Source organism: Micromys minutus, assembly GCF_963924665.1.
Source record: "Micromys minutus genome assembly, chromosome: 10".
In the NCBI taxonomy this organism is placed as follows: Eukaryota; Metazoa; Chordata; class Mammalia; order Rodentia; family Muridae; genus Micromys; species Micromys minutus.
In genome coordinates this window covers 2,275,672-2,341,505 of record NC_137979.1, presented here as the reverse complement: position 1 = coordinate 2,341,505, position 65,834 = coordinate 2,275,672, and the positions used below count along the sequence as shown (strand labels likewise).

The 65,834-nt window shown below is 46.8% G+C and overlaps 3 protein-coding genes across 3 annotated transcripts; 1 reads left to right on the top strand and 2 right to left on the bottom strand.

Annotated features, from left to right (window-relative positions):
* Positions 1 to 10,267: 10,267 nt before the first annotated feature.
* TRIM7 (tripartite motif containing 7) lies at positions 10,268 to 24,382 on the bottom strand. Its single transcript, XM_080924213.1, has 7 exons — positions 23,628 to 24,382; positions 22,758 to 22,853; positions 16,870 to 17,100; positions 15,091 to 15,113; positions 14,590 to 14,705; positions 14,129 to 14,164; positions 10,268 to 11,709 (listed from the first exon to the last, which is right to left on the bottom strand). The coding sequence occupies exons 1-7, from the start codon at positions 24,144 to 24,146 to the stop codon at positions 11,198 to 11,200; spliced, it is 1,533 nt and encodes a 510-aa protein (XP_080780339.1). The 5' UTR covers positions 24,147 to 24,382; the 3' UTR covers positions 10,268 to 11,197.
* Positions 24,383 to 38,809: 14,427 nt separating this feature from the next.
* On the top strand, positions 38,810 to 48,877 carry TRIM41 (tripartite motif containing 41). The gene is made up of 6 exons (XM_080922601.1): positions 38,810 to 39,908; positions 43,056 to 43,151; positions 46,137 to 46,367; positions 46,738 to 46,760; positions 46,976 to 47,103; positions 47,381 to 48,877. Exons 1-6 carry the CDS (start codon positions 39,099 to 39,101, stop codon positions 47,980 to 47,982), a joined length of 1,890 nt encoding a protein of 629 aa, XP_080778727.1. The 5' UTR covers positions 38,810 to 39,098; the 3' UTR covers positions 47,983 to 48,877.
* Positions 48,878 to 49,097: 220 nt separating this feature from the next.
* Positions 49,098 to 54,046, bottom strand: RACK1 (receptor for activated C kinase 1). The gene is made up of 8 exons (XM_080923197.1): positions 53,823 to 54,046; positions 52,578 to 52,749; positions 51,969 to 52,116; positions 51,078 to 51,173; positions 50,683 to 50,793; positions 50,377 to 50,517; positions 49,431 to 49,541; positions 49,098 to 49,204 (listed from the first exon to the last, which is right to left on the bottom strand). Exons 1-8 carry the CDS (start codon positions 53,929 to 53,931, stop codon positions 49,139 to 49,141), a joined length of 954 nt encoding a protein of 317 aa, XP_080779323.1. The 5' UTR covers positions 53,932 to 54,046; the 3' UTR covers positions 49,098 to 49,138.
* Positions 54,047 to 65,834: the final 11,788 nt, after the last annotated feature.

Genomic DNA, 65,834 nt, shown 5'->3' with positions numbered 1-65,834 from the left:
CCCCACTGGCCAAAATCCCAGCAGCCTCTCTGGAGTGTCTGATCTTTGACATTGAAACATGACATCTGCAAATGAGGCTTCATTCATAACTATCCTGGGATGCAGGTAGCCCAGGGCTGCTGCATTGATGTGCCTTATAGATTGTGTTCCCTACAGACAATGGGGTTCCCAAAAGCAGGAGGGCAGGAACAGAGTGAATCTGGTCTGGTCTGGAGAGGAGCCGCTCCACACCGGAACTGTTGGTATACAAAGAAGCAAAGAGTTAATTCAAGGGATGGTTCTGGAAAGCAGCAGTGCATTCAAGTTCAAGCTGGATGACTTCTGAGCATTCATCTCTTCTCAATTCAGAAATCTGTGCTTACTTTCCTGAAGAACTCCATAAGCTGTGGTAACTAGATGTGCCGTGTAGTAGATCAGAATTTGATGTGCTACAGATCAGAACTGAACTCAGGAATTGAACTCAGGACCTCCGGAAGGACAGTCAGAGTTCTTAACTGCTGAGCCATCTCTCCAGTCCCCTTCATCTTTTTATCTCCAAGACTCCTCCATTTCCTTTTATTGAACCTATGCATATATACATCTTTTCCTCTGTGAAAGTCGTACGAGATAACCCAGACTGAACAAGCTAGGAACTTGGAAAAGGAGGAGAGAGCCAAGTGCTGTGGGATAGGGAAGAACCCAGAAGTAAAGATAGTTGTAACTTTAATTCGTACGGGTTTTCTGATACCAAATTTAGACAAAAGCAGAATGTGGAATTCCTGCTTAGGTCATTAAATTCAGAAAGGAAGTTCTTCTGGGACCAGGGCACAGTAAGCACCGGCCTGGTGGAAGAAGAAACGGCGCCTTCTTCAATTAGAGACCAAGGCAGAGAGGAGGGGTGTGGCCAGAGAGCAGCAAGGTACCGAAGCCAGATGTGAAGTCATCGAAAGGTTTTAATTGAAAACAAGAAAAGCACTGGGTTTGTACTATAGAAAAAAAATACTCCTCTTTGTCTTGGTCTAGTCCAATAGTTTAAAACAAAACTGCCCCACAAGGATCCAGTCTGTTAATTCTAGACTGTGGGAAACAATGGAACAATCATGTTTGTCCTTAATTTTCAAGAAAATAGTTATTTTTCTTTCACTCTGTTTTTTGTTTTTGTTTTTTTTTTTTGTTTTGTTTTGTTTTGTTTTAAAGGCTTATTTATTTAATGTATATAAGTACAGTGTAGCTGTCTTCAGACACACCAGAAGAGGGCATCAGATCTCATTACAGATGGTTGTGAGCCACCATGTGGTTGCTGGGAATTGAACTCAGGTTCTCTGGAAAAGCAGCCAATGCTCTAACCACTGAGCAATCTCTCCAACACTCACTCAGTTTTTTTGTTTGTTTGTTTGTTGACTTGCTTGCTTGTTTTACTTTTTGAGTCAGCACAGCTAACTGGGAAGACCTATGCTATGGAAACCACCAAGCCTGCCCCCTGTGACACACCTATTCTAACAAGGCCACACCCCTTAATCCTTCCCAAACAGTTCTATGAACTGGGGACCAAGCATCTAAATATATGAATGAGGCCATTCTCGTTCAGCATGCACAACTGTGCTTATAGGGGTGTTAAGATGCAAAAAAACTGTGCTTTGTAAGGCACTTTTTGTGCCTAATTTATACAATTTTTTTAAAGCTTACATTGAACATGGTGGCACATGCCTTTAATCTTGGCACTCAGGAGATAGAGGCCAGTGTATTTTTGTGAGTCTGGAGCCAGCCTGGTCTACTTAGTGAATTCTAGAACAGCCAGAGCTAGGTACAAAGACTCTAAAGACTCTGTCTCAAAAAAAAAAAAAAAAAAAAAAAAAAAGATACAAACTGGAAGGGGGTGCTCACCTTTAATCCCAGCACTCAGAAGGCAAAGGCAGGCACATCTTTGAGTTCAAGGTCAGCCTGGTCTACAGAGTGAGTCCCAGGACAGCCAGGGCTACACAGAGAAACCCTGTCTCAAAAAAAAAAAAAAAAAAAAAAAAAAAAAAAAAAAAAAAAAACCAAAAAGAAACAAAACAAAACAACAACAACAAAAACTAAAAATACAAAAAAAAAAAATCTTATAGTGGAACTTTGTTAGGTAAGGCCTTACATTTTCATCTCCTAAAGACACAGTTATGTGAGCACTTCTAATGAAGAAGATCATTTTGTAATTTAATTTTTAAAAGTTTTGTCCACATATACAATCATAATGACTATATATTTATGGGTTGTGACACAGGTGTGTATTAGGTAACAATTAACACACTCTATATGTGCATTACTTCAAACTTTGTTAGACCTCAGATCCAGTAACTACCCCCACTGTCTCCTAGCAACCAGGCCTCATACCTGCGCTATCCCTTTTCCTGGACAGAAGTGATAAAAACGCTGTGCTGTGGACTTGAAGTCTTCCATCCTGCAGTAGCTGAAGGAGAGCCTCCTGGCCCTACCTAGTGCCTGCTTCCATGTACCTGGGCATGTAGGCTAAGTCAGGCTTGTTTGTGAGCCTGGTCGTTAGCCTGGACCAGGCCAGTCTCACACAGCATCCTCACTGCAATAACAAACCTATAATGAGCATTTTCTTAACAAGTCAGTAACGATCTAACTGACTCATCTTGATCCCAACATCGAACAGGACCTGAGCCATCACTGATGTCCAGCTCCACCGACAGGAGAGCACCAGGTTAAAAGCTCAGTGAGGATGTCTTGGTATCCAGAGAAAACTCAGAAGTCAGGATGGACAGAGCCCCAAAGCCTCCTGGGCAAAGCTATCCTCTGATGCCTGCGTCTCCCCCTCCCACACTCTGTCAAGGCCTGGCCCACAATTCCGATGAGACCGTATCCCAGTACAACTTAGACCTCTGTCTTGAATGAATATTGACTTCTTCTCAAGGAGCCTTTATCATCACCTGGCCGTCAGATGCCAAAAAGGGGGGAGAGAAGGAGTATTATTATTATTTTTCCGAGGCGATTAAGGAGAAATCTGCAGAATGAAGACATTTGCAACCACCAACTATGGACAGTAGATGGCGCCAGTACCCTAAACACTAGAACGTTTCTGTCCATTTGAATTACTAATGTCTTTAAAGAGATTTGATTTAAATGGGTTTGGGTGTTTTGTTTTGTTTTGTTTTTATTTGTTTTTAGAGACCTACCTAGTTATTTAGCTAATGGTGATCTCAAACTCTTAGGCTCAGGCAATCCTCCTGCCTCAACTTCCCAAGTAATCTGTACTACCACGAATGCCACCACGCCAGTTAGAATATTGTAGAACCAGCAGGATTTGGTAAAAGCTACGAGCAAGGACCAACTTTGATACTATGACCGAAGAGCTGTAGGGTCTCAGCATGATTGTCCCATTAGCATAAGGAAGAATGTGTCTGTGTAAAGTGTGGTTGTCTGAGTCTTATGACAACGATTGAGGTAGGAATTTATCACAATCCATCTACAAACACAAAGACAGAAGCATTAAGTCTCCCCCTGCACCTGCCCACAGCACAGTCTAAGACAGACTCTCACCCTGTGGGTCACAACATTGACCCTAAAGACTATGAGAAAATACTGATTCATAAAATTACAATTCATAACAGTAGCAAAATCGCAGTGATGGAGTGGTGATGAAAATAGTTTTATGGGGAGGGGTGCAGTCACCACAACATGGGTGTCTGTATTAAAGGGTTGCAGCATTAGAAAGGTTGGGAACCACTGGTCTGAGGCAACAAGAAGAGGAAAAATGTCTATTTTCCTTCAGAGGAGCATGCGTCTTCTCAGGGCGATAGGTGGTGAGGTCCTGCCTGGGTGGCCGAACTGTTTTATTTCAGTGAGTTCTACACTTCGACCATGCTTTCCTTTGAATTTGGTGAATGGCCATGATGCCGTTCTTCTAGATCTCAGAAGTGTTTGTGGGACTCCTGGTAAGAGCCCGAGACAATCCTGGAGAGAGTTGGCTGCGCTAAAGTCGTCTAGACAGGGTTACCCAGTAGGCACGTGCGTTACCCGGCTGGCACTATTTTCTGAATAGACCATGTGAGGGACGCTGGTTGGCTCATGGAGACATCATGATGTCAAGGGTAGAGCGTTTGGACCTGTGTCTCAGCCTCAGAGTGCCAAAGATACCTGAATGGGCCGGTTCACAATGGGGAGCGTGCGTCGGAGGAGAAATGAATAAGGAAAATATGGCTTTCTTTGTGGGGATGGGCGTGAGTGGGTTCATTTTGGTGGTTAAGTTTGACTTAGCCATTCCAATGAAGTTTTCAAAAATTTAGTAAACTAAAAATCTCAGCGGAGCAGAGGCAGGCGGAACTCGCGGTTCGAGGCCAGCCTGGTCCAGAGTGAGCTCCAGGACAGTCAGGGCTACACAGAGAGACCCTGTCTTGAAAAATCAAAGGGGTGGGGGGGGGGAGGGAGGGAGGAAGGAAAGAAGGAAGGAGGGAGGAAGGAAAGATGGAGGGAGGGAGGGAGGGAGGAAAGAATGAAGGACGGAGGGAGGAAAGAAGGAAGAATGGATGGATGGATGGAGGGAGGGAGGGAGGGAAGGAAGGAGGGAGGGAGGAAGGAAAGAAGGGAGGGAGGGAGGGAGGGAGGGGGAGGGAGGGAGAGAAGGAGGTAGAGAGGAAGGAAGGAAAAATAAACAGCCTAAGTTTAAGTCTCCCATAAAATCCCGAGTAAAGACACAGACATCCCAGGACAGGGAGAAATCGACAACAAAACTAAGACTTCGTTTATTCCAAGTCATAAATTCTATAAGTTTTCCTAAATCTTGTTTTTTTTTTTTTTTTTTTTTTTTTTTTTAAATGACATTTCACTAATCCGGGGGAGAAGGGGGAGTGCAGTCTGCAAACAAGCGAGGTTTGGTAAAAAGTCCGTTCAAGACCGGCGGCTCTGCTAGGAAACCTGTTTAAAGAATAAAAACCGAGGGCAGTAGAGTCCCCGAGCCTCTGCATGAGAGCCGCAGAAAGAACAAAAGTTAGGAATTGTTTAAAATGAGGATGTGGAATTTGCTTTCTTTTAAAATAAAATTATAAAAGCAACACACAGGCGTGGTCTTTAAAATACGAGAGAACGAATAGGTTTCCTGTGTGCTGAAAGCCATTTTTGAGTGCCTTCCTTCAGATCTCGATGCCAGCGCAGGTCGAATCCTTTCCCAGAGCGGGTGAGGCCGATTTCGGGGTGGCGGCTCGGACAACCGAAGCTCAGGTTCTCTGCGGATTCTCCGCACTCAGGCCCCGCAGGCTGTATATGGACCGAGTGGACCCAGAGCGGGGGCCTGTGCACCGAGGTAGCGTGGCCGAGCGGTCTAAGGCGCTGGATTAAGGCTCCAGTCTCTTCGGGGGCGTGGGTTCGAATCCCACCGCTGCCAGAAACTTTTGATCGTTGCGGTGAATTCCAAAGGAGGAAAGTTTGCCGTTCACCCTGCGCTCTCTGAGATTCTGGGATTCCGACGGAAGGCGGCGCCCCGGGCCAGCCTGTTTGAAATGGCCGCTGCTACAGCCAAATCGGTGTGGATTCGAGAAGGCAGGGACAACATCGGAGGCGGATCACACACCGTTTTACGCCAGGCCGCGGGAGAGCGCAGGCTGCGCGCTGAAGCCAGCCGTTAAGCCCAATCTGGAAGGCGTCCGCGGTGTAGCGGCCGCCTGCAGCGCTGTTGCCAGGATCGTGGACCACTGCCAACAGCCCAGTTTCTTTAAAGGGGGAAAAAGAGAAGAAGGAAAAAAAAAGAAAGCCAACTGCTGTTTCCGCCCGGTTTCGAACCGGGGACCTTTCGCGTGTTAGGCGAACGTGATAACCACTACACTACGGAAACCCGCGGACGGGAGGCACTCTGGAATTCTATTATTCTCAGCTATCGATCTTCTGTACTGCTGGTTATTGATCTGTAAACTTCATGCGATGCAGCTATATCTACGGAGGGAAATGTTATGCATGACAAAAGCAGCTACTGAAGGTTCTGCGCTCAAAATCTTAGCCAAAACCGAAAGTTTCTGGGTGTTTTGTGTCCTTTCATCCGAGTTTCTTCTAGATGCCCAGCGCTCCCGGAAATCTTGGCTAAGAGCCCCTAATTAGGGCCCAAGTCTAAAATTAGGCAAAACGGTCGGGCTCGTCCGGGATTTGAACCCGGGACCTCTCGCACCCAAAGCGAGAATCATACCCCTAGACCAACGAGCCACCTGGTAGAACATGAGTACAATTCCTAATTGTTCTGAATACGAACCACCCACTCACAACAATGTTGTAGTTCCTAAAAATATGACAGTCTTTAACATTCTCCTAAATGTATTTATAACGGTCTAACCTTGTATCCATCCCCAAACTCAGCCTTAGCTAATTCTGCACAGCGCAAATGGCCAGACTCCCTTGGCCTTTTTAAGAACTCCAGGATCCGAAGTTTGGAGGCAGGAGCATTCTTTCACTGCAGAGGCGCAATTGTGGCCAGGCCCGAAAGTTCTGGAAGAACGCAGAGCCTGGAGGATGGCAGGCTAGTTGGGTGGTGAATGAAGAGAAACAAGCCGAAACGTGGTAGTTCCTTTAAGTCGGGGACCCCGGTAAAGGGGTAAGGGGTCTTCCTTATTACTTTATGAAGACATAAAAAAGAAGCCATCGTGAATCGTTCGGGCTAAAAATGCCCTCTCGCGGTGACTCTGACCGGAGTAGTTGGTTCAGACTCGGGTTCTCCTGGGACTGCCCCGAGCCAGCTCCCGCACAGACGGGGCTCGCCAGGCTGGGATACCCCGCTCTGACTGCTCTGCTTCATTTCATAGCAAAAGCGAGTGGTCCGGGTTCCCTGTCGTTTGAATTCGCAGTCATTTGCTCAGAGCTGGGCCTCGGGTTGAGCTGTCACCATCAGCAGCTGTTGTCAAACGGCGGGCGACACCGATTCCCACTCGCCCCACTCCGCACCCACAGCCTCCACCCGCTAGAGATTTTCTTTGCTCTAGTTTACTGGGTGTGGGTTGTGTTTTCGAATCCTGAGCCACGTACCACAACCCACTCGGGGCTTTTCTGGGGTCCCCATTCGTCTGGAGAATATGTCCAAGCCAGGAAAGCAACGCTCCTGGGATGCGACCTCCGCGGGTCGCTCACTGTCCACGCTGGGTGGGTTTTTCAGAGATGCGGCTGGTTTTGAGTCACCTGTGTTCCCGCAAATAACCCTGCACACACAGCCCTGGAGTGTGTCTTAGGGTTGCTGCTTGTTGCGAAGAAACGCCGTGACGAAAAGGCGGGGGGGGGGGGGTATTCGGTTTACACCTGGATAACTCTGGTTTGTGTGTCAAGCTTGCACAAGAAAGACTACGCAGGACATTTGTCAATCTAGCCACAAATAAAATATTCTGTTTGGTTGGCCTTTGGTTGTGCCCTGTCTGGAATGGATATATATGTTTTGTTCTTGCCTCCCCGGGGAGATTTCTTACAGGAGCTTGGCCCCCGGCACTTGCACGACAACCACCCCGAATTCAACTGCGAGTTAACCCTTCGCTCTGTAGACTTTACTTTTGCCAACGAACGCGGTTAGTTATGGTTTTCTTTTTCTTAAAAGAGTAAATGAAAATGACCAAGTTAGTCGTGGGGCCGGATGTTAGGAAAGTGAGAGCTTCCTTGCGTTTTCCTTTCTTTAATTCCACACACGGAGGTGACCCGAGGCGAAGGGGCGCACCGGTGCTAAGCTCTCCATCGGACGGGGAAGCGGGTTCGAGCTGTAAACGTGCGAGACCGCCTAGCCGAGTGGGGCGACGCGGGTTTAGGGGGTCGGGGAGCGACTTGAATGAGAAAGGGGAACAGCCGGGAAATGAAGCTGGAATCAGGAACAAGATGGGGACGCTTGCGGTGAATCTGACTTCAAGGACGCAGGAATTCAGCTTAGGGTTGCGGCTTCATGAGAAGCAAAAGGACACGGGACCGCAATTCCGGTACTTTACTCTTTACTTTCTGCTTGGACTGCGGTACGGAAAAAGTAACCTCCAGGCCCCAGCGAGATTTGAACTCGCGACCCCTGGTTTACAAGACCAGTGCTCTAACCCCTGAGCTATGGAGCCAGTCACAAAGGCGGCTCCTGTATATGCCTAGTTAACAGAGTCATCGCCATTGTGCACTTAGCACCACATTGAAAATATAATTGAATCCAATCTTAGTTTTTCGACCAAATAGTAGCAGCAACCGACAGAATTACACTATCCACGGGGACATATAAAACAGAAGGAACACGAATATTCGGAAAGAGTATTTTTTTTGAAAATCAGGCCCGTGTTGTACCTGCTGAGGAAGACGGGACTGTCCCTCCAGTGGCAGCAGCTATGGGGAGTGTCCTGGTCTGTCGGAGGTGCGAGAAGCTTGTAGTCAAGGGTAACGTGCAGGTAATGCACATGTGAGGGGTCGATGCACTGTCCTGTGGGCTGCCAAGTCAGGGATGTTGAGGTGCTACCTGAGATTGGCTGGTGGTGACAGCCGCGGTCGGGTTCTTCAGAGGTGCTCAGCAGAGAACAAGGCAAAGACCTGGAGTCCCCCGGTCTACACTCACAGGCTAACTTGAAAAGGACAACCAACTCTTACGGTACATCTTAATGCCCACAATGAGCTAGGTTGTCAGGGCCCCTAAGGGCCGGCCGAGGGGAGGACGGGAAAGAACCAAACACAGTGGCTGCAGTCCAAAGCCCTCAGCATGGTGGCTAGCCTGCCCTGAGGTTTCTGGAAAGCTGGATGAGATGGGTCACCAGTTGTCCAACCCAGAAGCAGGCCCCTGGGTGCCGATCATGTGAGTGCTAGAATTCTGTAGAGATAGGTGCAGAGTCCCAGACGTCTGAGGTCTAGGCCAGTTCTTCCCGGAGACCTAACAATGCTAGCGATCTTATGATGCCCAAAAGATGAGAGAGGGGGCACACACAGTCTCACATGAGCATGTGCAGCCAAGTCACTAAGTTGTCCTGGCGCCAAGTAATTGTCACAGTAACTGTTGTCGAATTGTGTCCATTATACTAAAATGTAGAATTACTCTACAAATACCACCCTCTGACAGACACAGTCACATATACATACAGACAACCCCCCATTCTCAGTCCTGGCCTACAAGACGCCTACACCCGTCAACCCGTTTTTTTGTAACACCTAATATTGTGTTATTCCAGGCATAGTTATTGTTAAGTGATGCAGAGGGAATTCATGATCATCAAAAAGCCATATAAGCTGAGTATAGTTAGCACACACCTTTAATCCCAGAGGCAGAGGCAGGAGGATCTCTGAGTCCAAGGCTAGTCTGGTTTACTTAGACAACTCGGGGCAGCCAAAGATACAGAGTGAGACCTTACTTTTTAAAAACTCCGTATTTGGAATTACCTAAATCTGCCCCAGAACCTAACCACTCCTAAGTGGCTCCAGTGTTGTGGCATTTGAATGTGAAGGCTTAGAATCTATTCAAATTTAGATGAAATGTGTTTATTCTCGCTGCTGGCAGTAGGCAGCTTTAGGGCCAAACAGCATCCTGTGCCGGAGGGAGCTAAAGGAAGCATTTACAGAGGTGAGGCCAAAGGTGCTCATCACAATTCTCTATAAGTCACAGCTGGGCAGGAGAACTGTGTCCCCTCAGTAGTTCCCTTCTCACCTGCAGGCCACTAAGATCTCTGGGCATTCAGGGCGAAGGTCAGTGGCCCTAAGAGAAGCCTGGCACCATGTTAACTTTCTTTAGCCATCACAGGGGAGCTGTTTGTTAATTACTACACAGGTCTGAGCACTCCAGGGGGACTGTCACTAACTGACCAGGATGGAGCAGGCTGTAACATAGTGCCCTCGGGTTAGGGCTGGCTGTCACCCCTACACCAGAATACTTACTCCTTCTGAAGTGAGACCTGTGGGTTTGTTGTTGGGTTTCTTTTGTTAAATGTGTTGGTCTGTGTGAATATTACATGTGTACGTACAGGGGCTCCAGGGCGTGCACAAGCAGCCAAAAGAGGGCATCATATCCCTTGAATAAGCTGGAGACCTGCGTATTTATAAGACACGCTGTCTGTTATATGGGTGCTGGGATCCAAACTCCGGTCCTCATGATTTCACAGTAAATGGGAAACTGTTTTTGTGTGGTTGGTTGTCTGTTTACACCAGCTAACCCCTATGCAGCGTCTCATAAATGCCGTCTCCATCCCAAATCTGAATTACAGGCACATAAGCTCACACACCTCAAATACGTAACATTTGGGATTATTCTAGCAGAAACCAATTCTTAAGACATGTCCTTCTGCAGTCAAACCAGAGTCAAGAATGAGTCCAGACACCGTAGAAATAGGGATCGCAGTCTGTATTTCCATCTCCTCTCCTACTTCCAAGCAGAGCAGGGAACAGCCCATACCTGCCCCTCTTGGCCCAGCTTTGTGGGCGCTATGGAACAATAGCCAGTCAAGAGGCTAAACTGGGCAGGCCTGCCCAACTCCCTCCAGGGCAGATGCCCAGCAGTCCTTGCCACCAGGATGTTCTGGTGTTTGCATAGATTTAGAAAGTTCCAGAAAGGGTTTGTCAAGACTGTGCTTGTGTTGCATGCATGTCTACACTGCATCGGTAAACTTCACCGTTCCAGAACCTCTGATCTCCTTACCCAAAGGAAAATGTGAGGCTTGCGGCATCTGTAACCACACACTGGCAGTCAGTGTGGCAAAGGCTGCTGAGAACAGCAATGGGCTTACATGGTATACAGTAGTTCTGGCCTCTTGTCACGAGTCTCCTTTCCGATCCAGCTAGGATCTAACTGGGGAGCCACAATGCTCCTCCCTGAATCAACAGCCTCAGCAGGCCAGCTGGATCTGGAGGACTCAATGACCTCTCCAGGCATAGCTGCAGCTGTCACAATGTAAAGCAATACCTGAAGGGCCCGGGGTCTAACCACACCCCTTTGCAAGGGTACCAGTCTTTGACACTGTTCTGTGTAAACAGGGAAGGGACCCTTCTGAATCTAGACAGTGTAAGTCCTTGTGGTAGGAAGCACCTTTGCTTTTATACCAGTGAGCGACCCCTCTCCACAGTTAAGACACAATTTGCAGGAACATTACAGGAGCGTCTCTTCGCTCAGTCCGTCTTCAGCACCTGTGTTGTGCTCTGTGACAGCCTTCTTGGGCAGCTGAAGCAGGGGTGTGAAAGAAGGGCCAAGATAAAGTACTTCGGTCCCAGGAGGAGAGTTTACTGCTGTCCTGTCCCCTCCTAGGAAGCCCCGCAGAGCTCTTCAAGGCCAGATTCTCAAGTAGGTGCCAGTAGAGCAAACAGAGAAAAGGGGGAACACTCGTTCCTGGAAGTTGACACGGAAAGTGTAGAGGTGGCGCATGTCCTCCACTGCATAGAAGGACACTGCTCCCACCTCAAGGTCCAACGCCACCCTCACCCGCGACAGGTGCCCACAGTTGAGCTGCGTCCTCTCAGGGCTGGTCACCGCCCAGTACTGCCCATTGTTGAGTTGCATTGCCCAGACGCCCTCCTCGGGGGTAAAGGGAGTGAGGCCCTTGCGACGCACACTCTCTCGGGCCACCCCGAAAGCCCAGCCATCCTTGGAGCCCACTTCCACCTCCCAGTGATGTCTCCCAGAAGAGAAACCACAGGACGCCAAAACACGGGTGTTGGTATCGAAGCGGCGAGGATGGCTAGGCAAGTCCTGGGCGCGCTGTCCTAGGCGTACGCTCTTTAGATCCAGGGACAAGATGAGGCGGGGGTTGGCCGTGTCCGGGTCCAAAGTGAGTTCCACTGAGGAGAGAGAAAAAGGAACGATGCCTCTACACTCCTGTCACCCATCCATCCTCCTCCTTCCACATCAGCTACTTAACTTTCCTCTTTCTTTCTACTTTTTCTCTTTCTTCAGTCTAACAATCGCATATTAAAATCTTTAACAGACATTTGTTTAAATTTAGGGAGTACAATGGGCCTGATTTGGATCTCAAATTTGAACAGGTCAACAAATCTGATTTCAAGGATAATTGTGGAGTCTGGACTTAAAGAAAGTCTGCTTAGATCTGAAAACAGAAGAGTCGGGAGCAAGTGAGAGAGCTGCCTTAAAAAATAAAGAATAAAAAGCTGTCTCCTTAGAGGTGACACATTCTGAAATATTTTGTTATAAAACTGGACACGGTGTGTGTGAGAAATATTCACCAACTGACAGCCGAAGATGTATCACACAAACATGTGTGGCATGCTTTTCTCTCTCCTTTTGAGAATGCATAAAAACTGTCAAAATACAAAGCTACAAGTACACTGAGCTGTAAACACTATTGTAGGACTTTTCCCAGGCCCCCCTGTTGTTAGTGATTTGGATGAGAATGGCTCCCAAGAGCTCATATATTTGAATGTTTAGTCATCAGAGAGACTTGTTTAGGGAGGATTAAGAGGTGTGGCCTTGTTGGAGGTGTGTCACTATGTGTGTGTGTGCGTGTGTATGTGTGTATGTGTGTATACTTGTGCACGTGTGTGTGTGCATGTGTGTGCATGAGCATGTATGTGTGTGCATGAGCGTGTATGTGTGTGTGCATGTATGTGTGTGTATGTGTGTATATTTGTACACGTGCGTGTATGCATGTGTGTGCATGAGCATGTATATGTGTGCATGAGCGTGTATGTGTGTGTATGTGTGTATACTTGTGCACGTGCATGTGTGCATGTGTGTGCATGAGCGTGTATGTGTGTGTGCGCCTGCTGCTTGCTGCCTACAGATCACAGTGCAAAGCAGCCCTCAGCTGCCGCTACAGCGCCATGCCTGTCCATTTCAACCATGACAATCATGAACTAACCTTCTGACAATGGAAGCCAGCCCCCAATTAAATGTCTTTCTCTATAAGAGTTGACTTGGTCATGCTGTCTCTTTACAATAGACAAGAGCAACAGAACCGTGACAGTCTCCCTGGAGCACCACAGAGATCGAGGCAGGTGAACAACACTTTGTTACTCTCTCCCCAGTCTGTGGGACAGGCAGTAGATGCTCAGCAGAAGGTCAGAGAGATCTGGAGAGCGAAGTGTAATTTCAAGTACAGTGGCCAGGAGCCTCAGTGGAAGGGGATGTTAGAGCAAAGATCTAAAGGAAGCAAGGAAGCCAGCTGTACGACAGGGAAGTCTCGCCCTGGCTGGGGGATGGCCACTGCAGTGCAAAGGCCCTGAAGTTCTTATGTGGCTGGTGCACTCTAGAAGCAGCAAGGAGGGTGTGTGGCTACATAACTCAGGGCCTGATATGCAGTGAGGTTAGGTCCACTCAGCCCTGAAGGCCACTGAGGGTAGAGGGCGAAGTCAGTGAAAGAGGCCATTACTGGCTCCTACGAAGGTAAACCCTGGGCCTTTGCTTTCTTCCCTTCAGTGTTGGATTATACACCTCAGATCTCTGCAGCCTTCCTTTGTTCCCACTGTCCCTTTGGAATGACCATAGGGGGAGCCTGTCAGACATAAAAATAGCTTAGTTGGGATCCCCACTACACCCCAGAATGCACTCGATAACCATAGCTCGGTGACGTTACTCACCCAAGACAACCAGACACAGTCCTGGAACAGCCCATGACACACCGGAAGGATAGAAGCAGAGACCGAAGAGCAATGCACCTCTGGAGAGACACCTTGATCTACCCTCCAGTCTCCTCCAGGATCTGACCTCAAACTGACACTTCTGTTAGAAGCTGGACCTGACTTCTAGCTAAGAAATGTCCTACAGGTGAGCAGCCTTGCGGAGACAGGGTTAGGATAGTAGTTAGGACTTTAGAGTGTGAACACTATGTGATGACTCTCATCATAATAAATTATAGGCTTTTTTCAAACCAACTACATGTATCTACCTTCATGCTCATGACAGCTCCCATGCCACACAACAACCCCCAACCTCCGAAGAGGTCTTTGTCTGCTTAGATGTGGAGGTAAGAGTTTGTTCATCCAGGAAATTGAGATTTCTCTACTCCCAAGCAAGCTGAGGCCAACTCATTCCTGCTGCAGACTACCCTCTGCTTATGAGCCAAATGGCCCCACTGCCACTGAGGGTTCAAAGATGTCAAACATGGATTAGGATGGGGCAGAGGAACTGTCACTGAGGTGGACAGGGTCAACCATCTGTAAAGCCCTGAGAGACCGACTCTTGCAGAGAGCAGGTCCCCTACATGGTCAGCCTAGTACTCACAGTTGTGATCACGGTTCATACCTTTCTCTTCTTTCTCCAGCTCTCCCTGAAGATCCTCTACAGAAAGACAAAGCAGAGCAAATGTGCACATTGTGGGAGACAGCCCGACCAGGAAACCTCCTTCTTCTCTCACACTTATAACCTGTCTGACCCCAGGTACTCCAGAGGCTGAGTTACCTGTACAAAACCAAGATGGACACATAGGAAGGAGTCGTCCCTAGCTCCTCTTCTCCCTCCATTGTCTAGAACTGATCTGACCTGACCCCTGCCTCTTTAACCTTTAGCTTTCTTCCTGCCCCTGGTATTCTTCTACAGTATTCCTATGCTACCCCATAGGAAGCAGGTTGCCCAATCTGGCTTTGCTATGATCCGACTCCTGTTTCCTCTCCTCGTTTCAGAAAGACATAGCCTTAGGTTCCATGAACATCCACGTCCCACCTCCATCCAACACTACATGGCCCAGCCCATACCCAGGCCCCTACCTTTGAACTTTTTCAGCAATCCTTTTAAGACGAAACTCTTGAGGGAAACATTCCACACTTTATTCTTCATCTCAGATGAGACGGTGGTTGGCTTGGAGCCGGGCACGCTGCTGCACCTGTAGGAAAGACTCCAGAGGAAGTCCCAGGAACAGCTTCCCACTCCCACCGCAGTTTGATCATTAGGGAGGTGCAGCCATGTAAGCCTAAAGGCTTGATTAGCAACTTGTGTCCCTATTGGAGGATATCACGGCCTTTAGGGGGTGGGGCTTGTGATAGGGAGTTTACATGATTGGAGAATTGCCTTTGAAGACAATCTTATTCACTCCTCCAACTTTACCAAGGAATTCCGACAGCTCGTAGGCCTTTGCCTTAAAAGGTACCCGGGTAAGGAAGCAGCAGTTGGGGGTCAGGAGGAGAGAGATGGCGGAAGATCAAGAGAGAGAGCTTTGATGGGAAGAGCAAAGCGACTTGGAAAGACTAGGAAATGTGCAGTCCACTCACTTGCTTAATGTGTTTTTGAACTCCTGGAAGAAAACACGGAAGAAAATCAGGTCAACATCATATAATCTTCGTTCACCTTTGAGAAAACATGGCTGTTCCACACCTGACACACGGAAAATAAGCCATGCCCCACTAAACATAGGTGACAGCGGTTTCCAGCTGTGGCTGGATACTGGATAGCCACAGAGTACCCCCTCCTCACAGATATGCAAAGTTTTTATAGTAAAATCATCCCTGGGGCCACCGAACAAGACCTAGTGTTTACTGCTAGCAAAGTCACCAGCCCAGACAAGCTACAATGTCTTGTTGGGTTTTGGTTGGTTGGTTACTTTGGTTTGAAACAGACTCTCACACCTCAGGCTGCTCTCAAATTCCAGATAGAAGAGAGGGTGGTCTTGAACTCCTGATACTCCTACTCCTACTTCCCAAGTGCACACTGGGCAGCGCCTCAGTGTCTTTTCTGTCTTTTTCTGCTTGACGTTTTTGTGGTTTGTGACATTTATCGGAATATGCTGGTGGCCTTTTATTGTTTGTTCTGGTTTTGGTTTGTTTTTCTTGAGACAGGGTCTCGGAGCTCTGGCTGTCCTGGAACTCACTATTTACGCCAGGCTCATCTCAAATTCACAGCTCTGCAGGCCCTGCTTCCTGAGTGCTGGGATTAAAGGTGCGCTACGTTTAGTCAGTGACTATTTTTTTATATTAATTACTTATAAAAGTGTTGACGTGTGTGGGTGTTTTGCCTGCGTGTGTGTCTGTACACCTTGTGTGCCCATGGAGGCCAGAAGAGGGTGCTAGATGTTCTGGAGCTGGAGTTACAGGTTGACCATGACAAATGTGGCTCTAGAAGGCCTTGCCCTTCCCCCATTCCCTCTCTTGTAAACCAGATTGCATCCTTAAAGCTGGCCACCTCAGTGACCACTTCATCCTCCTAAAGCCGACCACCAAGGTTCAATTTTCAAAGTTTTGAAACCCCAACAACTAGCAGCCTCCTTTTGGCTACCCTAATTAACATGCCCAATCAAAACAAACCAACTCATCCTAACTCGGGACTCCTCCTTTCCCTTTGCCTACAGCCCTGTTTCCTCTCTATCCAGAGGCTATGGACTGTTCCTGGGGGAAATATTTCTTGCTCTTCTACCTCATCCTGCATCTCCCGCCTTTGTCTCTCGTTCCCTCCCCTTTGTCCCTCTTGGGACAAGTAAATCTCCTTTGCACTGAGAACTTGGCTCTTTCCAGGTGCTGAGCCACAATGTGGATACCAGTGCTCTTGACTGTTGTAACACCTCTCCAGCCCCAACTATTATTTTTTTAAGGAGTTGTTTACTTAGTTTATGTACATGAGTACACTGTAGCTGTCTTCAGACGCACCAGAAGAGGGCATCAGATCCCATCACAGATGGTTCTGAGCCACCATGTGGTTGCTGGGAATCAAACTCAGGACCTCTGGTAGAGCAGTTGGTGCTCTTAACCACTGAGCCATCATCTCTCTAGCCCTATTTTTTTAATAAGACAAAATACCATAAAGCGTGTTAAGTGCATTACAGGAAGCCTTGTAAAGACAGTTTACAGAGACTTTGGTCTTAAGTGTGTGTATCCTAGAATAATGTAAAATAAACTACAATGGCTTATAACCATGACATTTTATCATATCCTGTATAGCCTCCCAATCACAGGAGATTCAGTACCCCTTCCTCCAATCCCCTTTCTCCAGGGTCTGGCTGTCTCCAGCAACCTTTCCTAATGCCTAGGGCAAATGCCTCAGGGCTCTGACTGACTCACCTGGAGGAAGTCTAGGTCCGGCTTCAGGGCTGTCTCCTGGATCTGGCTGCTGAGTTTGGACAGCTGAGTGATCTCACCCTCCAGCTGGGCCAGGTTCTCATTCTGCTTCTGAGTCACTTCCCGGGACAGCACTTCCAGTCGGCTTAGGAGCCGACCCTCCTGCTCCACCAGGAAGGCCCGCAGTGCTTGGAACTCCGCCCCTACCTTCTCTCTCTCTGCTGCCATCTGCTTCTGTGGTGGGAAGAGGAGAAGTTGGCACACAATTTGGAGGGGAAGGCACTTGGACAAGACATTAAAGACAGGAGTTTGAGGAGGCATCCTCCAGGGCAGGGTTGCTTCCCCAGTGAGACACACCCATGCATACTGTACACACCCATCTGCATACTGTGCACACTCATACATGCATACTGTGCACACTCATACATGCATACTGTGCACATTCATACATGCATGCTGTACACAGCCACATGCATACTGTGCACACTCATACATGCATACTGTGTACACTCATACATGCATACTGTGCACACCCATACATGCATACTGTGCACACTCATACATGCATACTGTACACACTCATACATGCATGCTGTGCACACTCATACATGCATGCTGTACACACCCACATGCATACTGTAAGTTAAGATAGCCCAACTCTGTACTAGCCAGAGCCTCAACACACACTGTTCTCTCCCCTGACACAGATGTCCTCTGGCATCTCTTAAGATCTGGACTTTACTACCTTCAGGCTTCTTCAACTTCCCACAACTACCTCAAGCTGCAATTTCCTTTTGTAAAACATGAGAGAGATAAATTAGATCAAAGTTTGTTTTTTCTTATTCTACACATTTATTTAGTCACCTTTCACCCTCTTTTTACTTTATTTTAGAGATGAAATTTCACTGTGTAGTCTTGACTGGTCTGGAGGTTTCTATGTAGACCAGGATAGCCTTGAACTCAGCTATCTGCCTGTCTCTGCTTCCTCAATGTTGGAATTAAAGGTGTGCACCCCTATGCCTGATCCATCCTTGTTTTGTTTTTCGAGATGGGTTTCTCTGTGTAGCCATGACTGTTCTGAAACTGTCTCTGTAGAACAGCCTAGCCTTATACTCACAGATCTGCCTGCCTCCGCCTCCGCCTCTACCCCGTGTGCTGGGATTACATGCAAGTGTAACTAAATCCAGAGTGATGGAAATGTGGCACAGCCATTGCCACTGGACAGTGGAAGTCATGAAGCCAGCACAGCTGCTCGACACAGTTCCAGCAGAGCTGACCTAAGCACTGCCATCCGGTCATCCTGAGTCTCAGTTTGGGGTTGCTTGCATTCTTGGGGATTTTCTGCATTATGATTCATTTTATGCCTTTTTCCAAGAAAATTATATCTGAGTCTTTCTTAGGAACGTTCTAAACATAATTTTAGCTGGCCACTATTTTAAAATCTTCCTTATGTCCTGGAGCTTATTAAACACAGATATGCACATAGCTAGAACTTTCTTTATAAGGTTATTCATTACTCCAGGAATTTTCTTGGGGTATCCACCCCTAAGCAAACTCAAACAGCATAATTGGTTCAGGGTAAACAGAGACCATTGACAAACTCTGACTGATTTGAAAGCTCTTTTTTGTTTGGTTGGTTTTTGTTTTGGTTTTAATTTAAGATTTACACTGTAGCTGTCTCCAGACACACCAGAAGAGGGCATCAGATTCCATCACAGATGGTTGTGAGCCACCATGTGGTTGCTGGGTCCTGAACTCAGGACCTCTGGGAGAGCAGTCGGCACTCCTAATTGCTGAACCATCTCTCCAGCCCCTTGGGGGCTCCTTTTTTTTTTAAAAAAAAAAACATGTTTAGAACTCCTTGAAACTATGAAGATTGGCAAGGTGTAGGATATACATGGTACAGCCATGGAAGAACAGAACTCAGTAAGCAAGGTCAATTGACTACAATAAACTTTCCCTACTTTATAGGGCAGATGATGAAAACATATAACAAAAGGTGCTAAGTATTAGTATTTGCTACTCAAAAAAAGTGTTTTAAAACTGCAAACACTGCCGGCCTAAAAGCAGGCTGTCGTACAATAATGTGTTTGCTTTGGAGCAGACTTTCTTCAGACTCTTTAAATTGGAGTTATAGGGCTAATAATTAAAAAATAAAATCTGTTCTATACTTACTTTTTAATTGTGACTGAACTTGTAACATTAAACATGTAATGAGAAATCAAAACACATAATCTGCGCTTTTTGGATAGTTGTTAAATTGTCTCTGTGAAACCTGTACAAGCAGAAGCACCTGGTTGCTGGTCAGTCAAGCTGCAAGTGTCCCTGACCACCATACCTGACTCGGTTCTTTCCTCCTGATCTCTTCTCCTGGGACACCCTGCCTACCAACGAAAATGCAACGTAAAATGCAGAACTCCAGAGATGCAAGGAGAGAAGAAGAAAGCTTCCTGTTAGCAGAGGCGCAGCACAGCTTCCTGTTCGCTCGGCACAGAGCGAGCGCACTGGGCAAAGTTGGCTTTCTGAATTTCTGTTCTTCGCACTGTCAGATTCAGGGCTTTTCATGTCTTGATAGTTTATACAAACACACAATTAGTTGTGTAGCAAGATTCCAATGCAGTGAACAGGGGCTCTTTTGGATCCTGTCCTCATAGGGCAAGCTCAATTATGAAAGCTCCTCTTCCAGCTATTATGGAGGAAGGAAGACAGATAGAAGAGGAGATTTCGGAAAAAGTGAAGTCGGGAGCCCTGGGCTCAGATCGTGGCTTTTAAGGTTTCCCACAATATACCTGCCCATTTCCATAACCAGAGACTTTAGTTAGCTCAACCTGACCCAACACATTTCCTATTCCATTTTAGGGTGAGGAAACCCATCCTCACAATTGTTAAGCTAAGATTCTAAGGCAGGGTGGTCTGCATTTAAAGTCTGTACTGCTGCTAACTATATGGCACTGACTCCCAAAGGAACAACAACCCAAGCAAAAGTGTTTATAAGAGCAACTCTGTCTGTCTGTGCCTGGTGAATATCTATAATTATAGGACTCTGGAGAATGAGGTTTTGCAAGTACACGGCCAAGCCTGGACTACATAGCAAGTTCCAGGCTAACCTGAGCTACATGAGAGGCCTATTCCTAACTACAAAAAAGGAAAAAAGAAAGAAAGAAAAAAAAAAAAAAAAACCCAAGAATCTGTTGGACTAAAAAGCTTGCATGCTTACGTTCTGTGTCAGTTGACAGTGATGAAACAGGAAGGAAAAGTCCCTAATCCCCCAGTTCTGACTGGTGAGAGTTGTAACTGTAATGTGTCGTAGCTACTTGCAGGTTTATGCTTATACACCCAGCTTCAGCCCCTACTCAGGGCTGCCAGGAAAACCAACGCCTTGTCTGGCGCCCCCAATGGAGCAGTGACCAGACTTGTGTGGAGTGAGTGAGAAAAGTTTGCAGTTGCACCATCCCACTGATGTCCTCTCTCTCCTTTCTCCTGGCATACAAGACATGGTGTAACAACACCACTTTTAAAAACTGCCGGGCGAGATGGGGAGGAGGGGAATAAGGGAGTGAAACCCTGAGAACACGTTCCCTCTGTCTGGCCACCTCCATCTTGTTTTGGTTCAGTAAGAAAGCTCTCATGGAGAGCCAGGTAGCTATGGGCACCATCTGTCTAAGCTTCCCAGCCTCTAGAACTGCAAACTGAATAACTGTTCATTGCTGTCCTGGCTGGTCTGGAATCCACTATGAAGATCAGGCTGGCCTCAAACTCATGGATAACCATCTGCTTCTGTTTCCCAAGTACTGCAATTAAACATGTGAGCTACCATATCAGCTAAACTCTAAACTCTTCTTTGCTTTTGTTTTTTGGTTTCTTTGGTCTTTGGGTCTCTGTCCAGGCTGGCCTCGAACTCACAGCGATCCACCTGCCTCTGCTTAGGCCACCATTACCCCCAGGCCTGTATTTCTTAAAAAGCACATAGTTAATGATATTGTGTGTTTAACGGATTGAGAAAACTGTAAAAAGAAGTATCTCAGTCAGATAATTCCTGGCTCCGAGGGCTTCCCTCTACATTCTGGGATACCTAAGACCCTGCCACTAAAAGCCAGTGGCACTGGAAGTGCTGATAGCTAAAAAGACCTCCTGGTATTTCTGGATGAGCCCTGGGGTAAGGGCTTTTTGGGGTGAAAGTACTCTCCTCTTCCTATCCCCTTCTTCCAGGCCACACAGTATGTACAACTATAAAACCCTGTTTAGTAGGGCAACAGAGGAAGGCTCACCTGTTGCTGTTATGATAAGAGGAGCGAGAGGCATGTGGTTCAGTGGTAGAACACTAACCTGGCTGTGGAAGGACCTCCTTTGGATAGGTTAGGGGAGGGTTTGGCAAGGGGCAGAGATGGGAGGTACTAAGCTGTGTCCTGGGAGGAGCTCAGAGGCTTCGAAGTTTCCCAGACCTTAGAGAATGTCCTCCTCGTCCTCACAGATAAAAGCTGAAGAGCTATGCACCACTTCCTTTCTCTAGCAGAGGTGGAACAAAGGTCTAGATGGGAAATGAATGGTCAGATGGGAAAGCCTGGGCTGTCCAGTGGACGAAGGTTTAGAAGCAGCTAAGAGTAAGGGGAGAGCCAGGCATGGTGGCACACAGCTTCGGTCTATCCATCACTAATGAGGCAGAGGCAGGTGGATCTCTGGGTTGGAGGCCAGCCTGGTCTATGTAGTAAGTTCCAGAGTAGCCAAGGCTATAGAGAGAGACCCTATCTCAAACAAAATAAAACAAGAGACAAACAAAAATAACAATACAAAGAGCCCAGAGAGAAGCTTGGGTATCTGAGCTCAAAAGTCTTTTCTTCCCAACCTTGAAAATAGGAGTTTGGGGCTGGTGAGATACCTCAACAGATAAAGAGGTATTTGGCTCATACGCCTGGTAATTCAATCCATAGATTTAAGCCGGTTGAATAAACCCAGTTCAACCCCTGGAAAATACCTCGCACTGGAGGACAGGAGCTGACAGAAAATGGCTTTACGAGGAGACAGTAAGCAGCAGGTGCACCACACCCAACAACAGAAACACAAATAAATAGACAGGTAAAGAGATCGTTTTAAAGGGTAAGAGGGCTCTCCAGGCCTTCCCGCCAGCTCCCAGCTCCATAAACAAATGGCTTTGCCTTAAAAGGCACTAATGGTTCCTTTCACTCTTCCAGCACCTTTTACTGAGCTAAGAACTGAATTTGTGAGGTAGAAAATGACAGTGACTCATGTTTATCCATAGTAACCAAAACAAGTCCCCAAGTCACAGTCCTGTGCCAGGACCATCTCTGATCCCTCCTTAGTGTCAGCACTTTCTCCTTTAAGCACAAAGGGTTCTCCATGCAGTTTGGCCATCCTGCTGTCCTGGAACTCACTCTGAAGACCAAGCTGGCCTCAAACTACCAGAGATCTGCCTGCCTCTGAGATTAGAGGGGTGCGCCACACTGCCCAGCCAGAAACCTCTAATAGATGAAAGCTCTGAGGAGAAAACATTTTCCCCACTGTTCTTCTGTGGCAGAACATGCCTCAGGCTGGTGTGAGGTTCCTTATCATGTTCCTACTTAATACGACACTTTCTGTAAAGAAACACTAACGCATTCCATTACAACTTGCTTTTACGAGTCCGAATCGGTTTGTTTCGAATGGCTGTGCACCCTAAAGATTATTTGAACAGCCCCTCTCACAAACTCTAGTATTATATTATTGTGTTATAAATTATATAGTCAACCTTCATAATATATATAGTCTTTCTGAAATCCACCTTACTGTTTCAAACACACACACACACACACACACACACACACACACACACACACACACACACACACCACCGCCCAGGGCATCCACAACCCTATGCCTCTCACACTTGGACTCACTAGAAGCTCCTTGCTCTCCCTCTCCTCTGTTGACCTGAATGCTTCATAGTCTTCCAGCACTTTCTTCAAGGCCCTCAGCCTGGAATCCAGCAGCTCCTGTGGTATGAAGGAGAATTATGTTGCCAGAAAATTCTGGGTACCCTCTCATGTACCTTCCTAGAACTATCAAGGAGAAAGCCGAGAGTCTGCCCTCGGAGCAGGAGACCAGAGAGACATCATCTCTGGCAAGGGGGAGAACATAGCCTTGCAGACTAAGCTTATCGGGCGCAGAGCAAATGCAAGGGAACTCCACCGGCCTGGGAATCTCACTTCTCCAAGGGCATTAGCCACGTGGTCTTCACTTAAACTTAAGACTCCCACATTGGTTCAGTCCCCTTTCGGCTCTCAAGCAACGTAGGAGGGCTGGAGCAGGACAGAACAGCAAAGACTAGGGGCTGCACACGCCTCTTGTGCCGCGACCCAGCGAGGGACAAAGTACCCACAACCCATGGACTTCACAACTCTTGAGACAGACCACCTAACCCAGGACGCCACTGTGTTCCTCTTTGAACCTAATACTTTTGGTAGTGCTACGCCCCTGGGAACACAGAAGGAGTGAAGACTGAGGATGTGTGGGCGTGGCAGAGACTTTCTCCCGGACAGAGTTACAACCGCTGTTGGGGACAGACAGAAAATTTCAAGTCCCTGGGGCCGTCTCCCAGGCCGCCGGGCATCAGGCTCTGGGGGAGCAGAGGAGATGAGGGGGAAACACAGTTTAGGACGAGAAAAGGAAGACCGGGACTCTTCTGTAGGACCCCGCCAGCCGTCTGCAAGGACAGCGAGCTGCGAGGGCTGGAGCAGAGCCAGGGATCCGGGACATCCCGCACCCACCTTGGCTTCCTGCACTGCCTCCTCCAGCGGCAGCACGGCGTGCGAACGGTGCTCGCGGGCGCGGTCGCACACCACGCAAATGGCTCTGCCGTCGTCTTGGCAGTAGAGCTTAAGTTGCTCTCCGTGCTGCGAACAGCGCGCAGCCGCCTCCCGGGCAGCCACCGCCGGGGTCCCGCGCTCCCCGGGGACCGTGGCGGGTAGGCTGAAGCGCCGAAGGAGCGAGGCCACCGCAGCCAGCTGTCGATTGGGTCGCAGCTGGCTGGGGCGCGCGGGCTCGCGGCACTGAGGGCAGGGCAGCGGGCAGGGCAGCGTGCGGGTCGCCGTGCCCGTCCCAGCTCCGGGACGCTCCCAGCAGCGCATGATGCAGGCGCGGCAGAAGCTGTGGCCGCACTCGACCGACACCGGTTCCCGGAAAAACTCTAGGCAGATGGAGCACGTCGCCTCGCCTTGGAGCTCTGCCGCCAGCGCCAGCGCCTCCGCTCCCGCATTCGGCCCGGTCCGCGGCCCCACAGTCGCCATCCGTGTCCTTGGTACATCCGAGTCTTGTGGCGCTCGGGAGGTCCCTGGATATTACTGTTCAAGCTGGGCTGGGCTCCCACTGGGCGAGGCGGGGCGGGGCCGGCAGCGGGCAAGCTGAGACGTGAGCCGAGGGTGCACCCAGCGGGGAATGGGGACAGGTAGTGCCCTTTCTCTCTCTGGGTTCCCAAAGCCACCACCCCAGCCCGCGATCTCCCTTTTGCCGACCCCCCTCCCACCGCCTCTCTAGTCGCCCAGTATGGCCCAGTCAGCAGTAGGGAACTGTCGGGGACAGGTGAGCTGCAAAGCCAGCTGGGCTCCACTCCCAGTGGCCGACCTAGGCTGACCCTCCCTGCACGGCAGGGGCCAAGGCCTGGCTCCCGGGGCACGGTGTCTGGTTCCCCACATACCGACTCGTCCTGGCACTGTACTGAGCTAAACTTAGGGTCTGGAATTTGGCTCTACCTCCTCACCCTAAGCGTGGCCCTCTGTGCACGTTTGCAACCACATCTCTTACGGTTCTTCCTTTAATTAGTATCATTCCACACCTACCCCGAACCCCTCAGTCTGTCCCCAGCTGGTGTGCAGCTGGGTTCCTCGGACCTTTTAGGGGGTGGTTTCTTTCTGGAGGCCACTAGCGTGAAGCTTCCTCCTCTGCCCCTCTCAAAACTTTTCTTGTCAGAAATGTCACCATCCACTTTCCCAATTCTAAGCCAACGTTGCAGACCTCGCCTCTCTGCTGTGTCTCTTTCCCCGCGGCATTTTCTCCTCGCCGCTCAGGATGCTACAATCTCCCTTCCTCTCCAGTCTATGGCCTCCTACTTTCCCCTTCGGTTCCATAGTCTCCGCACTCGGTAATCCCTTCCACTTTTTTGACTTTGGAGAGCCCCTTCGGAGCCGATGTTCAACCAGTGGCTGCTACCTCTCAGGAAAGAAACTGAAGTCATAAGAACTTCCAGGACCCGCCTGCTCTCTGTGCCCAGCTCCTACGCCCATATCTCTCTCTTCATCTTCATCTCCTGAGACTTTTGGTGCTGACCACAATGCAGCCCTGTGAGTCTTCTCCACACTCCTACGGGTCAGAAAGACGCCTGTGTGATGCCTCCTGCTTGATTCTCCTCCATCTTGGGACGTTTTGAGTTTTCTGCAAACTCAACTACAATTATTTTGAAGATAAGGAACATTAAGTCGGCTGAAGAAAGAAGTGAATCCCTGAGCTAAAGAATTGCCACGAGTTTCAGGCACAGGGCAGCAGATGGTGAGCTAAGGCCCTTCTGGTTCACCAGGAACTCAGTACTGACACGAAGGGCTTTCAGGGATGTGTCATTTTCCATAATCACAGCATTAAAGGGCACAGCATCAGGAGTTCAAGGTCATCCCTGCCATGGTCATGACATCACATGGCCGCTTGGAGGTCAGCTTGGGTTATATGAAACCCACCTGGGGGGGGTGTTATTTCTGAAGACTCACTTAGAGCTTTGCGGTGTTTGTTTTTTTTTTTTAACTTGATCACTTTTTCTGTTCAGATTTCTCATCCACTTTACAATATGCAATACAATTTGGTAAAGACCTCTTCACTATACAGCAGGGCAACTGACTCATGAGGACACCATATTGGAGCAGTTTGATTCGTTTATGGTTGACCTGCAAATGCGGCCCAGACACACAGAAGAGCTCTTTCCCAGCCGCGGATTCCAGAAAGCCAGTCCCCGTGCTCATCCTGCTGATGTTCTCTCAGATGCTACCTTTTCCGTGAAGCCTACAGACCATCACACACAGATTTTGTCACAGGGCCAGACTTAGCATCACTGACGCCATGGTGGGAGCCCATTCAGGCTGTAACATTCAGCACACAGACAGCTCCACAGACAAAACTAAAACAAAGGCCTGACCCATTAAAGTCGGTAAAGTTCCGAGAACGTCTCTAAATGTCCTCACCTGGCCTTTGGCTTCTGTAGTTCTGCCTCTGGCTAACTGTTCTTGTTAACTGAGGAATGTCCTGTCTAAAAGCCCGCCCGGAGAAGGGCTACACGGAAACCCTGGGCACCCAGTGTAGTACTCAGCTGGCTAATTTGCGCCTACCCAGGTCTGGGCAGTGTTTTGTGGTGAACACCCTACAACAATTTACGATGGGGGTGGGGGCGGCAGAGCTGAAGATGGTTCAGTGGGTAAGTGCAGAAAGGATGCAGGTTCTCAGAACCTGTTTACAACTGTAACCAGAGTTGCAGGGTTGCAGGGGACGGAGTGCCTTCTTAGGCACTCAAACTTCACATACATGCATGCTTTATTACATAAAACAAATATGTCTTTAACATCAACAAAATCAAATCGAGCACCTGCCCACCTCCTATGCACTTTCCCCATTTAGAGCAATTAACTTCATTCTTTAACGTTTAAACGTTTTATATTTTACTACATTATTTTGCATTTAAAACAAAAGCAAACGTATCTTTTTAGGGTCACGGTTTTATTTTGTCATAAATGCCTGATGAGTAATTTTTCCATCCTCTTAGTTTCTACTCCCGGATCTGTCTGCCCTCCCGTATCCCCAGGGGGGGGCTTAGTGAAGATCGGAGGATCACTCGGAGCAGCCAAGGACTGGCTGTGATCTACCAACTCTCAGGTTCCTTCAGCAGTTAAGAGCCGTGTGCTACGTAATCACTAGAGTATATTTTTGGAGAGTAGGAATGCGGTTGGGGATGTAGCTCAGTGGTAGAGCGCATGCTTTGCATGTATGAGGCCCCGGGTTCGATCCCCGGCATCTCCAGGTGGTTACAGCTTCCGCAATGTTTTTTTTTCCTTTCTTTCTGTCATTCTAATTTACAAACAACGTGCAGTCAACAGCTGCAGAACCCCTCCCCCTGCCTCAAAAGGGTTGAGCCAGCGCGATTGATTAACGAGGAAGAGCTCGGAACTACTCGGAACTTTTGAGGGTAAGCAAATGCAGCGAGATCTTAGGGCCTGTGCATTCCTTCTTTGTGAGCTCCGTGAGCTTCGCGGTGGAATGAGCGTGGAGAAAACATACAAAATCTCACTCACACAATCCCTGGTGTTGGTACGAAAAAGTAAACAAAATGGAAGGAAGTTAGGGGGATGATTAAGCGCCGGCAGCTGGGTTTTACATTTCAGAACTTTTGTAATTCTGTTAAATTCTGGCTACAACCCAATTGAGGACTTTTTTCCAAACATAGGGGTAGCGAAATAAAGCACCTGTCAGCGCAGCGCCCGGCTAGCTCAGTCGGTAGAGCATGAGACTCTTAATCTCAGGGTCGTGGGTTCGAGCCCCACGTTGGGCGCAGGCAGATTTCTTTTTTAAACCTCGACTTGCAAAAGTTCCCTGCACAATACAATCAAGTGACCCTCTCGAAGCCTAAAAGGACAGTTAATGATTATCACTTTCCGGTAATAAGTCCTTATTCTAGAGTAGCAGTTTTATTGTCGCAAAAATATATTTGATATCTGTCATTTTAACAACTATTTTCTTTAAAGGAAAAAAAATCAAACCCTGGGCGTTGCGTGCGGTATGCAAGAACTGTTTTAAGCACGTTACCAGTACAGTTCTGTAGAATTAACTCTATTCACAGCGCTGTACTGCTGTCATCTCTAGGCGAGCGGAGTCTCCTCCTCCTCCTCCCCTTACTCCACCGCCTTCTTTCTCCCTCCCTCCCCCCTCCTTCCACATCTCTCTCTCCCTCTCCCTCCCCCCCCTCTGATATTTTTAGACAGGATTTCTCTGTGTAGCCCTGGCTGTCCTGGAACTTGCTCTATAGACCAGGCCGACTTACGAACTCAGAGACTCGCCACAAAGCTTGGTCCATTGGCCCCTTTTTATCTGTCCAGGCAAAAGTTTATCAAACAGCCATCTTTTCTCGACCCCTGAAAACGCCATTTTACTGTCTTTTTAAATTCTATTATTTTTTCCTGGAGCCATAAAGTCATCCTGCGAGTACACGAGTGCTTGTGCAAGGTGTGTGTGTGTGTGTGTGTGTGTGTGTGTGTGTGTGTGTGTGTGTGTGTGTGTAGGGTTCCATTTAAGGCAATCTCACTTAGCCAACGCTAGCCTATCCCCTATGTAGTCAAGGTGACTTAAAACTGATTCTACTGAATTCTTCTCCCAAGGGCTGAGGTTAAAGATCAGCACCATGCTATTAGCTACATTTTGCCTTTCAACAGTCTTATGCCACTCTTCTAGGTTCTTTCATGTTGTGTGTAGTGTGTATTAAATTTTCTGTCCATTAAGGTCAAATGACACTCTATTACATGTATGTACCAGTTTCTTTATTTATCCATTTTGGGTTATTGTAATTTCTTCCACTTTTGTCTTGGGAGGGACTGGGGAAGGATTATCAATTTAGAAATGGGAGGTTTACCCATTCTACAAAATTAGTTACATATAAACCCTGACTCAGCAAATCTCCGTTCTGGGAATTAATCCCACAGTTGCCCGGAATGCAAAGACATCACCGAAAGCCTTGTAACTGGTTGTAACTGGAGCGTTGATTGTAAAGACTGGTAGCAATGAAATCATGTGTAAATGACCTGCTGAATTTTGATTTCCTACAGGAGAGCACCACACACTTGCCATATCAACTATGCACTTGAGCAGTTTTTCTTTAAAAGCTTTACTGGAGCTCCAGGAGAAGTAGATGGCTCAGTGATTAAAAACACTTGCTGTGCTTTAGAACACCTGAGTTTGGACTGACATAGTGCCTGCACACAGTTAACCACCACTTGGGAAGTAGACACAGGTGGGTCTCTGTGAGTTTGAAGCCAGCCTGATCTATATAGTGAGACCCTGTTGGGGGAGGGGCAAGCCGAACAAACAAGCAAAAGCTCATCAATGGCTCTCAGTGCCCACATTCCAACAGCTCACAATCCTCTCTCATTGGAGTTCCAGGGGATTTGATGCCCTCTATGACCTCCCAGAGCACCAGAGCACCAGGCACACATGCAGTGCACATACAGAAATGCAGGCAGTCATACATATGTGATAAAAACAGAATCTCTAAAAACAGCCTTGTTGAGTTGGATATAGAAAACTACCGCCAGATTTTTCATATTTGTGGTTACTATCTAACTAGTTTAAAATTACTCCCATATTTTTTCAACCATCACTGATTTGGTTGTTTGTTTTGTTTAACTTGAGGGGATCGTTCTCCCAGCGTCTGCACTGGCACTTGAGAGGTGACTCAATGATTCTCAAGTGCTCACTTTATTATTGCGTTGCTGTGTCACCTCCCTGTAAGGGAACAAGCTTCCCAGACAAGGTCCGTGTCAGTCATATACCACTGTTCCGAGGGACATGTGAAGTAGACAAGGAAGATGCCAAGATGAGTGACTGGGACAGGAGGAGAGGCCCAACAATGGTCCAGAACAACTCAGTCCCCCACTGTGTTTCTGGAAAAATAAGTTGGATTAAAATCACTGGATATTTTGGGAGACCCTCCTAATTTACCACTGTGGCTGTTGATAGTTCTCAAAGGGTGGAGTTCATAAATGAGAAAAGAGTGTACCTACCTTCTTTTAATTTTTTTAAAAAAGGTTTATTTATGTATTATATATGAGTACACTGTAGCTGTCCTCAAGCACACCAGAAGAGGGCATCGGATCCCATTACAGATGGTTCTGAGCCACCATGTGGTTGCTGGGACCTGAACCCGAGGACCTCTGGAAGAGCAGTTGGCACTCCCAACCTCTGAGCCATCTCCCCAGCCCAAGTACCTACCTTCTTTGTGAATATTTTGTGATATTCAACTTATGATAGTTAAAACTATTAACACCTAGGTGTCTTAAGACTTTGAAATTCTACTTACAAATATTGTTGGTTTTCTCTAAAGTTACTATAGCAGTTTTTTTTACAGAACCATCCTTTGGCTGGTACTTTCATCAGCTAGAGCAATCAAACGGCCTTATCCTGATATAAGATTACCTCATATGAGAAGTAGTGACACCCCTCTGCGCATTTCAAGTTGCAGTGATGAGGTTTGTATTTCTGAACTTCCACATATCACATGAGAAGCTAAGTCACAGCTGGGAGTAAAGAGATACTTCTGAACTCACTATCATAGGCACCCAGCTTTAACCACTGGTTTATCTACTTAGACACAGTGCTTAGAAATTCTGGCTGTGTGACTTCTTTGTGATCCCCGGGATAAAAATAAATTTGCATCTTTATAAATCCTGTGCTGATGCCCGGAGTCCCCTGAGACAGCCCAACGACAGCCCAATCAGTGTCTTCTGCTCAGCTTTCTATCCAAGCATAAACCATGAACAAATGATGTAGATGGTGTCATCAGAATCCAGACCCAAAGGAGTATAGGTGTGACCTTGTCTCTCCCTCTACGGGCACCACCAGCCTCTCTCTGCCGATGAAGACATTCTTCAGAGGCTCCAAACGCTGTTTCTTCTCATGGGGGCCTCTTTCCTCAGGTCTTTTTGGATGATGGCTCACTCTCTTTCCCTGGCCCCAAATTGCTTGCCCCGTCCTGTCAAATCACTACAGTTGTTTTCACTCTCTGACATGATTTCTGCATCGCCCATCGGAGGGTGAACTTCAGAGAGGCAGTCATCATGGCAACAGCAGGGAAGGATGAAATAGCGCCATGCCACAGGCTTATGTGGTGCAACGTACCGATGTCTGTCTAGCATCTAGAATTCCGTTAAACGCACACTTAGGGCTCAGTACATTCGTTTGCAGCTATCAGTATTGACCTCTAATCCACATGTTTACACAGGAACACAAGAACCAGTCAAAGGAGATGATGGCCAATGGAGGTGGGGGAGGTGGAGATGCAACCTGTCGAAGCTGAGTGATGCACTGTCTAGGTTTCAGTACCCCTCCTCCTTCCCTGGCCTCAAACACAGAGATCCTCCTGTCTCTGCCTCCCAAGTGCTGGAATTAAAGAGTGGGCAACCACTCCTGGCCTCCACTCCAAATTTTCTAATTGAAAATTTTGTTTGGCCCTTGGTAGGTAGCACATGCCTTTAAGGCAGAGCAGGTAGACTTCTGAGTTCTAGACTAGTCTACAGATTGAGTTCCAGGACAGCCAAATCTATACAGAGAAACCCTGTATAAAATGTCTTAGACAGAGTTTCTATTCCTGCACAAACATCATGACTAAGAAGCAAGCTGGGGAGGAAAGGGTTTATTCAGCTTACACTTCCACATTGCTGTTCATCACCAGAGGAAGTCAGGACTGGAACCCAAGCAGGTCAGGAAGCAGGAGCTGATGCAGAGGCCATGGAGGGATGTTACTTAGTGGCTTGCTTCTCCTGGCTTGCTCAGCCTGCTTTCTTATAGAACCCAGGTCTACCAGCCCAGGGATGACACCACCCACAATAGGCTGGGCCCTCCCCCCTTGATTACTAGTTGAGAAAATGTCTTACAACTGGATCTCATGGAGGCATTTCCTCAAGGGAAACTCCTTTCTCTGTGATAACTCCAGTTTGTATCAGGTTGGCACACAAAACCAATCAGTGCACGAGGCTGTACAGAGAAACTCTGTTTCAAAAAACAAACAAACAAATGAAAAAAAATTAATAATATTTAAGAGAGAAAAATAATGACTTTTGAGTGTGTTGATTAAAATTTTATGTAGACAGTTTTGTAGAAAGTTTATTGAGGTTTATTTGAAAAACAAAATAAAACCCCCTAGTGAAACAAGACCATCACACTATCTTTTGAGTTCAACACCAGTCTGGACAACATAGTGAGACCTAGTTTTAAACACAGTCAGACAGAGGGCTGGAGAGACGGCTCAGTGGTTGAGAGCATTGGTTCGTGTCACTCACACAAAGGTCTGACCCCCTCTCCTGGACTCCTCACTGCCATTCACTGCATGCCTGTGGTGCACTCGGATACATGCAGGCAAACATTCATAGATGTAAAATAAATCCTTAAAAAGCAAATAAACAACCCACCCCCACACACAGGAGTTTGAATGTGGCCGTGTGTGCATAGATGGACTGACAGACAGCTGAACCTGTAATGTGTAGCAGGATGTGCTTGTAATGTTTTCCATCCTTCAGGATCAAGCCCAGAGACTCACAGACGCTGGAGAAGCACTGTTCTTTCATTAGCTCCACGAGTTGTCACATAGACTTTCCCAGTGATTTTGGATCCTCCGACTGTTTCTTCACGGTGATTTCAAGTGGAGACGCTGCGTGGGTATCTTCAGCTCCACACACCGCCTAGATGTCTTTGTTTTGTTTGACTCGGTTTAGTTTGGTCTGGTTTTGGACACGGGGTTGGGGTTTCGGGTAGGCCTGGCTGTCCTGGAAGGAAGTTGCCTTGTAGATCTGGCTGATCTCAGCTCTGCTCCTGAATGCAGAGAATAAAGGTGTGCACTATCACTTGTGGTTTATGGCTTTCACACTTTAGTGAAAACACAAAAACTCCTTCAACAGTACCCCGGTGACAGAGAACAGAGACAATTACAGATAAGCCAAAGCACACCTGCCTGGTGACAGGGTGCTTTCAGATCACCAGGGCTAAAAAGACAAAGGGCACAGTGTAATAAAAGCTGTGACAGTGATAGAAGCTGCTATAATTTAAACAGCAAAAAGAGTTGTTGCTTTTTTTTTGTTTCCTTTTTTCTTTCTTTCTTTCTTTCTTTCTTTCTTTCTTTCTTTCTTTCTTTCTTTCTTTTTTTTTTTTTACTTACTTTACATCCAGATCAGTATCACAATCCCTAACCTCTATTCTCAGTCCCACCCTAACAAATCCCCTTCTCTAAGGAGATCCCCCTCCCCTTGTGTACCACCCCACCCTGGGACATCTAGTTCCAGCAGGACTAGGCACATCCTTTCCTACTGAGGCCCAACCAGGCAGTCCAGGTAGGGGAAGGGGCTCGGTATGTTGACTCTGCAGTGACATCCCTCCTGCTGAGATTATAGGCAGGCTCCACCCACACCCAGCGGTAAAGATTGGCTGTTAGTTGATTAAAAAGAGATGTAACAATAACAATGTGTTATTGTTCCCTCTCTGTCTCTTGGGAGTCCTTTCTCACTTTTTCTCAATAAACCCACTTACTCTGCTAAAAAAAAAAAAAAAGAAAGAAAGAAAGAAAAAAGAAAAGAAAAGAAAAAAAGAAAAAAGAGAGAGTGTAAGAAGGTTATATGGTATTGTCATTTAAAAGACTAGGGACTCAAAAGTGACAGCTACTTGTTGGTGCTGTTGGGCACCCCAGCTGAGTGATGGCGTTAGTCATGTATTTCCCATTTATCAATTTAGTTCCTGTCTCCACATGGACGATCACTGAAAACTGCCTTATGTTGGTTATTGGGAATCAATCGAATCCAGTTGAATAAGATTGATAAAGGGGTGAGTGATCCGGAGGTCAGAAGTTCCAGTACGGGCTAAATAGGGCAGCCGGAGAGGGGAGCCGAGGATATCCTGGCAGTCCGGAGCCTGCGGTAAGGAAATGGAGAGACACATTTCTAACAAGACTAAAATAAAAAGAGGAAAAATGGCCTAAGCAGAGGAACTCTGAGATAATTCTCAAAACGAGTCTAGAATCTTTTCACTCTTGGCCTTCTCTGTTTTTTAAGCCTATTCTGGATGCTGACTTAGTGATCTGTAGTTTCTGGGACAAAGCACTGACCGAGCAATGGGCACGTTGTTGGTGGAGTTTGGGAGAAAGTGTGTGAATGCTGGTGGCCTGCGCGGCTTTGCCACCGCTGGGCTGATTCGGACCATGCTGTGCCTGATTAAGGAGGACGCCGCTGATTTAGGTTTTGTGTGACTTTAAAGTGTGACAGTACTGCCGGGCGACAAATGGCCTAGCGCACGAGTTTGGTGGGTGAAGACACTGAGCAGGCTGCACGGTGGAGTCCTCACAACTGAGGCGATCCCCTGTCGAGACGACTGGCTGCCGAGTTGATTTCCTCGTGGGGGCTGAGCTCTCCTCTCAGCTCACCTGTCCCCAGCTACAGGCAGGGAGACGCCACGGGGACACCGTGGACCAGAGGCAATCACTATTTGCCCAGCACTTCTCGTAATGGTGGCGGTAAACGGGGAGGACACTTGATGGATGGAAAAGTTCCTCCGAGGGATCCACACGGTGTGGGTGTGGTCGCTATCACGGCGGCCACCTCTCCTGTGAGCATCTTCCGCAGCCCGGACTTCCAACACACATTCCAAACAAACCGCCGCTCTGGTAATGTGCTTCCTTCCGAGGCTGCACGGCGAGCCCGTCGCGCTGGATCTGCTAGGACTCGAAGTCTAATGACAAAAAGGTACTTCGAGAAGACTGAAACCTGGAACTGGGTAAATCCTCCTCCTCTCCTTTCCCTCCCCCTCCCCTCGCCCTTTCTTTCCTCCCCAACCCCTTTCATTTTCCCCTTTCTTTTCCCCCGCCCTCTTTTTCTCCAACAATAAATAAATGAAATTTAAAACACTCATTTAAAACAGCAAAGGGAAAAATATTTAAGCTTCTGTTTCCGCCCGGTTTCGAACCGGGGACCTTTCGCGTGTTAGGCGAACGTGATAACCACTACACTACGGAAACTCGCGCCTGCTTCCTCTCTCTTCACTAAGTGGTGTGGTATCGAGGCATGGACCACCAGCCTAGGCGATGCTGATGAGAGCAACGACCGACTGACGACTGTATTTGTGTTTTTTTATTCGGAGGAAGAGAGCGGGAGGATTTAAATGTCCTCGTAATCCGAGCTCAATTGACGGTAATAATCAGAGGGAGTAGGGAAGGACTCTAAAGTCACAAAAGAAATCATGTTTTACATATGCTTTCAGAAATTATTGTATGAAAAGTTATTAAGATAAAGACAAAATTGAAGGTAGTAATCTGAAAGTGTTATCAAAATTTAAAATTTCAACGAAGGACTTTTAAAACAAAGATACATCTCATCAAACGTAGTATTCATTATAGAACTGAGATGCAGGTTAGCCTATGTTAAACGTTATATATACATTATATGTGTGTGTGTGTGTGTGTGTGTGTGTGTGTGTGTGCGTTTTGCAAATGTGAGAGTAGAATTCTTTGGTTAATTTTGGTTAAAATCAGATGATTTTCGGTCACTCAAACTGATTCCCGGATACCGAGTCGGGATTTGGAAGGCAGGGGCTCTTCTTGATGGGTCTGTGACTCAGAATCCTCTCTCCACCATAACATGGAGCAATTGGGCTAGCTGAGGTCAACAAAGGTCACTATTCCAGGGATGCCTTGCCTCCCCTTACCAGAGGGCTCGCAGAGTTAGCTTTCTCCACGTCTCTCCCTTTGGATCCAGTGGGAACTTCACTCCTTCCTGCGCCAGTCCATCCTCTCCACATCGCTGGAGAGTCGCTCAAGGTGACCCACACCTTCACACTGCCTGAGGCAATAGCAACAGGCCAGTCTCCCAAGACTCAGATTCTTCTGTGTCTTGGGCACATTCTTAAGGTCTCTCACAGCCTTGCGGCCCATTCAAAGCTGAGCTTATTGATTTATGTCCAGTTTCGATCTCAGAGGCCAAGAGAAGTGTAAGACTGAATCAGTCATCCGGGAGAGGAGTTTGAGACAGAACAGCCAGAGTTCAGAAAGAATAAGAAAGGGTGAGCTCCTGTCAAGTCACTACAAGTCTAACAAAAACATCAACAAGCGAACTCAGAAGCTGTAAACATTCTTAGGCTTCGATTAGATTGTACGGATGTTAGAAGCTTCCAGGACTAGACCTAGGTTGGCAGTCAGAGGCAGAACAATTACATCGGAAGAATAAAAGTTACTTTTACAAGTCTGTCTTTGCTGATTGCAATCTCCACTTTGCCACTGCACAGAAGGGAACCTAAAAGTATTCTTTTGTTTTGAAAAGCCCTAAAAAACCGTCTTCAACTCCAGGAAGTTCCTCATTAATGTCAAGTGAGATAAACCAACTAACTGTTCCTTAGTCTTGTAAATACGACCCTAATTTTACTTATCAGTTGTCTAGGTCTTTTCTATAAACAAACCAGGCCGCTACAAGTCAGCCAATGACATCAAGTTTCCTGATTAAACGTACCAGACAAAGGATAACACCATCAATCGTCCACTTCAGAAACGTGTCAGAGGTGCAGTTAGGTCGGGAGAATGGGTGTATTACCCAGTAGGGTAACCATAGCAAGAATGAGTCAGAACTTGTAAGACAGGCAGAATTCCTAGCATGACCCTAGCACACATTCCTGGAGTTACTGTGACTATGGTCTGATCGTGAAATGTATGGCTAAAAATAAACTGCTGTAGATGTAACTTATTCGCCTGATGAAATGATCATCTCCAAGGTTTACTGCCTTATTCTGCTAACCGAGGCCTAGTTCTGGAAGCTTTTAACCTGTTTTCTAGGCCCAGGATGTTTTCTGCTTTTGAGACTTACTGCTGAATAAGCTAACCTCTACCTAGTTCTTTCTGATCTCAGGATGGCTAGTCAACTCAGCTGTTCCGGCCCAAACTCCTCTCCCAGCTGACTGATTCAATCTGGCTTTTCTCAATTTGTTTCTCCTGAATTGCTCTGCCTGGCTTCAAACTCACTCTAGCCATCTGTTCTAATTTTCTCGTTCCGACTCACCCTCTGGCTCATACTGTCTTCAACTGTGTCTAGCTTGTTTTCCTGTCATTCTGTCTCTAGATAACTGTCCCATTAAAACCGCCTCCTTCTCCTCTCAGCATCGCCCCTCAAGGAGCCTCTCCTTGTCCTCTTTGTAATAGTGCAGACAGCAGAGTGCCATCTTGCTTTGGTCACAGAAGTGCTTCAATTCATTGTTCTTTCTAAAAGGACATTCACCCCATGTAAAGATAGAAACTATGGTTTGATATTATGAGTTTCGTGCTTTATCAGTTTTAATTATTACTACTTAATGATAATGTCGCCGACATCCAAAAGCACCCTAGTCTTGGAGAGGAATGGCTTCAGGAACGGGGAGTACCATGAATTTACCTCGCAAACTTATGTGCTAAATTAGTATTCCTAGGAACAAGTTTTCAATAAAAGAGCACTTTGTGGAAGTGAAGTTGAAAAGCTGTTTCCGCCCGGTTTCGAACCGGGGACCTTTCGCGTGTGAGGCGAACGTGATAACCACTACACTACGGAAACCCTGCTGCCTCGAGCTTCCCTGGAAGGCTCCTAAAGCTACAATCTCACAGGCTTGCGCCCACTTCATAAAACTAGGTTTCTCTCTCGAAGGTTCATGATTTTAGTGTGTTCAACTGGAGGTGCTCTGTCACGGTATCCAACTGAATCTGCACTCGGAGGTTATGGTACATCAATTATTCATAACCAACGAACTAATAAAACGAGCAAAAACAGCCACAAGAGAAATAATTTGGGATTCTCTCACAAATAAATTCCACAACACAATCTGGGACTCTTCTTCCCCTTAGGCTGAAATTCTCACTGATACAAATCTCAAAAACATTTTGGATGAAAGGCATGAAAGGTGTGCACGGCCCACATAAAGTATTACAATTTGAATAAACCCAGAGCACCTGGAAAATATTTTTAAAGAGAACACACGGACTTGTTTTAAAACTCAAAGGATATACAAAGGACTACGTATTCGGAAAAGTGTCTTTACTGACCCTAGCTTTCCTAGAGAAATTCTACTGAGAATATGGTAGAGTAGCTAACCCTTAAGTCCTTTATCAGATACTAGAAAACGTTCTGATCGTTTTACATGATGACCTCCTCACAAAATCCTGTGAAGCAACAGCTATGATTTACTTTATATGAGTTATCTTATGTTACTATATATTTACTTTATGTAGACATTCAAAGTACCAAATACACTTAACATTGCTTGCCCTCCTATATACCAGTGTTCAGCAATCTGCACTTTTTACTTAATACATTCCGAAGGTTCTTTTTCATAGAGCTGTTCCATTTGATGTGAACGTGGATATTAGTAATACAAAATGAAACAAGTGACCAGCTGACAGTTTTTGTTTTGATTGCTTTGATTGGTTGGTGGTTGTTTTCTGGGACAGGATCTCACTTTGTAGTCCAGGTTAGATTAAACCTGGAATTTGTCACAATGCTCCTGCCTCAGCCTCTCAAGTGCTGTGCGTATGGGAGTGCTGTAGTTGGCCAGCAAGGTTGCAGTTTCTAAAACGGGCGTGAAAATGACCAGTACAGCTGGAGGTGGAGCTCTCTAACTCCGCCCAAGATCTACTTTGAGGGACCCCCGAGTCTCAAACGAACGTGTTTTGGGTGTAGAGGGGCCGGAAACATTTGAGGACGCTGAGCGGGCCCGCCCCTCAGCTTCCGGCTCTGGTCCTGGGAGTCCCTTCTGCAGTCGTCCGTGCCTGGTCGGTAGGATGGCGTTAGGCCGCTGCGGTTGTAGCACAGAGAACAGGGCGCTGCTCAACGTCCTCGCTACCCTCCGCCGTCTGTCCCCGCTGGCAGGGCATGGGGGCTTCTTCCGCTCTGTACGCGTTCTTCGCGGCCAGTCATCACCGAGATGTGGGCCTCCGCCGTCCTAGCCCTCCCGTTCTGTTCCCGCGTGTCAGCTAGAGCGTCTCCTCCTCGTTTCCTGTTGCTCTGGAGTCCGGGGCGGGGCGTGGGAGAAGGGGGCGTAGCACAGCCTCGAAGGGAACTCGTGAGTTCAGGTCGTGAGGAGACGCCGGAAGCGTTGGGAGGGAGGCCGGAAGCTGGGGGGCGGGGCCAGGAAGTGAGGAGGGGCGGGGGTTTATGAGGAGGCCAGGGGAGCGTTGGGGCAGATTTGCACTCAGGTCCACCTGAGGTACTTGTCGGTGGCGCTCACCTCTGTCCCCTCCCCTGTGTGAGACAAGGCTGTCGCCTCGGGGTAGGGGACGGTGTGTAGAGGGGTGGGCTGGTCGGAAGACATTCCTTTGGCTTCGCCGCAGGCAAGGTGTGGAGAGGCTGGGTTTGGGGTGGGGTCGGGTCTTCTGGACTTCAGAGAAGGGAGACCCCCCCGCCCCACCCCCCCCGCTCCCCCCACCGCACTTCTACACTGGCTGACTGGACACTAAGATGGCTGCCGTTGCCATGACACCCAACCCTGTGCAGACCCTTCAGGAGGAGGCGGTGTGCGCCATCTGCCTCGATTACTTCACGGACCCCGTGTCCATCGGCTGCGGGCACAACTTCTGCCGAGTGTGTGTAACCCAGTTGTGGGGCGGGGAGGATGAGGAAGACAGAGATGAGTTGGATCGGGAGGAGGAGGAGGAAGAGGTCGGAGAGGAGGAAGAAGTGGAGGCTGTTGGGGCAGGTGGGGGTTGGGACACCCCCATGAGGGATGAAGATTATGAGGGTGACATGGAGGAGGAGGCCGAGGAGGAAGAGGAAGGTGTGTTCTGGAGTAGTGGTATAGGTGGGTCTAACTGGGACAACATGGACTATGTGTGGGAGGAGGAAGAGGAGGAGGAAGAACTGGACTACTACTTGGGTGATGTGGAGGACCTGCGGGGGGAAGATGAGGACGAGGAGGAGGAAGTGCTAGAGGAAGACGAGGAAGAGGAGCTAGACCCGATCACCCAACTGCCGCCACCTCCAGCCCCTCGGAGGTGCTTCACTTGTCCCCAGTGTCGAAAAAGTTTTCCTCGGCGGAGCTTCCGCCCCAATCTGCAGTTGGCCAACATGGTCCAGGTGATTCGTCAGATGCATCCAACCCCTGGTCGAGGGAGTCGTGTGAATGAACAAGGCATCTGTCCGAGACACCAAGAAGCCCTGAAGCTGTTCTGTGAGGTGGATGAAGAAGCCATCTGTGTGGTGTGCCGGGAATCCAGGAGCCACAAACAGCATAGTGTGGTGCCGTTGGAGGAGGTGGTGCAGGAGTACAAGGTGAGTAAAATGGGAGAGGCAGAATGTAAGGATGGGAAGGAGGTGAAGGGAATTGGGGACAGGGTGCGGGTTCTCTGAGCAGGACCTTGTTATTGGAAAAATGACTCTCCCTAAGCACTGACTTCAAGGTGGGTAAGTGAGAAGGGTCCTCTAACTTCCTCTGTGGCTTAAGGATATGGGGGCTAGTGACAAGAACTCCTTCACTACCAGTCTACTTTCTTCTGGATGAATCTTTAGTCTTATCCATGACAGAGCTACTTCAGATGGGAAGAAACAGAGACCTAAAAGAACAAGTGAAGGGTCTGAAATGGGAGCACAGAAATAGCTAGTGTCAAATAAAAAAAAATCCACTTGTCTCTCAATGGGTCCCATGCCTATCCTAGGATATAGCTTTGTTGGCTTTTCTCTGCACCCAGTCTCTTGTATTAACCAAAAAAGAGAGAGGCTCTTGGGACAAAACATCTTGCTCAAGTTGCAGAGTGTCTTTGAGCTTTGATTACCACAGGCATATTAGTAAATACAGGGTACCTTACACATAAACTGTGCCGGCCACTTGCTATAGATCATCATTGACAATTCAGATTCACTGTGAGTTTGATGTTTGCCATTCTCATTTTATTGATTGGGAAACAGGTTTAAGTTCTGAACATGAAGTTTATATGCTGTACAGCTTTAGTGATAGACTTTGATGTGAATATCCTCCCCTTGGGGCCTACATCCTACATATTTTAGTTTGACTTTTCTGACTTGACTGTCCTTGGAATGTAATTTTATCTGGTAAATTGTCTGCCTCTTTATTTTTCTGATTCTTTGGACATATGTAAAGGACATTTATCTATGAAACAGCCAGCACAGGAACTAGGAGAGTGGAGTCTCTGTCGGACCAGAGCTTTGTTTGTGATTCAGTCAGTAACTTTATTTAGGTGAACATCATCACCTCAGCTTTAGAGTCTAAGGCTTCACAGCTGATTGTCCGTTACTAGAGGATATTTTGAAAAGTACGGTGAGTTTTACTGAAGTTCAGAGTCAGTGAGCTTACCTATAGAAAGCTCAACCTAAAATGGGCATGGTAGTGTAAGCCTCCAATCCAAACCCTTGGGAAAGCGGAAGCAGGAATATCAGTTCAAGGTCATCCTTGACTGCACAGCAAGATAGAGGCCAGCCTGGGTTACTGCGATGTGAATTACACAAGACTCAATTTTAAAAATATCAATTATTTGTTTGTTTATAGTTTTGAGACACGGTCTCTCTAGCTCCTGCTGTCCTGGAATTCCCTATGTAGACCAAGCTGGTCTCAAATTCACAGCCTTTGCAAGTGTTAGCCCCCACTCCTGGCTCACAGTTTTTATTTTATGTGAGTATGAGCCCCATGCAAAGGGTAACAGACAACTTTGGTAATTGATTTCTCCTTCCACATGTGGGTTGAGTGAGGGAGCTTATCTTCAGAGCTCTTGCCAGCTCAAAGAACTTGTACTAAAAGAAAAAAGGGGGAGGGGAGAGGAGAGGCAGGAGGGATAGCACCAGCCTAATCGTAGAACTCTGGAGGCAGAAGCTGGCATATATCTGTGATTTTTGAGGCCACCCTGATCTACATAGCAAATTCTATGTCAGCATGGCTGCATAGTGAAATCCTGCCAAAAATACAACAAAACCCCTGTAGTATTCTACTTAGATTCATGCTTGTAACTTCTTATCAGTTTAGACAGTATTAAGTGGTAAGTTTAAGCTTTGTAAATTCTGAGTTGATAGGATAGAGATGAATGATTCTACTAGTGGAGAAGTAGCAATAATATCAAAAGGTATAATTTTGTATATACTGTTTTATGGAATGACTGACTTATTACTCCAGTAATACTTCCCATAACCAGTTGTGTAACAATTGCCTTTTGTACTCAGGGTCAGTTATCTTTTTAGTTCATGGGTCATTATCAGGATGTCACTGGCAGCTTACAATGTAGTTAGCAAGTGCTGGATAACGTTTACTGATTTTTGCCACATGTTAAAGTTTGCTGTCTGTGAGATAGACATTATTCCCATTTTCAAATGAGGAAATGAAGTATGGCTTGCCTCAAATTACCTAGATGCAGTTTTGGTTCTGCTTGAAGAGAGGCTCAAGGTTCATCCTATATTTTCCCCTAATGAAAAGGAAGGAACAAGTCAAACATAAAAGACATTAAAAAAGAAAGAGTAAAAGGCATCGTTTGTTACACTCATTCTGGTTTCTGCAGAAACAGACATGGCTATAAATGCCTGGAATGGAAAGCTCCTATCTGATGGATGGAGAATTGTAACTAAAAGAAGAAAGCACTTTTGTTTTTCATGTAGTGGGTATTGAATGGAAAACAAAGCTAACAGCCAGAACACAGAAACTAAGAAAAGTGGCAATCCCAGCACTAGGGAGGTAGAAGTAGGAGTTGAGAAGTCCAAGCTCATCCTCAGCTACAATACATATTCCAGACTAGCCTGGACTATATGAAACCCTGCCTCAGGAAAGAAAAGTGAGGGGTAAGGGATCCTTTAATGTCTGTAAGGTACATTTATAAATTGTTTATGCTCTGGGAAGAAGTACAGAGTCTTTCAAGTTCATTAGGCTCACAGAGGAAGTTGAGGTAGGTAGAGTCAGAATCATGCTTGGGAAGCTGGACTGTAAAGGAAAAATACCTTGGACTAGTGGAGTAGGGTAATTTCCCTGGTCAAGGGAATAGCATAGAATCACAAATAGAATCACAACTCAAGGGCATGGATGGGGGCATATAGGAGGGACAACAGAAATGTAGGGTTTATATTTTGAAAATGGCATAGAATCGCTTTAAGACTTTAGCATAGGCACAACATCTCTAGAAAAATGTTTAGATTTGTAGGTGTTGAGGAAGATTTATCAAATGGAAGTGACCAATGACAGGAATATTACTGTGGGAATTGAGTTCTGCAGCCATAAAGATCCAGCCTCTCAAGGCACACACAGGGGAGAGTTGAGATATTCATGGTCATCTGAGAGGTGTGTGGGAAGGAAGAGCTATTTGACACGTACAGTGGTAATACAAGTGTTGAAACTCCATTGTAGGGAGCATTGGAGAGAGGATCTGTAGGACAGGTGCTTCTCATCATTTCCCTGACTAACCAACCTTCCCTTTTCTGATCCCTCAGGCCAAGCTACAAGGGCATGTAGAACCACTTCGGAAGCATCTAGAGGCTGTGCAGAAAATGAAGGCCAAGGAGGAGAGGCGGGTGACAGAGCTGAAGGTGGGTGATGTGTGCGAGTGAACTGACTGATTCTGTTGTCAGGGTAAAGGAAGATGAGAGTGCCAGACCTCTTGAGATCTGTGGTGATGCAGCCTTCAGAGTCAGGAAACATGTTCCTTTCTAGTTTGTAAAATGTGGAAATCGAGGTGTGGTTTATTGAGGCTGGTTATCTGTCTAAAGACAGGAGACCCAGCCCTTGACTCTGGATACATAGGAAGCAAGTGAGCAAATACGTACAGCAGCTGCCAGAGGAGCGCCAGGTCCCAGGGCAAGCACAGATGGCAGGCAGAGCCTCCCTCAACATTAAGGGCTGTGGTCTGAAAGGCTTGCTGGGTCTTGGATGAAGGGCAAACTGTTAGAAAAAGGAAGAATTAATAATCATCAGCATTGCAGAGACCTCCTGTCCTCTTTCCCAGTGTTCACAGCTCATTTACATTAGCTTACTCCTTCTGTTCCCTGTCTGTTTTCAGAAGGCTAGAAGGCCTTGCTGGAATGGACGAGTACTGTGGCCAAGCTAAGCTTCAGCCATCAAATGGTGACACCCTTTTCCTCTTTCCTGGTCAGTCTGGGCCTTGCCACTTCTAGAACTCATAGTAGTGCCATCTGTACATTACAGACTCACTGCTGTGAAATGTCAATCATACTGTCATATCTGGCCAGCTTCCCAAGCTGATACACTGAAGGGTCTTCTGAGTTCTAGAAAATACATGTTGGGATCTGTGTCTTTGAGGCAGAGTATGAAACCGATTTGACAGCTACTGCCTTACCTGCTTGTCAGTCCCTCCTCCTCACTCAGGCCAGTTAGTCTGTGTCTATAGTAATATTAATGGAAAGGTGTAATTACACTTAAAATAGTCTAGCTTAGGCTAATGGATTGGGAGTAGGCACTTTTCTCTTGTTATAGGAGACTGAGATAGCTTGTATTCCATCTCTGTACTCCTTCAATATCAAATTGGAAATAGCAAACACCCCTGTCCCCAGCCTTGTGCTCTTTGATTTTGTTTTTGAGATGGGATTTCTTTGTGTAGCTCTTGCCTCTCTTGGAATTCGTTCTGTAGACCAGGCTTGCCTCAAACTCATACAGATAAATCTGCCTGCCTCTACTTCTCAAGTGCTGGGACTAAAATCATGTACCACCACTTGTTTGTTTGTTTGTTTGTTTGTTTTATAGTTTTTACTCCTCCCAGATGTGGGAGGCAGATGTCCATGAGTTTGAGTTCAGCCTAGTCTAACATAATGACTTCCAAGACAAACACAGCCATATAGTAAGACCCTGTCTCACCACCCTCCCCCAGAAAGTGTTTATTCTTTATACATTATTGTCTTAGTTACTTTTCCTATTGCTGTAAAGAGACATCATGATGAAGGCAACTTATAAAATGTTTATTGGGCCTCATGGTTCAGGGTAGGAGTAGGTCAGCAGAGAATGGTGTGGGCTTTTGAAATTTTAATGTCCACCCAGGTGACATACCTCCAACAAGGCTACAGTTCCTACAGCCCACCTCCAGTGACACACCTCTTTCAATGTAACCACAGACCCTAATCTACCCAAACAGTTCCACCAACAGGGGATCAAGTATGGACCAAGACCATGGGGGCTGTTCTCATTCAAACCACCACAAGTTGGTACTATTCACATTGTATTGGGTGTTATGAGACATGGGAAGAAAAGGGATTGTTTGCATATCTGCTTATTTGGGTCTCCTGGAACCAAACCCACTTGAATATCTAGCTGTACCTACAAAATGCCCTAAGCTGTACCTACCTGTTGCCCTAAATGTATAACATTTACTGTTTACACCTTTACAGGAGTTTGCTGACTCCTAGTCTAGAGAACTTGACTGCTCTCTTTTGATGACTGTGACTACTGAGTCAGGAGTTAATTTGGTGACATCTTCCTTTTGTATTTTGAGAACGAGTTTTATATTGTAGCCCAAGCTGGCGTCAGATATGGAGTAGTCGATATGCTTCAGTCTTAAGAGTATTGGTATTACATGCACGAACCCCATGTCTAGCTTCACTTCAGATCTTGCTTCCTGCATTCCCTCATTCAGTAATTTCAAAAATCTCTGACCACGTACTTACCTGTGGTTGGCACTGTAGTAAAGGCCTAAACAGGTCCTGTCTGTGGGCACATATGGCATAGTAGAAGAGACACTACAAAATCTTTAAACTAGCAAAGGAGTTAGAGACAGGAAGATTGTTGATTGAGGTCAGCCTGAGCTACAAAGCAGGACTCTATCTTAGAAACAAAACTTGACTGGCAAGATGGCTTAGTTGGTAAAGGTATCTGCCACTAAGTTTGCTAACATGAGTTTGATCCCTGGGACTGAGATGGTGGAAGGAGAGAAGCCACTCTTGCAAGTTGTCCTGACTTTTACACATGCATCCTCACCCCTGTCTGCATTATAACGTAACATTTCCAATTACCATACATTATGGAGCTATACAGTGATACAGAGTTGATGCCACAAATATCTGGAGAGAAGTCTACTTTGGAACATGGGAGCTTCCATCTGAAAAGCAAGTTAGGTAGACAGGGAAGAGATAAAAAAGCATTCCAGAAAGCAGTTGGTGAATTTGAACCTGAATGCAAGGAGTTGATCTGTTTCAGTGGTTGGTCTGTACAATAAGACTGAGACTAGGGAGGAGACTTCTCTTCCCGTTCCCAGGACTTGTTGGAGTTAGGGATCATAAGTCTCCTTTGCCTGGGATTGAGAGGTAACAGACAGAAAACTTGAGGTTTACTTTTTGTGTATTCAGGTTGTGGCCTCTATTTCATTGGACATCTTTTTTAAAATCTTAGTGTATTGATGTTTTGCATGTATGGATATACGTATTTTGGTACCTCTAGAGGTCAAAAGAGCATCAAATCTCCTGGAACTGGAGTTACAGATGGTAATGAGCTACCATGTGGGCGGGAATCATACTGGGTTCCTGTGGATCATAGAGCTGTGACTCCATGTCTACCTTACATCTTTCCAGAGCCAGATGAAGTCAGAGCTGGCAGCTGTGGCTTCAGAGTTTGGGCGGCTAACACGGTTTCTGGCTGAAGAGCAGGCAGGACTAGAGCGGCGCCTCCGAGAGATGCATGAAGCTCAGTTAGGACGGGCAGGAGCAGCAGCCAACCGCCTTGAAGAGCAAGCTGCCCAGCTAAGCCGCTTGCTTGCTGAAGCCCAAGAACGGAGCCAACAGGGGGGCTTGCGGCTCCTGCAAGTGAGCACTGTCCCCCCACTTTGCTCCCTTTCTGTTAGGCAGTTTTCTCCAAGTACTACCCAGAACTTCACTGGAAAGAACCCTAACTCTTAATCTGAAGACCAAGATATTTTTTTAAGCTGGTGACAGTACTGAATGTGTCAGTTATCTACCTAAAGAATGCAGATTCATTGTTAGAATTAAGGGGTTAAGAGTTGAAAGAAGTGATAGCATTGTTACTGGGGTCTGTGGTAGGCAGTATTCTTGTATATTGTGAGCCTGTTCATATTCAGACCTTTCTCTGCTGGAGACTGGGAGAGAACAGTATCCCTGTGAAACTGACACTTTTTCTCTTTTTCCCTTTCCCTCTTTTTGTCTCTGTTATTCCCAGGACATCAAGGAGACTTTCAATAGGTGTGTTCCCATTCTACCCTTTGTAACCCAGTAGTGTCTGGCTCCCAATTCCCACCTTTCTGAGACTTCCTTTTTCCCTTCCTTTCTCCTTCCCTTTCCCCTATCTCCCCAGAACCTAAGTTTCTGTTTCTTAGACCCACTCCTTCCCCCTTAGCTTTCATTCTTTACTCTGGGAGTACCATGCTCCCACCCCCTACCTGGTCCCCTTCCTCCAGGTGTGAAGAGATGCAGTTGCAGCCCCCAGAGATTTGGTCCCCTGACCCATGCCAACCCCATAGCCACGACTTCCTGACAGATGCCATCGTGAGAAAAATGAGCCGGATGTTCTGTCAGGCTGCAAGAGGTAGGGGCAATGATCTTCCTTTGCCTTTTCTTTTACAGACCTGGATGGGGTTGAGGGAATTTGGGGAGTTTGGATGGTGTAACTACTGGAAGCTACTCTGAAGTTCAAGCTTAGAGCTGCTTCCAGGTTAAGTCAGGGACAGGGGAAGGCCAGTAGGAGTTAGAACTAGGGTGAAGATAGATCTTGAGCTTGGCCTCTAATACAGGGTCGGAGCTAAGAAGAGATGGATGGGATAGGAGGGGAGGTGTTTTAGCTCTTCTGTCCATCTCTTTCCAAGTGGACCTGACACTGGACCCTGACACAGCTCACCCAGCTCTGCTGCTGTCCCCTGATCGCCGCGGAGTCCGCTTGGCAGAACGTCGGCAGGAGGTTCCTGAACATTCCAAGCGCTTCTCAGCTGACTGCTGTGTACTAGGGGCCCAGGGCTTCCGCTCTGGCCGGCACTACTGGGAGGTAGAGGTGGGTGGGCGGCGGGGCTGGGCAGTGGGTGCTGCCCGTGAATCAACCCATCATAAAGAAAAAGTGGGATCTGGGGGGTCCTCTGTTAGCAGTGGGGATGCCAGCTCCTCACGCCATCATCATCGCCGCCGGCGGCTCCACCTGCCTCAGCAGCTCCTGCTCCAGCGGGAAGTGTGGTGCGTGGGCACCCACGGCAAACGATACCAAGCACAGAGCTCAACAGAGCAAACACTGCTGAGCCCATGTGAGAAACCACGGCGCTTCGGTGTGTACCTGGACTATGAGGCTGGGCGCCTGGGCTTCTACAATGCGGATACCTTAGCCCACGTACACACCTTCTCAGCTGCCTTCCTTGGCGAGCGTGTTTTCCCATTCTTCCGGGTACTTTCCAAGGGTACCCGGATCAAGCTCTGCCCTTGATCAGCCTGCCACCCGCAGGGGCCCCTCTGGTCACCACTAGGGGGGCGGGTGGTGGTGGATGGTTGCCCACTGTTTGGGAGCAGATTTCTCCCACTTCACTGTTGTTACTGAGTTGCTTCCTGCTCCCTCTTGAACCCAGGCTGCCTCTCCCTCTAGGAGCCAAAAAAAAAGGCCCTCCCAGACAGACTTCCCTCCAGCTCAGCCTTTTCTCACCTACTTTGACAGGTCTGCATGGGTCCCTGATAATGAACAGCTGCCTGATAGCTTCCCTCCCTGTCTGCCTAGCTCCAGGTCCCACTTTTTGGAGTAGGGGATACGGAGAGTACTTAATTCCTCAGCTTCCCTTTCTACCCCTACTCATTTCTGAGGCTGGAGGTTTTGGGCAAGACACTCCATGTTTTTGGTGCAAGCTTCAGCTAAGCTTTTAGCTCTGGGAAGTCAGGCTGGGCAAAATGGGTAGAGCTGTTTAAAGTCTACTTTTTCTTGGGGAAGTAGGAATTCTTAAGCCTTCCACCCCCAATTTCTACCTCCATAGACTGGCCAGAATTTAGGTTCAGTGAGATCTGGAATGGTCAGCACGACATCACATTACCCAATAAATTATTTTCTTTGCATCCTAGTTTTCTTATGTAGGAGCCCAAGTCTTCACTGCCTTCCCCCTTATTTTGTGAAGTTTGTCCATGCCTTTTAGTTCCATTTGGTAAGCCCTGTTAGGGAGCTTGGGACAGGGGTCTGGATCCTTGGGAGACCATTGGGTATAATCTATTTTTCTAGTAACCCCTTGCCTTCTGACACTTAACAGCTTTTTGTCCTCTGCTTTGGTGGCTGAGGTCAATTTATGTTCTTGGGGAAAGGTGGGTTGTGTTGCAAAAATAAAAAGTGTTTATTTGCTTCTCTTGTTGACTGGTCTTTTAGTGCACATTGCCATACAACATGTAGAACCAGCCCAGGTTTCATGCATCAGCAGCCTGAGGCAGTTTCCTGGTCTGTTGTCAAGTTAAGACAAGGCTGACTCACAATAAAGGGGAAAGGTAGACCCATCTCAATGGTTCAGAGCATGGGCTGCTCTTAGTAACAGGGCTCAGCTCCCAGGACTCAGAATAGAAAGAAGCCAGTTTCAGAAAGCCAGTTTATTTCTAAGACTCTGTCATAAACTTTAGCGGGTACCAATAGTCACCTGCCATACTCGCACCAAGTTGTCTGTGTAGCCAGCAAACAGAGTCTGTAAGAGAATGAATGACAACAGGGTCACGTCACACCCGAAAATTTTGACCCCTTTTCATGATATGCTAAAAGGAAGCCATACAGAAGCAGACTTTTTAAGCTTCCAGGTTTAAAAACTCTTCCCTAGACAGTATATCCTAAATTAACTGAGTTTGACTTCAGTTTATGTTGACAAAAGGGAGACAAGTTGGTAAACTGAACTGAAGAGCCAAAAATATACTTACCTGGCCATCAGCAGACCACGCCAAAGAAGTACACTGCGGTGGCTCTGCCTTGCTGCTGGTGCTGATAACTTCTTGCTTTAATTCATCTACAATGATCTTGCCCTCCAAGTCCTGAGGAACACACAAAAACCCATAAGGCCACCCATTACTCTTATGTAATGACTCTTAGAATCCTTTCAATAGTCTTGCTTGGCAACCCAGAAACCACTATTAAGAAAGATTTGCCTAGCTATTGGCCAGTGGCTGGTAGTGAACTGCTTTAAAAAGCCCATTTGTAATTCAGATTTCTAAGTTTTCCTCTGAAGGATATAGTGTTAAAGAATTAGATGCTATTTATACACACAGGCATTACTACCACCTCAGTGTGGTAGTACATCCCTTCTAAGTCCATACTTGGGAGACAGAGGAAGGCTATCTGTGATCTCCCTGAGGTCAGTCTAGTCTACACAGTATGAACTTGTCTTTTAAGTTGTCCAGAAATCCTGTAACAAAGATTACAGAATTGAATCCAAGTGGATACTAGCAGCATAGGGAAGGACTCCTAAAATGTTGGTAGGGATTGAATTTGGATCTCTACTATGTTAGACACTGTGTAATCGATACATCTGTATATAGTATGGATATATATAAATGAAATATGCCTTCCTGATGTATAGCAGCTAGTTAACTCCTAATGGGGTTATCTGGTGGTGAATGTCACCTGCGCTGTCAAAATGGCCTCTCACAAGGGAACTACCTTGGCCCATTGGCAATTAGAGCACTCAATAAACTGCTATACATGGGCATTACTTTTCATTAGGCAGATGTCACCCAGTGCTGCAAACTGCTGGGGGTGGGGTGGGCAATGAACCTCCTTGGTGCTGATAGCAACTTAAAAGATAAAAATCTACTGAAAAAGTTTGACTTCTGTCAGTCAAATCAATGTGCTATGCAACAGACCACTTACCCAGATCTTGATACTGGGGCCAGTGGCAGCACAGAGCCAGTAGCGGTTGGGGCTGAAGCACAAGGCGTTGATGATGTCCCCACCATCTAATGTGTAAAGGTGCTTGCCTTCATTGAGATCCCACAGCATAGCCTGGCCATCCTGGGCAGGTAGAAAAGGTGAGTTAGGTCAGATTGTATAGGGTCTATGGCTCTATACCATCAGCATCAAAACTCCAACTTTACAATGCTTACTTAGAAACCTCCCAGCTCAGTGCACCCTAACAGATAAAAGCTTCCTGCAAAGGAGATGACAAGCCCCAGATACCTTGCCCCCAGAAGCACAGAGGGATCCATCTGGAGAGACAGTCACTGTGTTCAGGTAGCCAGTGTGGCCAATGTGATTGGTCTTTAGCTTGCAGTTAGCCAGATTCCACACCTAAAACCAGAAGGAAGAAAGGCAGGGGTCTTGTGGGTGACCAGGACAAAAGCTCTACATGCAACAAGAAAAGCATGTTGTGCCAGCCTAAACAGACCCAATACTTGGGCGACTGAGACAGGAGCACTGTTTGGGTGACACAAGCTAGTAAGGGATACAAAATGAAACCTAGCCTCAAAAACAAACCACATCCTTTCACAATGTCCCAAATCAGAACACATTTTTATCTGTGAGGAATGAGAATGAGAACACATTCTGGATTCTTAGCAGGGCCTGAAGCTTACCTTGACCAGCTTGTCCCAGCCACAGGAGACAATGATAGGGTTGCTGCTGTTCGGGGAGAAGCGAACACAGGACACCCATTCTGAATGACTCTCATCCTACAAAGATGCAGGGGAAGGTTAAGAGGCAGTCTTTCCCAGATTACAGATCTCTACCACACACACTATGTATGAAAAGTGAGTACTTTCCCTGCACTCACTTCTCAGAAGTGAAGTCTTTAGGCCAACACACCAGTTGGTAAAGTCATCTGCTGTCAAGCATGTTGACATTTGTCCTAAGATGACTCCAGAGCTCACCCACTAATCATGGAGCACAGGACCAGGCACAACTCAGAAACAGCCTCTGGATTTCAACAAAGCAACTCAGATGGCATGTTGGGGTCATCACTGTTTGGCCTGGCGTGTAGCCCCTTAAACACATCTCTAGGAGGTAGGTGAGAGACTTAAGATCGATCATCTGGGTTCCTACACATGTGCCAAGACTCCACTCAATTGATGCCTTCGTTAGGGTTCCCATTGCCCAACATAATATGGAATGAAAGGAGGGAAAACACCATCTCTAGTTGGGCATGGTGACCTTTTTAACTCCGGCAGTCAGTCTAGAAGCACATGGATCTCAGCCAGGTCTACACAGAAACCCCTCTCAAACAAAAACTCCAATGCCTCTCAGCCCCATGCCAGTCACAAGCCAGCATGCATACACACAGCTAAAAACAAAAATCCCACAGGTTTAATACATAAGGAAAAGTCAGATGGTAGCACACAGCTTTATACCTAGGGGTCAGATCACTCCGGGCCACCAGGACTACAGCGATGAACCCACTTCCACAACAGGGTCCCAGGGGGTGGGGGACAGCCCTGAACATGCCATTCCTACCACCCTTATCCTTTTACCTGGACAGTGTACTTGCAGACACCCAGAGTATTCCATAACTTTATGGTCTTGTCTCGGGACCCAGAAACAATCTGCCGATTGTCAGAGGAGAAGGCCACACTCAGCACATCCTTGGTATGGCCAACAAATCGTCTCGTGGTAGTGCCCCTAAGAGGGAGAACCTGGTCACTTTCTAGACATTTTATCCATTCAGTTAAGATCCTCTTCCTAGCTTCACCCTTGCCCTGTAAACTCTATAACTCTACATAGTCCACACATAGTCTTAGAGCCTACCATTAGCCCAAGTCTGATATGTACTAGAGAACCCATTCAGAATTGCAGGACATGTCCTCATTCCCTTGGGATTGGTTGACAATGTCTTTCTTGTCATCACTAGGATCCTCTATTACAATCTGCCAAATGCCCACCTAAGACAACATTCAAAATGAGACTTAGGCCAATGGTACCTAGTTTAAAAAAGCAGCTCCAAGGGAAGCCAAACACCCCCCCCCAAATGTTGCTTTGCCCTCTATTAAAAAAAAAAAAAAGGACCAAGGAGAAACCACACCCTGGGGAATCTATCTCAATTCTGCCCACTTTCCCCACAAAGTCCCAAAGCAGCTACTTGCGTTGTGAGATCCCAGAGGCGCAGTGTTCCATCCCAGGAGCCTGAGAGGGCAAACTGACCATCAGAGGAGATAACAACATCACTAACGAAGTGGGAATGACCTCGCAGAGCACGCTGTGGTATGCCATAGTTGGTCTCATCCCTGGTCAGCTTCCACATGATGATGGTCTTGTCTAGAAAGGTTGGTAAAGGAAAAAACATTTCATGAGGATCCCCAAAGCCTCTTACTGTGCAGTTTAGTCTTGAGGTCACCAGTGCAGTAAATGGGTAGAGAAACTGCACGTTCAAAATAAAGGGGCTTACTACTCTACAATGCAAAGAGAAACATAGCTCTAAGCTGCAATCTGAGAATATGGGCACGACACTTCCTGGGGCTGAGACTTACAAATTCAACATAAAAACTTTCTATTTAATGTGGTTCCCTACACGTGTCTGTGTCTCAAAGAGGATGTCAGATTTCCGGGAATTAGTTGCAGATCCACTGCAAGTTACCAGTTCTGGGAAAAGAACCCTAGCCTTATCCATTGATCTAGCCCAAAACTAACTCAGTAGCAGAAGCGCTGTCACTTTGGTGTAGGATGAGCAGAAATAGCCTTTCTGCCTCGTGAGTTAACAGAAATTCAGCTGTTATGGCAGCATCAGACACAATCCTAGCCTCGAACCGCTTCGATTTATACAGAAACTAACACAAAGCCTAACACTAGGCAGGAGAGAATGAACATAATTTGCGTGGATAAGGAGGATCTGGGAGAGAGAAAGAACATGAAAATATATCGTGAGAGAGAAAAAAAGAGCATTAATTACAAGAAAAGAAAACCTAGGGCAGGCCTGGAAACCTGGGGAACAAGGCGCCTACAAAGTTTACACACGCTCTATTGGGCTCAGGGCCGGAAGGCAGCAGCTCAGAAACAGCCTCTGGATTTCAGCAAAGCAACTCAGATGGCATGTTGGGGTCATCATCGCTCCGCCTGGCGTGTAGCCCCATTAACTTCTTAAACACATTTCCACGAAGTAAGCGAGAGACTTAAAATCGCCAACTTTGAGGAATGCGGGGAGTTGTGAAGTTGAGCGACATTTCATGTGTAAAGGGTCGCCCTGGTTGGGGCCCAAGTTCGGGTCTGTACGCCCCAACTCACACCTGGGCTGGGAAATGGGCCGAGCCAGCCAACCCGCGCGCCACTTGCTTAGCCACGAGACATGCAGTCCCCAGAACATACGGGTGTTTTGCCCGGCATGCAGCCCGTACCTCGAGACGCCGACAGGATCATGTCCGGGAACTGCGGTGTGGTGGCGATCTGTGTTACCCATCCATTATGGCCCTTAAGGGTCCCACGAAGTGTCATCTGCTCCGTCATGGCTGCAGCTGATGCGAGTGTCGCCGCAGCGACAAGGATGGCACCGGATAGCTCAGGGAGCCAAGGGCCAGAGCGGCCACCACCACGACCCTGCGGAGAAAAAGAAAGAACGGCCTCCGCCGGAACCGGAAATACTCAGAGAGGAAGGCGGGGATTCCCATGATTCACTGCTGTCCAAAGATGGCTGCAGTGGGAAGTGGGAGGAGCTGGGTGAGGTAGGTCGCAGTATCATCGTTTCTTCTGCCACGCAACATAGTTTGGAAATGCTGTACAAGTGCATTCTGAAGCCAGATGCACCAAGTTTTTTAAAAAGGCTTCTCGGAAGATTAAAACATGCCCCAGAAGCAGAAGAGAGGCTGACGGCACACTACCAAACTACAGCGGCCTCACCGCCCTACGTGGCAGAGGAGCTCCGCCCTTTCCGCTTCGTATTCGGTTCCTCGGTTGGAGACACCGGCTCCAACTTTGACTAGCGGAAGTACCATTAAAGTTGCATTTAAGTGCATGTGCCACGAAGTCTGGCTTTTTGTTTTGTTTTGTTTTAAGGCAGGGTTACATTTAGTGATGGCTAGTCTTAAATTGACTATCCTGCCAAGGATGGTTTCGAATTACTGATCTCTGTCTCCCAAGTACCCGGCCACCGCTGGGCGAGGCTATAGAGGAAGTGCTGAGTTCAGATTTCTGGGGATTCTCTTAGAAGCCCTTTCTGTGCTTCTGATCACTCCTCAGAAAAGCTTGCTAGTCTGTCTTGTGTAGCCCGGAAAGAAGTGTTCCCGCACAGGGAAGCAGAGAAACACTGATAACCTGACAGCCCGATGACCTTCCCCTCAACACTTGCTTAAATTATTTAGTGTCTCCAAATGTCACAGTTCTCTCAAAAACAAATAAATAAATAAATTTGTGCGTGTGTGCGCTTGTGATTGTCATAGTGAACAGGTTGAAGTCAGGAGTTTTCTCTCCCGCCGTGTGTGCTTGGCTAGAGACAGTCTCACTATGTAAAAGGCAAAGCTGGTCTGGAATTCAGATCATCTGCCTCTGAGTTCTGGGAATGCTGGTATTAAAGGAACATGCTGAGCTGAAGAGATACCTCAGCAGTTAAGAGCATTGGCTGCTTTTCTAAGAGGACTTGGGTTTTATCTCCAGCATCCACATGGCAGCTCACAACTGTCTAACTCCAGAGGCTCCAACAATCTCATGCAGACACACATGTAAGCAAAACACCAGCACACATAAAAAAAATCATAAAAATAAACATACAAATGAATCAAAAAAAGTTTAGTGGGATTCATCACTACATTCAATGTTATTTAGTTTTTATACAGGATTTGCATAGCCCAAATTGGCTTTAAATGTATGATTCCCCCTTCCTCAGCCTGCCAAGTACCTGGAATTATAGACCTAAAACACCAGGCCCTGGGTATGAGTATTTGTTTTTCTTTCTCTTTTTCTTTTTTGGAGACACTGTTTCTCTGTGTATCCTTTTTCTCCTCCTCTTTTTTTTTTTTTGTTTTTGTTTTTTGTTTTTTTTTTTCATACAGTGTATAGCGTTGACTGTCCTGGAACTTGCTCTCTAGACCAGGCTGGCCCTGGACTCAGCTCTGTGAGTTCACCTGCCTCTGCCTACCAAGTGCTGGGACTAAAGACATGGATCACCATCAACTGGCTGACTTTAGTTTCTTACCTGTGATATGAGACTGGAATTAGTACTTATATAATATGGTGTGTGGAGACTAAAGGAATATTGGGGTCCTAGCATGGTGTCAGAGGTTTAGGATCTGAGCATTCAGGGGGCAGAAGTAGGAGGATCACTGTGATGTTATAGCCAACCCAGTCTATTTAGCAAGTTCTAAGTATGTCAGTTTAGACCACAGATAAGAACAGAAGAAAGAAAGAAGCAGGATGGCCATTTTGTCTGTTTGCAGTTTATGTCTTATCATGGTGGGGTAAAATGGTGTGGTTAAGTTTGGAGGGAAGCCATAGACAGATGTGAAAGCAAAATATCTTGTGGGTATGTGGGGAAATGTTCCATTGCAAAGGCTCTTGACTGTTATCTGAAGACTGAGCAGCGAGGGTTGCCACAGAATTTGCCAGGATTAGGGCAGGACCTTAGCAAGGTGCACCGGAAGGCACTTGGAAACAAAGCTGCAGTACCCTGGGGTTGCCCAGGGATGTAAAAGCTAGGGTTTCTCAATTAAGACCACTTGCTCTGCTGGCCTGATGCAGGCTTTCCCATTGTAGTCTCTGGATTATGCAGGGTACTGTCTTGGATGAGTCCCTTCACAGCCAGAGGGGTGCCTTCTTAGCACTCCAAGGTTGTATGTCACCTGTATCCTTGGTAAACCAACTGACTGTCTTTTGTTTTTCCAAGTCTTAAACCATTCTTGTGTTGCTCTGGCAGTTCTGGAAGTCACCCACCCGTCCTTACTCCGTAGCTATTTTGCTGTTCTAAAATGTAAGTAGGTCATGCTGGGACTTGTCTCTCCCTCTGAACTACGCTGCATAGAAGGTGAGCCACATACCAGCTTCCTTATTGCAAACTCACGTTTCCATTTGAAAAAAGAAGTCATTCTCTTTTTCTTTTGGTCTTGGGGATTGAATCCAGGGTTTCTGTCTTGCTAGATAGAGCTGCCAATGAGTTATATCCCAAGATCCTTGTCTTCCTTTCGTTTTCCCCTGACCCCGTTTTCTGTAACCTCCCTCTTTTCCTTTATTTCCTTTCTGAGACAGGATTTCACCTTGCAGCTCCCTGGCTGACCTTTACCTTCCTAATATTTAGATCATCGCCATTATACCAAGCCCTGCTATCCACTTTTTTTCTTAATCACTGCCTACGGTGTCCCAAGGAAACAGCACATTTCTGAGATAGCATTTGGAAGTCTGAGTTTAAAAAGAACCCTTCCCAGACCTGCCTGGGATGCTGGAGATGGGAATGCTGTAGGTCCTTCTCCCAAGTGTAGGGGTGTGTGTGTGTGTGTGTGTGTGTGTGTGTGTGTGTGTCTTCCACAGAGTTCCTCCTTCCCACTAAATTATTCTGCCTCTATCCCTCTCAGGAGCCATCCTCCGTCCTTGGATTGCAGAACCGGGACTGAGGCTTGAGACCTGAATCTGCCTTTATCCTTACACACACTGAGTTTCCATTCCTTGTTTCAGACGGGATTCTGGCAGCATCTCATGCTACGGGGTCCTCCAGGGAGAGTTTAGGTGATGCTAACAATAGAACATTGGGGAAAAGTGTGTGAGGAAAAGTGGGAGACCGGCTTCTGAAGGACTGGGGTTTTCTTCACAGGAACTGAGGAGGATATATGCAGGCCATTATGACTGCTGGAGGACAGTAGAGTTTAGTGGGTCAGTTGTAAGGTTGTCAACCTCTTGAGGTACAACTTGGGGTATGGGCCAGACAGACAGAGGAGCCATATTGTCTGTCCCTCATCCAGTGGAGGTGAGCATCTCTTCATCACTTGCTTCCCAAAGCTCCTGTGTGCCATTGGCAAAATGTGCCTAGTTGGGGCCAGAAAACCTGACTCTGAGGGAGGAATTGTAGAATCACAGACTCCTGGCTCCTGGCAGAGACGTCCTCCAGGTGGTGGATGTTTAAGTCTCAGCCATGTCTTTCCCAAAGTAAGTCTGCAAATCTTCGGGATGACTTCTGGTTTTTTTTTTTTTTCTCACCCACTGGTCCTATCCCCCAGTCATTCAGAGATGGGAAGCCTATTTGACACCCTCCCACACAAAATCTGGGGGAAAAGATTCAGGGTTGGCCCATGTCTCACTGGCCCTTTCTGGCTGGCCTGAAGTCAGGCTGTGCTGTGCCTCTCTTGTTCCTCCTCAGCTGTCTCATTCCACACAAGGGCAGCATCCCTTGAGAGACTGGAAAGGTGTCTGAGAAAGCCCATTTCTCTCTTTTGTAGCAATCCACAGGACCTACCCAGTATATGTCAGGGAGCCCCTCAGGACATTCTACTTATTGGACTCTTGGACTCTTAGAGCTTCCTTTAGGAATGTCCCAGAGATGGGACAGCTCTGTTTCTGCCCACATTTTGTATTCTCAGTACCATGATGAGGGCTTGGCCTGTAGAGAATTCTAATCTTCATGGTCAGCCTTATACTACCAAATGACAAAAAACAACAAAACAAAAAACAAAACATTCCATGATAGAGGGGTAATTTAGGTAGTAGACGGAGAAACCCTAGATAGACAAGGATCTCAAGTGAGGAAAGTGTTTGTTGCTAAAGAGTCAGAATTTTGTGCTGAATCCTCAAGCAATTCTGTAGAGATGTGAGACTTTGTGGTTCTTCATAAAATCTAAACAATGAAACTCTTGCCCTACAATAGCTACCTTACCCCCCCCCCTTCTTTTTCTTCTTCTTGTTCTTCTTGTTCTTGTTCTTCTTCTTTTTCTTCTTCTTCTATTGGGAACGACTCCCCCCCCCCCCCCCCCCCCGTCAGGGATTGTATACCTAGACATTGAGAGTTGAGAAAACAACACACCCTGCTTTGGGTTTTAATTTGGCCTAGTCACACCTTTGTTCCTGCTTATGCTGCCTCAACGTCACAGGTTGGACCCAGGAGGTGTTTTCTTCCACCAGGCAGCTGGGGATTTCCATACTGTTTTGATACCTAATGTCTTGAGCTGGATTCAGAGAGTAACATGGATGATCCAAGTCCTGTCTTTCTTTCAAATCCTCAGGTCTTCACCAACTCGGAATAGCCATTGGAGGTGCAGGTGCGCTGTCAGGGTTCTTTGTGTAGACTTGGTTGTCCTGGAACTCAGTCTGTAGACCAGACTGGCCTGGAACTCACAGACATTTGCTCGCCCCTGTTTCCTTAGTGCTGGGATTAAAGGTGTGGCCACCACTGCCTGGCAGCTGGTGCCTTTCATTACTTATGGTTTCTAGATCTTGACTTTTTAAAAATCTGTTTGTCTGTCATGGTTCTTGTTTTCCTAGCTGGACAAGACATAACATTTGAAAAATATTGAGGAGATCCTGCTGCCTCCAATCTGAGATCTGGAGAAGTGGGTATGTCATATCCATCAATCCACAGATATTGTGAGCATTATTAGTAAGGTTCTGGCTAGACCTTGCACTGAGAACATCTGAATGCCAGCGCCATGCTTGACTATAGGGTCTCAGTTTATGCTGCTACATCTCCAGGGCTTGTACTTACACTAGTGGTTCTCAGTTGGACAGTTAAACAATTACAGAAACTGTGTATGGGAGTTTTGCTTTGCTTGCGTATGTATCTGCGAACAGGTGCAGTTCCCAAACAGACCACAAGAGGGGGTGGGGTTTCCTGGAACTGATGCTACAAGTGATTGTTAGCTGTGGGTGCTCTTAACAACTGAGCCAGTTCTTCAGCTCCATGGTAGTAATTTTTGGATGACTCCACAGGTGACATTTTGTACTGTCTGGAGACTTGGTGCTGTCACAACTGGTGGAGGGGGCCAGTGTTACCTCTGTTAACTGTAATCTGATAACACAAAGAACAGCCTCCAACCCCAAAGAATTACCTTGTCCAAAGTATCACTTTTGAGCTTTACAAACGTTAAGCTAGTCAGAGCATGGACCAGGTCTTCATGTCTGTAAGGCACATGTAGGCGTCAGGAACTGAACCCTGGTCCTCTGTAAGGACAGCTAATGTTCTTTAGTTGTTGAACCACCCCCAGCCCACCGAGAATATCTTTGTAATAAAATGTTTCCCCAAATAAAAATTTCTCCGTTGCTCTTAATTATTTCTCTGCTTTTCCAAGAAAAACCTCAAGTCCCATGAACTCAGAAAGTTGAGCCCTGGGCCTTCTACTCTTCAATCTTTTGGGCAGCCATCTCTACCTGCATTACAGACTCCTAGGGAAAAAAATTTAAATGAAGAAAAATTAAAAGCAAAAACAAAAAAAATTAAAAAGCAAAACAAGTTAAAAAAATGATGGTAAGGAATGTGGCACCGGTAGAATTTTTGAGCAGCACATGCAAAACCTTGTGTTCACTCCCCAGTCTTAGTGAATAGGAGATAAATTTGACTTTTGCCTGGAATGCTGTTTGAAAGAACTCAACATCTAAAAACTTTCTGAAGGATCTCAGAGATGGAGGTTAGAATACTGGATCTGTGGCTGAAAACCTATCCACCTACCTCTCCACCCACCTACCTACCCACCTATCTATCTACCTACCTATCCACCCACTTACCCACCTACCTACCCACCTAACCACCTACCTACCTACCCACCTACTCACCTACCCGCCTATCTACCCACCCATCCACCTATCTACCTACCCACCTACTCACCTACCCACCTAACCACCTACCTACCTATCCACCCACTTACCCACCTACCTACCCACCTAACCACCTACCTACCTACCCACCTACCTACCCACCTACCTACCCACCCACCTACCTACCCACCTATCCACCTACTTAAGTACCCACCCACCTACCTACCTACTTACCCACCTAACCACCCACCTACTTACCCACCTACCCACCTACCCACCTACCTACCTACCCACCCACCTAACTACACACCTCACTAACTAATTAACTACCCACTTAACTAACTACCCACTTCACCAACTAACTAACCTAACCCATACTGGATGGGCTTACTACCACCCATGACCTCAACCCCGGGGTGTCTGACGCCTCTGATTCCCAAGAGCTCCTATAGTCATGCACATACCCCCTCCGGCAACCGCATAACTAGAAATTACATTTTTTGAGATAGGGTCTTGTTATATAGCACTGGCCTAGAATAAACTAGACCAGTGAGTCTGAATCTGAATTGACAGAGACCTGTCTGCTTCTATCTCCTGAGTGCTGGGATTAAAGACGCTCACTACCATTCCCAGCACATATCTTTAAAAGTCTGGGACATGCTTCGTTTTGAAGAGTGCTTGTCTAGCAGGTATTATTCCTTGGGTGTGAGATCTAGGACCTTGAACTGGGCACGGTGGCACATGCCTTGAATTCCAGACCTTAGGGGGGGAGGAACAGCAGGATACAATCACGTGGAAGAAAGCAAACATGGGAGTTCGTGTGTCCTGCTGAAGTCAACAGTGCAGTGGGCATGCTCTGGAGAGTGAGATCTGGATAATCTCACTAGATCTTGCTGTCTTTTTCTAAGCAGAGGAAAGAGGTGTTGTCTCGTCATGGCTAGAGAGAAGTCCTCATGGGAGTGAGAGGGGTCGTTATGAGGAGGAGTTTGAGCAGGCCCGGGCTAGCATGAGCTTCCCAGGAAATGACTGTGGCATCACGTTCTTACAAACTAGAGTTAAAAATTAATGGGAGGTCAGACCTTACAACCTGGCTCCAGGTCTGTGCACTTTCTGGTCCTTCTGTTCGTTAGGGAGACAGCCCAGCAGAGAACGGGCTCCCAGCCTCTGCCATTGCACGCTTCAGCTGAGACGGGCTTATCTCTAGGTCATGGCAAGGGCCGCCATTACCGCTGTGGCCAAGCGGGCCATCAGCTCCCGTGGGGAGCCACCAGCAAGAGTTAGTGAGGAAAGGTATTCCAATTTTAAAGCATAAATACTCTGCAGGTCTCGCTGACTGTTGGGAAGGAGGTGTGTAATGGTAAGAGGTGGGGGCCTGGCTTCAGAACAGACTTCGGACTTCCCAGCATGCCTGTTCTCTTGTGTGAGTGTGTGTTCGGACTTCCCAGCATGCCTGCTCTCTTGTGTGAGTGTGTGCTCCCTCACTCGCCTGGGCGTCCTCTCCCTCTCAATTCTGGAGCTCAGTGCTGCCACCCTGTGTCCGCTTTGCTTCTCAGTTTACTCCTCCTTAAATTAAGCACAAAAGATCTCTCTTTGAACTTGGAGCTTGATTGGCAACCAACAAGTCCCAGGAATTCCCTGTCTCTCCTTTCCTCGGCACGGGGGTTACAGACGTGGGAAGTCTCGGTCGCGGCCCACTCAATAACTTCTAGCTCTCTAACTGTACTGAAATCATGCTGATGACGACTAAAAGTCCTAAAAAGTTTCTAGCTCTTTCTGAGGGTAAAAGGCTGCTCACTTAGGTGACTGACACCTGTAGCTTAACAGCAGGGGATTAAGTAATGTGGCCTTTGTTCTAGCTCAGCAGGAACTGATGGGTTCTAGCTTTCAGCCTGCTAGTGAAGTCGCACGATGCGTACACTCACGGAGCAAAAGAGACACTTAGAAAAGTGATTATAATGTTTATTACTAAGTTGTAAAAAGTTTCCTATGAAAGCTGTCTAAGGAAAATTCGGAAAGATCCTAAGGGGGTGGTGTGGGGTGGGGGAAGGGAAATTCTTCTGAGTGGGGCAAGGAAAAAAAAATTCTCCTAAGGGAAAAACCGCTCCTCCTATATCTCTCTCACCTCTTTTGTCCAGAAGCCTCTTGCTTGTCGGCTGGGGGAAGTTTGGAGCAATAAACTTCTATTGAGAGAAGTGAATAGTACTTGCAGAAGGAAAAACTTTTATATAGGCAAATATGCATAAACTCACATATGTTCATTTACAGATTCATGGATACGCATGTATTCGTTCCACTGAAACCAGTTGAGCCTACCTTGCATGCTTTCTCACAATTACATTCTTACACACACACACACACACACACACACACACACATTCTCACAAGTACATACTTACACATACTTACATAAGCATATGGAGCAAAAAACCAAGCGCTGGTGCAGAAAGAACTCACTCATTCTGGATGAAAATGAGCTCCAATCTTTACTGTATATAGAGAGAAAAAGCTTCTACTCCTTTAATGGTAAATGAATTAAACCTAAGTTTGTAAGAAAAAAGCTTTGCTCCTTTTCATAAGACTAAGCCTGCCTTGTTATTAGGAAAGGAGCTGGTCTGTCCCATGGTGAGGAGAGGCCTGCTGCTCCTTCTGCTCTCTGAAGCTTCTCCTTTCCTCTTTCCCTCTGCATTCTGCACATGCTCTCTTAGTATTTTATGTTACCTATAGCCTCTAAGTTATCCTCCTCTGCATTCTCCTTCTCCTCCTGCTCTGAAGTCGCAACCATGCTCTTACTCTCAACGCCTTTTCTGCCAATGCTATGCCTATACTTCTAAGTGCTTGAGTTCAGTTCTGTCTAAAAAGTGCTCTGTCTAAAAACTTCTCCTCAGCTCAGTTTCTCTCTCAGCTCAGTTCTGACTCTTCTCTTTGTCCCCAGAACTTTAACATCTTTCAGAAGACGTGGTCACATGTCAAAAAGTTCATCACAGGCGCACATGAAAAATCAAACCATGAATTGAAATAGAAGTTTACTGCAGAGAGTGTTCACATGCAGATCCACTAGGAGTAATTATCTTACAGCAGAGAGTGTTCACATGCACATCCATTAGGAGTAATTAAAATAGAAGTTTACTGCAGAGAGTGTTCACATGCAGATCCATTAGGAGTAATTATCTGGCTAAACATCCATCACCTGTCTCAGCTCCACAGGTCCACTGAAGGTTTAAAACCATAATTAAGTTATTAGTGAAGTTTTGTACAGATAAACCCAGTCAATATTTTATCTTCTGTTCTAGCAGCTATAATAAATCATTAGTTTCCTATTTATGACCTTTGGTTAATTGTTTTATAACCTCTTGGAATGTGCTCTGCATAGGAGAAAGTCTGATTCCTATCTAAGAGCAATTAACTGGTAACGCTGGGGAGACTGGTAGAGTTCTCACTGCAGTTTTGGCTATCAGCAATGACCTAATGGCAGTCTCACTACAAAAGAGCTTAACAATCACTGATATGATTTTAGGAATTCTTATAGGATCATCATTAAGACTTAAGAAGTCATCTGTTTGTCTACATAGCATCACTACAAGACAGGACATCTTTGTAGATCTGCAGAGACCTGCTCCTGAGGGGTGTGGTATTACTTAATGATTGTTATATATGTTTAATAATAACAGGAAAAGCATGTTAATAGCAGGAATCTTTCCTAAAATAAAATCCCTTACAGCCTCGATTAATAAGGGTGAACCAGTCACAGATTATATAATAATCCAAAGCAGGTCATCTCAGGATGATCACCTGCTGGCTATTAGCTTGTTCTGTTATGGTTCCTGACAAAAAAAGAAAGAAAGAAAGAAAGAAAGAAAGAAAGAAAGAAAGAAAGAAAGAAAGTAAGATCTCCTGAGGGACCACTGAAGGAGGATTTCTGTGTGGGACACAGAGAGGAACTGAGACAAATATACTCTCGAGGGTCTTCAGGGTCTGATAGAGAAGTCTAGAAGGTAGATACAGGCAGAGAAGTAGCTCTGGAGGACACTTTGGGGTAGGAAGGTGCTGGGGGCTAGGGCTTTTGTGAGCAGAAATCCAGAACAGTGATGTATATGACAAAGACAAGATTGTATAGACTAAGGTAATTACTGTCCGCTAGAATTGTTTGAGATTTGAGTTCTTGGGCCCTATAACCAGCCAGGTTACTGTGAGGTTCAGAACTGCTCTATTGTTACACATCTGATTGCCTAAAACGTGTCCACTCTTTAGACTTACATCATTTCTTCTAGAGCACCTCCTGGAGACACAAGTCTGGCTTCTCAGCCTGGTGTCAGAGACCCTGACAGGGACATGGCTGCCTCTTTTCTATCTTCCCTTGAAATTTGGCCTGTGTCTGGTTCTTTATCCCTCCCTCTATGGTGGCATCTGCTCTGATTACCTATGCTGGGCTACGAGGCCGGTGTGCAGATACCCGTTCTCATCCGTGTCACACAAGTCTGGCAGTGCCTATGTATTCCTGGGAACACTCACACTAGGCAGAGGCATAAGAGAGACATGTACATCTGGATTACCAGGGCTGCGTGGACTAAACATTTATAACTTGGAGGGGAAACTGAATCTCTAGGGGACATTTAGTTGTCCTGTGAAACAGGACAAGGAAGTGCAGTGGCTGATCAGGACTTGAACCTTGATCGGGGACAGAGCACGGGTATTTTTGTATCTCATGAAGGCTGTCATAGATCCCTGGGAGGTCTTGCCTCTGTGTAAGTTATTTAATGTGCTGTCTCAGAGGCATATGTATTACTTATCATATATTTATCTTTTTTGTGGTGCTGGGGCTCAAACCTAGGGGACAATTTTTTTTAAATTAAAAAATTAAAATGACTTCAGAGCAAGTCAGGCAACACGGGGAACTCTGGGTTTCTTTGTAACTGTGGATGAGTAACTTTATATTTTGAACATAAAATATTCGGAGGTGGTCTGTGAGACGGCTCACAGGGTAAAGCACTTGTCAGGCAACACAGAGACATTCCAAGAAGGGTTCCACGGGGTACAAAAAGGCACAGTAAGCAAGCAAACATTCCAAAAACCAGACAAAAATCTCGGACTTTGGCGCTCAGTGCTGCCACCTTGTGTTCGCTTCGGTTCCCAGTTTACTCATCTGTAAAGCTTGAAATCCTCCCCCCACCTCTTGTCCGACTCTGTCTCATTCTCTCTCTGAATCCGCCTTCCTCCCTCTCATCAAAAAGACAACATGCAAAAGCCGGTTCTATTCCTTTCGCTATTTGGGAGGTACCTGGGGATCCAACTCAGGCTTGACAGCAAACGCCATTATCGCCATTATCCACTGAGCCCAGTTGCCAGTCTGCATTTAAACTTTAGTACGTTTTCATATGATTGCGACATTATATTGATTTTTATTTCAAAATATATGGGTATACACATTAAGTTATCTTTGGATTTTCCCCTCAGGGCAGTAAAAGTATTCTGAAATCTCTGTAATAGGGAGATTCATTCCGATTGGCTCGGACACACGCTTCCCACAGGCGGAACCAGAACCCTGAGGTAGAAGTCCTAAGAGAGGGTGCTGTCTGGTTCGGATTTTGGCAGATAGGTAGAAGAAAAAGGACGGGAAGCGGCTCTGCGGTAGGAAATGTGCTCACATGTGGAGAAGAGGGAGCAAAGGTTTGCAGGAGCTTGCTTGGGTGCCC

Excerpts from the sequence above, each read along its gene's own strand:
- TRIM7 (XM_080924213.1), bottom strand. The coding sequence starts at position 24,146 with ATGGCGACTGTGGGGCCGCGGACCGGGCCGAATGCGGGAGCGGAGGCG. Across the intron at positions 22,854-23,627 it reads AGGCAGTGCAGGAAGCCAAG|GAGCTGCTGGATTCCAGGCT; the intron begins GTGGGTGCGGGA and ends TTCATACCACAG. Across the intron at positions 11,710-14,128 it reads GCTGGAGAAAGAAGAGAAAG|TGGAACTCACTTTGGACCCG; the intron begins GTATGAACCGTG and ends CTCTCTCCTCAG.
- TRIM41 (XM_080922601.1), top strand. The coding sequence starts at position 39,099 with ATGGCTGCCGTTGCCATGACACCCAACCCTGTGCAGACCCTTCAGGAG. Across the intron at positions 39,909-43,055 it reads AGGTGGTGCAGGAGTACAAG|GCCAAGCTACAAGGGCATGT; the intron begins GTGAGTAAAATG and ends CTGATCCCTCAG. Across the intron at positions 46,761-46,975 it reads ATCAAGGAGACTTTCAATAG|GTGTGAAGAGATGCAGTTGC; the intron begins GTGTGTTCCCAT and ends CCCTTCCTCCAG.
- RACK1 (XM_080923197.1), bottom strand. The coding sequence starts at position 53,931 with ATGACGGAGCAGATGACACTTCGTGGGACCCTTAAGGGCCATAATGGA. Across the intron at positions 52,750-53,822 it reads GATCCTGTCGGCGTCTCGAG|ACAAGACCATCATCATGTGG; the intron begins GTACGGGCTGCA and ends CAACCTTTCTAG. Across the intron at positions 52,117-52,577 it reads CGCCTCTGGGATCTCACAAC|GGGCACTACCACGAGACGAT; the intron begins GCAAGTAGCTGC and ends TCTCCCTCTTAG.